This window comes from Oncorhynchus clarkii, chromosome 4 (genome assembly GCF_045791955.1).
Source record: "Oncorhynchus clarkii lewisi isolate Uvic-CL-2024 chromosome 4, UVic_Ocla_1.0, whole genome shotgun sequence".
Lineage (NCBI taxonomy): Eukaryota > Metazoa > Chordata > Actinopteri > Salmoniformes > Salmonidae > Oncorhynchus > Oncorhynchus clarkii.
The window spans coordinates 42785055-42846002 of NC_092150.1; the positions used below are offsets into that span (position 1 = coordinate 42785055).

At 44.5% G+C, this 60948-nt stretch overlaps 1 pseudogene; it reads left to right on the forward strand.

Moving 5' to 3' along the window:
• The first annotated feature begins 29029 nt into the window (after positions 1-29029).
• On the forward strand, positions 29030-60711 carry LOC139407988 (protein crumbs homolog 1-like; annotated as a pseudogene).
• The last annotated feature ends 237 nt before the right edge of the window (positions 60712-60948 follow it).

Genomic DNA, 60948 nt, shown 5'->3' on the forward strand with positions numbered 1-60948 from the left:
CCCCATGCAGGGGATGATCCGTTTGCAGCTGCGGATGAGCGCCGAAGATGACCAGCGTGGCTCCGCTCTTCACCAGACGCTCACAACACTCTGGGGACAGCCAGAATGCACACACGCACTTCTACTGCCAATCAGTTTCCCTAACACAGAGTTCATCATATCAGTAGTCCAATAGCACCATCCAGTGTACTACTCTGGCTCACATAATTTGCTGCAACCATTCATATGGTAATGAGAAACATTTTATGTACACCAAGGGTACAAAACATTAGGAACACTTTCCTATATTGAGTTGCACCCCTTTTGCCTTCGTCGGGGCATGGACTCTACAAGGTGACGAAAGCATTCCACAGGGATGCTGGTCCATGGGGTGGTGTGGTCTGCCCAACGCATCACAGGAGCAAACTACCTGGCCTCCAGGACACCTACAGCGCACGATGTCACAGGAAGGCCAAGAAGATTTTCAAGGACAACAACCACCCGAGCCACTGCCTGTTCACTCCGCTATCATCCAGAAGGCGAGGTCAGTACAGGTGCATCAAAGCTGGGACCGAGAGACTGAAAAACAGCTTCTATCTCAAGGCCATCAGACAGTTAAATAGACATCACCGGTTATGTAACCTGCACATTAGAGGCTGCTACCCTTTAAACATATTCTTGAAATCACTGGCCACTTTAATAATGGAACACTAGTCCCTTTAATAATGTTTACATATTTTTGCTTTACTCATCTCATATGTATATACTGTATTCTATTCTACTGTATTTTAGTCTATGCCACTCTGACATTGCTCATCCTAATATTTATATATTCAATAATTCCATTATTTTAGTTGTAGGTTTGTGTGTATTGTTGTGAATTGTTAGATGTTACTGCACTGTTGAAGCTAGAAACACAAGCATTTTGCTACAGCCGCAATACCATCTGCTAAGCATGTGTATGTGACCAATAAAATTTGATGTGAGGACAAAACAAAGACAGTGTTTCAATCTCGTTGTTTCTGAGACCACATTATAGAAGAGAAGTGATAGTTGGCCTCAGACAACAAAACACACTGATCCAAGGTCAGTTGACTTCATCCATCCTAATAGGAACAGTACTTTATCTGTCATCTTAACTGATCCTAGATCAGCAGTTAAAGGTACAGTTGGAGTCAAAAAGGTTAAATACACCTTAGCCAAATACATTTAAACTCTGTTTTTCACAATTCCTGACATCTTCCAGCCTCACATTAAGAATCTCCAATCCAAAATTAAATCTAGAATCGGCGTCCTATTTTGCAACAAAGCCTCCTTCACGATGTAATTTACAAAATATCCTCCAACACTCTACTCGGCAAATTGGATGTAGTCTATCACAGTGCCATCCGTTTTGTCACCAAAGCCCCATATACTACCCACCACTGCGACCTGTATGCTCTTGTTGGCTGGTCCTCACTACATATTCGTCACCAAAACCCACTGGCTCCAGGTCATCTTTAAGTCTTTGATAGGTAAAGCCCTGCCTTATCTCAGCTCACTGTTCACCATAGCAAAACCCACCCATAGCACACGCTCCAGCAGGTATATTTCACTGGTCATCCCCAAAGCCTACACCCCCTGTGGCCACCTTTCCTTCCAGTTTTCTGCTGCCAATGACTGGAACGAATTTCAAAAATCACTGAAGCTGGAGACTTATATAGTCCTCTTTAACTTTTCGCATCAACTGTCAGAGCAGCTTACCGATCACTGTACCTGTACACAGCCCATCTGTAAATAGCACACCCAACTACCTCATCCCCATATTATTTATTTATTTTTGCTCTTTTGCACCCCAGTCCCCAGTATCTCTACTTGCACATCATCATCTGCACATCCATCACTCCAGTGTTAATTCTAAATTGTAATTATTTCGCCACTATGGTCTATTTATTGCCTTACCTCCCTTATCTTACTATATTTGCACACACTGTACATGGATTTTTCTATGGTGTTATTGACTGTGCGTTTGCTTATCCCATGTGTAACTCTGTGTTGTTTTTTGTCACACTGCTTTGCTTTATATTGGCCAGGTCGCAGTTGTAAATGAGAACTTGTTCTCAACTGGCCTACCTGGTTAAATAAAGGTGAAATAAAAAAATAAAAATAAAAACAGTCGCGTCAAACAGCGTAGCCAGAATAACAGCAAAGTAGGTTTGCGTTTGTTTGCGTTTGTTTTGCGTTTGTTTAAGCTGTTTTCTTGTGACATTTATTTGGATACATGCATAACAATGAGCTAATGATGCACAATTTGTCTAGGTAAGTCTATGGTTGCCTAGAGTGGTTCTCAATCAGAGGCAGGTGTTTATTGTTGTCTCTGATTGGGAACCATATTTAGGCAGCCATATTCTTTGAGTGTTTCGTGGGTGATTGTTCCTGTCTCTGTGTTTGTTTGCACCAGATAAGGCTGTTTAGGTTTTTCACGTTACGTTTATTGTTTTGTATTGTATCGTCATTATCTTTATTAAAGATGTATGAAGATAACCACGCTGCATTTTGGTCCGATCCCTGCTACACCTCCTCTTCAGAGGAAGAGGAAGAAGAAAACCTTAACAGAATCACCCAACTACAACAGGACCAAGCGGCATGGTGACAGGCAGCAGGAGCAGCGAAATCCAGATTTTGGACATGGGAGGAAATCTTGGATGGTAAAGGACCCTGTGCTCAGCCTGCAGAATATCACCGCCCCAAAGAAGAGCTGGAGGCGGAGAAGGCGGAGAGGCGCTGGTATGAGGAGGCAGCATGGCGACGCGGATGGAAGCCCGAGAGTCAGCCCCATTTCTTGGGAGGAGGCACACAGGGTGTATGGCGAAGCCAGGTAGGAGACCTGCGTCAACTTCCTGTGCTTACCGGGGGGCTAGAGAGACCGGGCAGGCACCGTGTTATGCTGTGGAGCGCACGGTGTCTCCAGTGCGGGTGCATAGCCCGGTGCGGTACATACCAGCTCCTCGTATCGGCCGGGCTAGAGTAAGCATCGAGCCAAGTGTCATGAAGCCGGCTCTACGCATCTGGTCTCCAGTGCGTCTCCTTGGGCCGGCTTACATGGCACCAGTCTTGCGCACGGTGTCCCCAGTTCGCCTGCATAGCCCAGTGCGGGCTATTCCACCTCGCCGCACTGGCAGGGTGACCGGGAGTATTCAACCAGGTAAGGTTGGTCAGGCTCGGTGCTCCAGAGCTCCAGTGCGCCTGCAAGGTCCGGTCTATCCAGTACCACCTCCACGCACCAGCCCTCCAGTGGCAGCTCCCCGCACCAGGCTTCCTGTGCATGTCCTCGGCCCAGTACCACCAGTGCCAGCACCACGCACCAGGCCTTCAGTGCGCTTCGCCTGTCCAGCGCAGCCAGAGCCTTCCTCCTCTCCAGCGCTGCCGGAGTCTCCCGCCTGTCCAGCGCTCCCAGAGCTGCCAGTCTGCAAGGAGCCGCCAGAGCTGCCAGTCTGCAAGGAGCCGCCAGAGCTGCCAGTCTGCAAGGAGCCGCCAGAGCTGCCAGTCTGCAAGGAGCCGCCAGAGCTGCCAGTCTGCAAGGAGCCGCCAGAGCTGCCAGTCTGCAAGGAGCTGCCAGTCTGCAAGGAGCTGCCCGTCTGCAAGGAGCCGCCAGAGCCGCCAGTCTGCAAGGAGCCGCCAGAGCCGCCAGTCTGCATGGAGCCGCCAGAGCCGCCAGTCTGCATAGAGCCGCCAGAGCCGCCAGTCTGCATGGAACCGCCAGAGCCGCCAGTCTGCATGGAACCGCCAGAGCCGCCAGTCTGCATGGAGCCGCCAGAGCCGCCAGTCTGCATGGAGCAGCCAGAGCCGCCAGTCTGCATGGAGCAGCCAGAGCCGCCAGTCAGCATGGAGCAGCCAGAGCCGCCAGTCAGCATGGAGCAGCCAGAGCCGCCAGTCTGTCAGGATCCACCAGTCAGCCAGAATCTTCCAGATCCGCCAGTCAGCCAGGATCCGCCATTCAGCCAGGATCCGCCATTTAGCCAGGATCCGCCAGTCAGCCAGGATCTGCCGGAACCACCAGTCAGCCAGGATCTGCCAGAACCACCAGCCAGCCAGGATCTGCCAGAGCCATCAACCTGCCTGAGCTTCCTCTCAGTCCCGAGCTTCCTCTCAGTCCCGAGCTTCCTCTCAGTCCAGAGCTACCCCTCAGTCCCGAGCTACCCCTCAGTCCCGAGCTGTCCCTCAGTCCGGAGCTGTCCCTCAGTCCGGAGCTGTCCCTCAGTCCGGAGCTGCCCCTCAGTCCAGTGGGGCCCTGTGTTAGGTTTACTAGGCCAAGGTCGGCGACGAGGGTCGCCAATCTAAGGACGCGATGCAAGCAGACTAAGACTATGTTGGAGTGGGGTCCACGTCCCGCGCTGGAGCCGCTACCGTGGACAGACGCCCACCCGGACCCTCCCCTATGGGTTTAGGTGGGGGGGGGGGGGGGGGGGTTCTGTCACGCCCTGGTCTTAGTATTTTGTGTTTTCTTTATTATTTTGGTCAGGCCAGGGTGTGACATGGGTTATTTATGTGGTGTGTTTTGTCTTGGGGGTTTTGTAGGTTATGGGATTGAGGTGTAGTATAGTTGTCTAGGTAAGTCTATGGTTGCCTAGAGTGGTTCTCAATCAGAGGCAGGTGTTTATTGTTGTCTCTGATTGGGAACCATATTTAGGCAGCCATATTCTTTGAGTGTTTCGTGGGTGATTGTTCCTGTCTCTGTGTTTGTTTGCACCAGATAAGGCTGTTTAGGTTTTTCACGTTACGTTTATTGTTTTGTATTGTATCGTCATTATCTTTATTAAAGATGTATGAAGATAACCACGCTGCATTTTGGTCCGATCCCTGCTACACCTCCTCTTCAGAGGAAGAGGAAGAAGAAAACCTTAACAGAATCACCCAACTACAACAGGACCAAGCGGCATGGTGACAGGCAGCAGGAGCAGCGAAATCCAGATTTTGGACATGGGAGGAAATCTTGGATGGTAAAGGACCCTGTGCTCAGCCTGCAGAATATCACCGCCCCAAAGAAGAGCTGGAGGCGGAGAAGGCGGAGAGGCGCTGGTATGAGGAGGCAGCATGGCGTCGCGGATGGAAGCCCGAGAGTCAGCCCCATTTCTTGGGAGGAGGCACACAGGGTGTATGGCGAAGCCAGGTAGGAGACCTGCGTCAACTTCCTGTGCTTACCGGGGGGCTAGAGAGACCGGGCAGGCACCGTGTTATGCTGTGGAGCGCACGGTGTCTCCAGTGCGGGTGCATAGCCCGGTGCGGTACATACCAGCTCCTCGTATCGGCCGGGCTAGAGTAAGCATCGAGCCAAGTGTCATGAAGCCGGCTCTACGCATCTGGTCTCCAGTGCGTCTCCTTGGGCCGGCTTACATGGCACCAGTCTTGCGCACGGTGTCCCCAGTTCGCCTGCATAGCCCAGTGCGGGCTATTCCACCTCGCCGCACTGGCAGGGTGACCGGGAGTATTCAACCAGGTAAGGTTGGTCAGGCTCGGTGCTCCAGAGCTCCAGTGCGCCTGCAAGGTCCGGTCTATCCAGTACCACCTCCACGCACCAGCCCTCCAGTGGCAGCTCCCCGCACCAGGCTTCCTGTGCATGTCCTCGGCCCAGTACCACCAGTGCCAGCACCACGCACCAGGCCTTCAGTGCGCTTCGCCTGTCCAGCGCAGCCAGAGCCTTCCTCCTCTCCAGCGCTGCCGGAGTCTCCCGCCTGTCCAGCGCTGTCAGAGCCTTCCTCCTCTACAGCGCTGCCGGAGTCTCCCGCCTGTCCAGCGCTCCCAGAGCTGCCAGTCTGCAAGGAGCCGCCAGAGCTGCCAGTCTGCAAGGAGCCGCCAGAGCTGCCAGTCTGCAAGGAGCCGCCAGAGCTGCCAGTCTGCAAGGAGCCGCCAGAGCTGCCAGTCTGCAAGGAGCCGCCAGAGCTGCCAGTCTGCAAGGAGCTGCCAGTCTGCAAGGAGCTGCCCGTCTGCAAGGAGCCGCCAGAGCCGCCAGTCTGCAAGGAGCCGCCAGAGCCGCCAGTCTGCATGGAGCCGCCAGAGCCGCCAGTCTGCATAGAGCCGCCAGAGCCGCCAGTCTGCATGGAACCGCCAGAGCCGCCAGTCTGCATGGAACCGCCAGAGCCGCCAGTCTGCATGGAGCCGCCAGAGCCGCCAGTCTGCATGGAGCAGCCAGAGCCGCCAGTCTGCATGGAGCAGCCAGAGCCGCCAGTCAGCATGGAGCAGCCAGAGCCGCCAGTCTGCCAGGATCCACCAGTCAGCCAGAATCTTCCAGATCCGCCAGTCAGCCAGGATCCGCCATTCAGCCAGGATCCGCCATTTAGCCAGGATCCGCCAGTCAGCCAGGATCTGCCGGAACCACCAGTCAGCCAGGATCTGCCAGAACCACCAGCCAGCCAGGATCTGCCAGAGCCATCAACCTGCCTGAGCTTCCTCTCAGTCCCGAGCTTCCTCTCAGTCCCGAGCTTCCTCTCAGTCCAGAGCTACCCCTCAGTCCCGAGCTACCCCTCAGTCCCGAGCTGTCCCTCAGTCCGGAGCTGTCCCTCAGTCCGGAGCTGTCCCTCAGTCCGGAGCTGCCCCTCAGTCCAGTGGGGCCCTGTGTTAGGTTTACTAGGCCAAGGTCGGCGACGAGGGTCGCCAATCTAAGGACGCGATGCAAGCAGACTAAGACTATGTTGGAGTGGGGTCCACGTCCCGCGCTGGAGCCGCTACCGTGGACAGACGCCCACCCGGACCCTCCCCTATGGGTTTAGGTGGGGGGGGGGGGTTCTGTCACGCCCTGGTCTTAGTATTTTGTGTTTTCTTTATTATTTTGGTCAGGCCAGGGTGTGACATGGGTTATTTATGTGGTGTGTTTTGTCTTGGGGGTTTTGTAGGTTATGGGATTGAGGTGTAGTATAGTTGTCTAGGTAAGTCTATGGTTGCCTAGAGTGGTTCTCAATCAGAGGCAGGTGTTTATTGTTGTCTCTGATTGGGAACCATATTTAGGCAGCCATATTCTTTGAGTGTTTCGTGGGTGATTGTTCCTGTCTCTGTGTTTGTTTGCACCAGATAAGGCTGTTTAGGTTTTTCACGTTACGTTTATTGTATTGTATCGTCATTATCTTTATTAAAGATGTATGAAGATAACGACGCTGCATTTTGGTCCGATCCCTGCTACACCTCCTCTTCTGAGGAAGAGGAAGAAGAAAACCTTAACACAATTTCACCTGGCATTGAAAATGTTGTCTCTCGTCAGGACACTGTTGTTCAGAGCAGAAGAGCTAGCCAACAACACAGCTAACACAATCACTTCAAACTGAAGCTGGAAAGACAGCCAACCAACTGCATTTCTATTGACATTTCTTTATATATATCCATAAAAATGATGCCAGCTGATTCATGATTTCGACGGCTGAGAAAAGCTGCTTGCCTGTCTCGTCCCGACTGCTGACACGTTCATTACTCTGGGACAGCTGGAGATCGAATTTAAATATTGAAACAATGTTGCAAATATCAGCGAGACAGACGGCAAGGTTTATAGAAATCTTTGCTGTTGAAAACTAAATGTTAGTTTAAAAGAAACATGAGATAATGTCTAGATTATTTTTATAGTGGAGAAGTTGATAAAATGCCTGGTTGGGCTGGTGAGACAGTGGATTTTGCAGTCAGATGGACCAGAGTAAATATACATTTTAGCCATTGGTAACTTGTGGAATAGACACAAGCTGGAATACGGTTTTAACCAATCAGCATTTAGTTTCCCAAAGGCTGAAGCAGTCCCCCTTTCTCGCCATCTCCAATTTCGCGCAATTCTTGAGCTCAGGGCATGCCCGCTCCAGCATGCATTTGTAGCCCATTTGCTGCTATAGCACCTTGCTTTAGCTACTGTCATTGAATTAGCTAAATATTTTCATAAAGAAATGTAACCTTTAATTAACTAGTCAAGTCAGGTACAAAATCAAGGTGACTTACAAAAATGAGGAGCAAGAGAGGGAGTGCTGCGATGTAGTGTCCACAACTAAAGAATAATTCTGGAATCTGAAAGGACACCTATCCCGCAAGCATGATGGTGTACTTACGACATTGATCAAAAATATAAACGCAACATATAAAGTGGTGGTCCCATGTTCCATACACACAAAAAGCTTATTTCTTTCAAATTTTACACACATTTGTTTACATCCTGTTAGTGAGCTTTTCTACTTTGCCAAGATCCACCACCTGACAGGTGTGGCATATCAATAAGATTAAACAGCATGATCATTACACAGGTGCACTCTGTGCTGGGGACAGTAAAAGGCTACTCTAAAATGTGCAGTTTTGTCAAACAACACAACAGATGTCTTATGTTTTGAAGACAATTGGCATGCTGACTGCAGAAATGTCCCTCAGAACTGTTGCCAGAGAATTGAATGGTAATTTCTCTAGCATAAACTGCCTCCAATGTCGTTTTAGAGAATTTGGCAGTACGTCCAACATCAGACCAAGTGTATGGTGCCGCGTGGGTGAGCGGTTTTCTGATGTCAAAGTGCCCCATTGTGTCATGGGGTTATGGTATTGGCATGCATAAGCTACGAACAACGAACACAAAGGAATTTTATAAAATGGCAATTTAAATGCACATAGATACAGTGACGAGATCCGGGGGGTCATTGTTGTGTCAGTCATCTGCCGCCATCACCTCATGTTTCAGCAGGATAATGCACGGCCGGCCCCATGTTGCAAGGATCTGTACACAATTCCTGGAAGCTGAAAATGTCCCACTTCTTCCATGGCCTGCATTCTCACCAGACATGTCACCCATTGAGCATGTTTGCGATGCTCTGGATCTCAGTGTACGACAGCATGTTCCAGTTACCGCCAATTTCCAGCAACTTCGCAAAGCAATTGAACAGGAGTGGCACAATATTCCACAGGCCACAATCGACAGCCTGATCAACTCTATGTGAAGGAGATTTGTGTTTCTGCATGAGGCAAATGGTGGTCACACCAGATACTGACTGGTTTTCTGATCCATGCCCCTACCTTTTTGTAAGGTATATGGGACCAACAGATGCATATCTGTATTCCCAGTCATGTGAAATCCATAGATTAGTAATGCATTTATTTCAATTGACTGATTTCCATATGAACTGTAACTACTAAAATATTTGAAACTTTTGCACGTTTACATTTTTGTTCAGTATATGTGCACATGCTAACAGAAAATAATGAGGTGGGTAGCTAGCTAAGTGTGTCATTGTTACACAGTATTTCTAAATAAAAAGGCATTTGTCGTTTAATTTAAATTCTAAGTAAGGCACTTAATGATTTAATACAAAATGTTTAAATGCTGAGCACTATAATGTCCCTGCTAACCTAGTGTGTCGCACTCGCAAATGCTTCACAATTTATTTATATGGACTTCAAATCATTTAAATAATAGGTTAATAATATAGCCTAAATAATTCAGACCACCCCTTATGGCTCTTGACCCATTTTGAGTGTTTATATGCTGTTTAGTACAACATGTAGCCTATTTGAACTGATGAGTTGGAACGAATACGGGGGGGGGGGATCAGAAAGCAGGTGCAGAAGGTGAGTTTAACCAACACTGCTCCTCTGGACCATACCCCTCCCAGTACACCAGGTATTGTAGCCAACCCCCACGACATCCAGGAGAGATCTGACAGCATAGGCTGGGCTTCCCTCGATGTCCAGGGGTGGCGGTGGGTTGTCATGGGGGACAGCATCAGCCAGGGGACCAGGAACCACCAGCGTGAGGTGGGAAACATGAAAAGAGGGTGAGATCCGGTAGTCAGTGGTTTACGACCCTCCGGGGGACATTGAACAGCCCCATAAACCGGGGGCTCAGCTTCCGGCAGAGCGGGAGGTTCCTGCCGTCTGGAAGAGAGTTGAACCTTGTGAGGTGTTATTCTGTAACGTACACGCCAGGAGTCAGAAAGCAGGTGCAGAAAGTGAGTTTAAAACGGTACAGATACAATTATGTTAGCACAGCTGAAAACTGTTGTGCTGATTAAAAAAGCAATACAACTGGCCTTCTTTAGACGAGTTGAGTATCTGGAGCATCAGCATTTGTGTGTTCCATTACAGGCTCAAAATTGAGTTTCTTCTGAAACTCGTCATATTATTTTTGTTCTGAGAAATGAAGGCTCTTCCATGCAAGAAATTGTCAAGAAACTGAAGATCTGGTACACCCCTGTGTACTACTCCCTTCACAAAAAAAGAGCAAACTGGCCCTAACCAGAATAGAAAGAGGCCCCGGTGCACAACTGAGCAAGAGGACAAGTACATTAGTGTCTAGTTTGAGAAACAGACGCCTCACAAGTCCTCAACTGGCAGCTTCATTAAATAGTACCCGCAAAACACCAGTCTCAACGTCAACACTAAAGAGGCAACTCTGGAAGGCTGGCCTTCTATGAGGAGTTATTCTGTCCAGTGTCTGTGTTCGGATACAGCTTCAGGACAAAGTTTGACAGCATTAGTAAAAATGTGATCAATACATGTGGATGATCTTGTTCCTGTAGTGTTTTTAAACACCCTGGTAGGTTGATTAATAACCTGAACCAGATTACAGGCACTGATTACAGTAAGAAGCTTCATTTTGAGCAGACAGCTTGATGAAAACCGGTCAATATTCAGGTCCCCAAGGAAGTAGACCTCTCTGTTTACATCACATACACCATACACAGATTGAGCAGCAGTACCAGGAGAATGCGTGTGCCACGTTCGTTGTATGGAGGAGACCATGGTGCAGCGTGATACGAATACATACTCTTTAAACGTACAAAATAACTAAACAAACGCTATGTAAACTGAGTGCTGACACAGACAATAACCCACAGATAAAGCAAGGAACATGGCTACCTAAATATCCCAATCAGAGACAACGATAAACAGCTGCCTCTGATTGAGAACCAATCTAGGCAACCATAGACATATAAACCCCCAGACTAGAAAACCCCTAGACATACAAAAAAAAACTAGACAATACAAAAAACCAAACACACCACCCTCGTCACACCCTGACCAAACCAAATAATAAAGAAAACTAAGAAAACTAAGGTCAGGGCGTGACAGAGTGAGTGAGTCTCGAGTAAAGCCCCCATTCATTTGTGTAGCAAAACCTTTCAGGATTTTAGAGTCCTGGAGAGGCTGTGAAAAGCTTGTTCTATTTCAGATCCGGTTGTTTCCACCAAAGAATTGTCTGAATCAAGAAGGTTGGCCGCATCCCCTAATAGCCTGTCGTCTGCCTCTGAAATGTCATTTAAAACGGTGAAATCCCCCGGTTTGGTTGTTTCATTGTGAATGTTCGGTGAGCCAGAATCCTCCATGTGATCTAGATGTGTGAGGTCTTCTGTGCCGTTGTACGCCGGGGAGGAATCTGAAAGTAATACAAACAAAATAGGTTATTAACTTCTTAAGGTATAGGGGGCAGCATTTTCACTTTTGGATAAATAGCATGCCCAATTTCAACTTCCTGCTACTCATGCCAAGAATATAAGATATGCATATTATTAGTAGATTTGGATAGAAAACACTCTGAAGTTTCTAAAACTGTTTGAATCATGTCTGTGAGTATAACATAACTTATGTAGCAGGCAAAACCCCGAGGACTAACCGTTCAGATTCTTTTTTTTAGGTCTCTGTTCAGTGAGTTCTCTTTGGGAAACAATATTCCTACCGCTTCCACTGGATGTCACCAGTCTTTGGAATTTGGTTGAGGTTATTCCTTTGTGCAATGAAGAAGTACGGCCATCTAGGAAATGGGTAACACTGTTGAGAGTTGCGCCAGACTTGAAAAGTAGCATTGGTTTGTTGTCTTCCTGTATTGAACACAGATAGACCCGTCTTCAATTTGATCGATTATTAACGTTTAAAAATACCTAAAGTTGTATTACAAAAGTAGTTTGGAAGGTTTTGGCAAAGTTTACAGGCAACTTTTGAGATATTCTGTAGTGTAGCGCAATTTGGAACTGTTTTTTTCTGGATCAAACGCGCCAAATATACAGACATTTTGGATATATATGGACGGAATTAATCGAACAAAAGGACCAATTGTGATGTTTAAGGGACATATTGGAGTGCCAACAAAATAAGCTCAAAGGTAAGGCATGTTTTATATTTTATTTCTGCGTTTTGTGTAGCGCCTGCAGGGTTGAAATATGCTACACTCTTTGTTTAGTGTTATGCTATCATCAGATAATAACTTTTTATGCTTTCGCCGAAAAGCCTTTTTAAAATCGGACATGTTGGCTGGATTCACAACGAGTGTAGCTTTAATTTAGTATCTTACATATGTGATTTAATGAAACTTTGATTTTTATATCATTTTATTTGAATTTGCCGCGCTGCATTTTCCCTGTTTTTTGACACAAGTGTCCCCTAGAAGTTAAACATAAAAACATGTTAGATAAAAAATGTCATACATTTCAGGTATTATACTATATATTAACAATACATAATTAAAATACCTCGGTTTTTTGACGAGGGCTATTCTGACGAATCGTGGAAACCGGGGGTTCTTGACTTTTTTCACCAAGCATTCCCGATTCTGCCGGGCCTGTCTCGTTGGAACCTGAAAAAACATTATTTGTCCTTGTTTTAACATATTCAAGCCTAAAAATGTATAAATAATAAAAAAATATGTATAACTAATAATATATATATAATGGCTTCATACCGTGTCCATGGAGTGCCGTCTCGTGAAGCCGTAAGTTCCCTGCCCAGTTGCACTTTTCGGGAGGGGCAGATTCTGAGCAATGTACTTGAGCCGGAGTTGTGCGTTGCTTGTTTGGGTCTGGAATATGGAGCAAAAACGGTGACCAAAGCCGACTCGTTCCATCCAGTGGAGGCCTTGATGGTCCAGAACTCCAGGGCAAACTCCGAGGCGGTCCTAGATCCCTGGTGTACTCAAGAGTAGGCGCTCACCCCCCTCGGCCCTCCACAGGATGATCAAACACTGAGCAGAAAAGGAGGGTGAAGAGCTCGTAGGACTCAACCTCGGGTCCGCCCATTTCCCAGACCGCACACCCCAGTTCAGGGCCCGTCCGGTCAGTGCCGAGATGACGGTGGCAACCCTGTCTCTCCCGGAGACAGCCTTGGCTTAGCGAGTGAGGTACAGGTCACACTGCAGAAGGAATCCCTTGCATCTGACTGGCACACCGTCAAAGCGCTCCGGCAGGGACAGGGGTATTCCACGGACGGGCTCAGATGGGACGGAGGCAGGTAGTGGTGGTGTGGGGGATGGTGCCGGAACCTTGAGACTAGAGGGACTACACATTCCCCTCCAAACGCAGGATGGTTGCCAGTCGCTGTCCCTGGGGCTGCCGAGTCTATAGAGACAGTCCTCTTGATGCTGGATGCCAACTCGTCCTTTCTAGCTGTCTCCATTAAATGGGTTGATTATTCTGTCACGTTGTATAACGATAGGAAACAGGTGCAGGAATAAGAAATCTTTTTTTTTATTTCCCTACCCAAAGTAGAGTACGTCATGAACATGATGGGGACGAAGCCCAAAACAAACACGTGTGTGTGTGTGTGTGTGTGTGTGTGTGTGTGTGTGTGTGTGTGTGTGTGTGTGTATGTTTCTTGGCAATTTCTCGCATGGAAGCGCCTTCATTTCTCAGAACAAGAATAGACTGACGAGTTTCGCATTTTGAGCCTGTAATCAAACCCACAAATGCTGATGCTCCAGATACTAAACTAGTCTAAACAAGGATTTTTTTTTTTTTTGCTTCTTTAATCAGCACAACAGTTCAGCTGTGCTAACATAATTGCAAAAGGGTTTTCTCATTTGGATCAGTTATTGGTTTATTTTCGACAGTTTGCAATGTCCAGAAAATTCCATTATGCCACTCATATGGTGTATTTTGTCGGGATGTATCAGCATTTACAGATAGGCCTACCATAGAAAATAGGCTATAGCCTATGACACTGAGATGTGCAGTCTGTAGTGGATCATGAGTCCCAAGTCGTCCTATAATTAACGTTGCCACCAGCATATGCCTAAAAAAAACTCTAAATCCCAAACCTTCAAACAAGTGTCATGTAGTGCACACCCACAACATGACAGTCCATTCATCGTTTAGTGTCATATCCATCTTTGAGAATGGCCCACTGGAATGTACTAAAATTAAAACTGGTATGCACTTCACACCCTGTGTTAAATGCTGTGGGTCCCTTCATATGCATTCCACTTATTACATGGCATGCCACTGCTGGTGATCTGGTCCCATTGATTCTGCTGGGGGTGTTACGGTAAGTTTGGGTTGCCATGTTTGGGGAGATAACTCTCTGTGATATCAACTCCAGTTGGTGCGTGTCCTAGAACTAGACATGGCATGGTATCAACTGAGGGTATCTGAGGTATTGGGAGCATTAGGGTGAGGGGTAGATTGGAGGCACCTTTGGCAGCGGTTACAGCCTCGAGTCTTCTTAGCTGTGACGCTACAAGCTTGGCACTCCTGCATTGTCTTGGCTGTGTGCTTGGGGTCATAATCCTGTTGAAAGGTGAACCTTAGCCCCAGTCTGAGGTCCTGAGCCCTTTGGAGCAGGTTTTCATAACCTACCCTCAATCCTGACTAGTCTCCCAGTTAATGCTGCTGAAAAGCATCCCCACAGCATGATGCCGCCACCACCATGCTTCACCATAGGGAAGGCTTCCTCCAGATGTGATGCTTGGGGTTCAATCTTGGTTTCATCAGAACATAGAATCTTGTTTCTCATGGTCTGAGAGTCTTTAGTTGCCTTTTGACAAACTCATAGTGGGCTGTCATGTGCCTTTTACAGAGGGGGGGTTCCGTCTCACTACTCTACCATAAAGACCTGATTGGTGGAGTACTGCAGAGATGGTTGTGCTACTGGAAGGTTCACCCATCTCTACAGAGGAACTCTAGAGCTCTATCAGAGTGACCATTGGGTTCTTGGTCACCTCCCTGACCAAGGCCCTTCTCCCCTGATTGCGCAGTTTGGCTGGGTGGCCTGCTCTCGGAAGAGTCTTGGTGATTTCAAACGTCCTCCATTTAAGAATGATGGAGGACACTGTGTTCTTGGGGACCTTCAATGCTGAAGAAATGTTTTTGTACCCTTTCCCAGGGCGCTACAGACAATTCCTTCAACCTCATGGCTTGGTTTTTGCTCTGATATTTACTGTCAACTGTGGGACCTTATATACACACAGGTGTGTGACTTTCCAAATCATGTCCAATCAATTGAATTTACCCCAGGTGGACTCCAATCATGTTGTAGAAACATCTCAAGGATGATCAATGGAAACAGGATGCACCTGAGCTCAATTTCAAGTCTCATGTTTAATACATTTGCTAAAAAAATGTAAATCCTGTTTTCACTTTGCCATTGTGGGGTATTTTGTGTAAATTGCTGAGGAAAACATTTAATTCAATCCATTTTAGAATAAGGCTGTAACGTAACAAAATGTGGAAAATGTCAAGGGGTCTGAATACTTTCTGAATGCACTGTATTTGTAAGCAGGGATTATTTTTGTGAGCTCGAGAGAACAATATACTGTAAACTTTGTTTTACCTGCAGATCGAGCCTTATCCACCAAGTGCTAACAGTCAGTATCTATACTGAACAAAACTATAAAAGCAACATGCAACAATTTCAACCATTTTAATGAGTTACAGTTCATATAAGCAAATTGAAATAATTTCTTTAGGCCCTAATCTACAGATTTCACATGACTGGGCAGTTCTGCAGCCTTGGCTGAGGTTTTTTACCCCACAAAAGGGCTTCATTACAGACCGAAATACAGTTTCATCAGCTGTCTGCTTGGCTGGTCTCAGATTATTCCGCAGGTGAAGAAGCCGGATGGGGAGGTCCTGAGCTGGCATGGTTACATGTGGTCTGTGGTTGTGAGGCCTGTTGGACGTAATGCCAAATTCTCTGAAACGATTTTGGAGGCGCCTTATGGTGGACAAATGAACATTAAATTCTCTGGCAACAGCTCTGGTGGACATTAGAGAGATTAAAGTAGTTGATTTATGACCCTGCGTCATGATGACGTGTGCATGTCCAAATATGGGCCTCCGACCCGTCCATCCTGTTCCTGTGGTCACGTGTTAGAGGTTGTGTGTTATTTTATATCTATATGGCATCCTTTGAAGTAGTCATGGTGATTGATGTCTAGGGGCCTGGTTGAACTGGGGGGGTTGAGTGTTTGAACTTTTGGAACGTGTATGTCCCCCACCCCCAGTTTTATTGCCCTTATGTTTGTTATCTGATGAAGCAGGAATGTCCTGGGGTATTGGCTGTGGCATAAGCATTATAAATGTCCAGAACAAGCGATTTTTTAAATAAAGACCCGAATATTAAACATCTAAAATATGTCTCCAAGGCCAATTCTAGGGGTGCTCTGCAGCTCATGTCATGAATCCAATGACAAAAGCCTGGAGGATGTTTTGCGTGAGGCTCCAGAATGTTTTAAAGGATTTTTGTGTACAAGTGAGGGACATATGTCTTACATATTCCAATATGAGGAATCTACGGTTAAGATATTCACAGACAGCGTGTCCAAACCCTTTTATCGGGCAGAACCCGAGAGTTTTTCTCCAGCGCTAAGGATGAGAGAATGGCTTAAAATAAGACTTGCGCTGTGTCAAATTGAAAGCGCCCTGAGTGCTTCAAGGCTGCCAGGATATGCGTTGGAAGAACAGGTCTGCAGACGAAATGATCTAATGGCCCTAAGAGTCGTTTCAATGGCGTATACGCCGGACTCCAGAGTGACAATTTTAGCATGTGAACAATTTGATAGTGCAAATGCGTCAAAAACTGTCCGTTCATATGTATCTTCCAAAGCATGCAAGGATGTACATTACCATATTTTCCGAACACTGATGAATAAGCTGGACAGTCTTTTCGAACAATTACGGCGATGGCCGAGGTTATCGTTGAGACATACCCAGGACCCACAAGGCCGAGGGCGGATCTTTCCCTGGAGTGAAAACATCCAGAGCTTCGATGGAGCGGGCAAAAGACTTTGCGATGGTGAATTGGAAACGGATAATGGTCAGGGCTAACCGGACCCTTTATCTGTAAGAAATAGTAAAAAAAATTGAATTATAACGTGTGTTAAAATGTAGGTGCTAAATATTCAGAATTAAATCATTGGTTTTGAAAATGTATCTCACCCATTTAACGAAAGGGGAAGTCTTTTCTCTCACGCTAGGGTCTGGCGCAGACAACTGTAATATCTGAAAAAAAACATGTATTATTTTATAGTCTTTTCCTACAATGGTCTGTTATGAACATTACGGGTTATTAAAGTTTGTAATAATGTACAACTGCAGGCCTCCATGGTTTTTTACATAAAACACTCGTGATGCATGTTTAAATATTATTCAAATTTGTTACTTAATTCAAACATGTCTTAAAGGTTGTACGAAATATTTTGGAATTCAATAAAAAGGAATTTTAAAAACTGTATCTCACCCTTAACTATGGGAAAATGTATTTCACATCATCACCCAGCTCTGTCGCGAACGAGAAAGACATGGAGAATCAGGGGGCGTGCGTGAGTGTGCGTGTGACGGAGCAGCAGGAGTGTGTGTGTGTGTGTGTGTGCGTGCGCTTCAGAAACCAAAGGGTATGTATTCAACAGGGGTCCCAGCGCTCTATCTGTAGAGAATCGTTTGAAACCAAGGTTTGCACTATCAGGCATACGGCATGTCCAGATATCGGCCGACCGCCCGGGGTTAAACACTGATATATAATCAGCGCCCCCGTACCCCACCAAACCGGTTGTAGACAGAATGTCTCTTTGAATTCACCGCCTTTTGGTCTCTAAACCAAACATACAGGGGGGTTGCATACAGGATATCTCCATGCAAACTTTTTCCGTACTTTAGCCTGTTAGGTACAGAACGGGGAGCATCTATTTTAACACTGTTAGCACAGCTTTAGCGCAAACCCACAGACCCGAATATTTAGCTGCCCGGACAGATTAAAAAATATATTCTGAATAAGTGAATCTCTCCTAATGGATATTTCTGGAGGTGAGTAAGTGAAAAATATATTTTAAGATTTGTTTGAATATTATCGGGATATTATCGGGATATTATTGTAGTATTAAACCCGAGTTATTTGTGTATTTCAGGCCAAATGCCAATATAAGTTAAAATGTGTATATATAGCGTATAACTAACGTTTGTTAGGATCCCAAACATTTACGCAGCTTTTACGCAGTTTACCGGATCTGGAACAACATGAGGGGGATTCCAGTCTCAAAAACCAGGCAGTCAGTCGCCATCAGCATTTTTTCGCTGTAAGTCCTTATAATTAATCACATACCCAAGAATATTTATATACAAAATTAAAAAATAGTGTGTACTATTTTAAAAGCTATTTTATGTATTTACCCCCGACATACAGCCAAGAATGATAAAGGATTCGTTATGGACATCTGACACATCGGGGGGACTTGGATGCAATTCTCCCGTTCTGTACGAACGTTTTTTCAAACTCACCGCGAATCCCGGGAACCTCCACCCCCTCATGACATATTCCGGCAACAAACGCACAACCGTGGCCCAAGTACATTGTTCAGAATCCACCCCTCCCGAAAAGTACTGCTGGGCAGGGAACTTGCGGCTTCACGAGCCGGCACTCCAAGGACACGGTATGAGACCATTATATGTTTTTGTTATTAGTTATACGTCTTTTTATTAGTTATACCTCTTATGATATAATATGTTAAAACAAGGACAAATAATGTTTTTTCAGACTGCCAGGAGACAGGCCCTGCAGAATCGGGAACGCTAGATGAAAAAAGCCTAGAGCCCTCGGTATCCGCAATTCGTCAGAACAGCCAGCGCCAAAAAAGCTGAGGTATTTTAACTATGTATTGTTAATATATAGTATTATACCTGAAATGTATTTGACATTTTATGGATCTAACATATTTTTATATTTAATAACGTATTTTTGTATGTATTATTTTCATTCAGACTCCTCCCCGGCGAAAAACGGCACAGACGGACACATACATCTAGAGCTGGGGGATTCCGGCGCACCGAACATTCCCGATGAAACAACCGATAGACCTGTTTTTAATGACATTTCAGATGTTGACGACCAGTTATTCTGTGATGCGGCCAACCTTATCGACCCCGTCAATTCTACGGTATCAGTACCTGCAGTAGAACAAGAAAGGTTTTTTACATTATTTTCCAGGGCTTTGAAATTGAGGAATGTTTTGCTATACAAACGACTGGGGGTTTTAATTGAGAGACAGTACAGAGACTATATGTTATTCTGGCATAGAACAATTCCACGCATGTTAAACAGCAAACCGATTAAAAAACGCAAATACAGACGCTAAAATCATACATGTAACACCAATCATTCCAGAAATACCCAAAAACGCACATCCTTAATTATCCAAATGGCAGAACTACAGGAACAAGGGGAGACAGTTGAAAGCCTTTTAGCACAGATACCGCCAGAACTCCTAGAAGTTATTAAACGTATGAACGAGTCAGGGATGTCCGATGAAAGCATATTATCCCAGATTCCAGCCGAACTCCTAGAAATGATTAATCGTATGAACGAGTCAGGGACGCACAATGAAAACATGTTATCACAGATTCACGAAGCCCTCATAACCTTAATTAATCGGATGAACGAGAGTCAGACATTTTCGGCCCCTGCCACCCCAACAGCGATAGACCAACCAGTAACGCCCAGGTCCGTAGAGTCTGAAACGCCACAAGATGATTTGGGGGAATTGGAAAATTGTCTAATAAATCTGTCGGGAGATGGTATTGATAGACGTGTCCGGGTTGTGTACCGGAATAAATTCAACAATACAGAGATTCGACAGTTTTTCAATTTCCTATGGGTGAATCAGAATCTTGACTATGCGGTGTTTTACGTAATGATAATGGACACTCTGAACGATCTGTTAGAGACGGCAAGAGATTATGGCGAACCACGGGATGTTTTACAGTTGGAAATTTGTGGAGATAGCCTGCATAACACAGTATCTCTTATTTTACCCAATGGCGAAGCAGATCTTGAACAATTTACCGCGCTGCTAGACCGCCTTGTTCAGTCAAATTTAGCCGTCATAGCCGATCGGACCCTCAAGCTTGTAGTGCAAATAATACGTCAACCCCAGGGTGGTGGTGGGCAGAGAAGGAAGCTTGATAGCCTAATGCAGTCAGAAATCATAAGCAATAAAAGGGCCTACCTCATAAACGTTCACAATCCCGATAATAAGCTATGTTTTGCAATAGGCCTAGCGCATTTACTTAACCCTGGATGTACGGATCTGACGACATTGCAAAAGGCTAGAGAGATCCAAATGGGTGTGAATATCAAGATTGTGGTTTTGTACCACAGTAGAGCTAATGCAGCTCTCTTGAAGTTCCAAAACACCCCCCAACCGCATCCTCAGATTCTGTACTTTTATGTGCAAAACAAACATTACTACGCCGTTACCAACATCATAGCGTTCATAGGGGCCCCATATGTGTGTCCATCCTGCCATACCGGCTACACCCGAAAGGGGGGGCACTCGTGCCGTTATAACTGTTCAGTATGTCAGGATGCAGAGTGCCCAATGCAACCCTTAAACTTGACACCCTGTGAGGATTGCCACCGCACATGTCATTCGACCTACTGTTACGATAAACACAAAATTGAAACATGGCACCCTAAGGCATGTAAATCTGTAAGCATTTGTGCCATTAACAAGAAATGCCCAAAATGTCATTGCAATTACAACCTTAAAATAGATTGCCCTAAACCGCATGTGTGTGGAATCATACATTGTCCAATCTGTAAAGGGCCTTTGAAAAGCAGAGACGCTGAAGTGGTTCAAGAAGTGCCACACGAGTGTTATATTCAGCCCTTGGCTGAAGATGAACATTCAGAGAAATATGTGTTCTATGATTTTGAGACAAATCAGCAATCGGGGGATCATTTGCCTATTTTTGTATCTACCACGACATTCAAGGGGGAAAAGTGGTCTGCAGAAGGATCCAATTGTGCACTACTCTTTCTAAAACATTTTAGAAAGCCACAGTACAGAAACGTCACGTTTATAGCCCACAATGCTAGAGCCTACGATTCTTACCTGCTTCTGAATCCATTGATACAGCAAGGCGTGGCACCCAGGGTCATAGCTCAAGGTAGTAAAATATTGTGTTTTGTAGACCCAGCCTTCAACCAGAGATACATTGACAGTTTAAGCTTCCTACCCATGCGATTGGCTCAAATGCCAGAGGCCTTGGGTTTTGGAAACTCTGTGAAAGGCTGGTTCCCCCACTTCTTCACATCTGAGGAGAATCTACATTATGTCGGATCATATCCCAGCCCAGAAATGTACGGGTGTGATCAAATGTCTCCCAAAGAGCGTGAGAGATTCATGACGTGGTACGAGACAGTAAGACACCTTTGATTTCCATAAAGAGATGGAATCATACTGTGACAATGATGTGGTTATACTTCGTGAAGGATGCCTCAGATTCAGAGAAGAGGTAATCAAAGATGCAGGCATTGACCCCTGGAGTTGTACAACTATTGCATCGGCATGCATGAAAACCTACCGTACACACTATCTGCCTACAGCCTCTATAGCTATCCCCTCGCCTGACAACTACCGACGCCAATTCAAGTCATACTCTAGTGGGTCCATTCAATGGTTAGAGTATATGGCCCAGGATAAAGACATTTTTATTCAACATGCTTTGAATCAAGGGGAGAAGGCATTTGGCTCTTACCATGTAGATGGCTACACCCAGATGGACGGGGTTGAGACCGTGTATGAGTACAACGGTTGTTTCTTCCATGGTTGCAAATCTTGCTTTGTGCCCCAGACCATGTGTGTCCTAACCCAAAGTACATTTGGGGAAATGTACCAAGAGTTTCAAGACAAATTGGATTCTTTACAGGCTACTTACGGTCTAAAAGTGGTTGTTTTGTGGGAGCACGAACGGACCGCCCTCAAAAAGTCTGATCCTCATGTTCAAGCCTTCCTTTCCAGCTATGACACCCCAGAACCCCTGGAACCCCGACAGGCCTTGTATGGCGGCCGTACCAATGCTTTGACATTGCGGTATGTAGCACAACCCGACGAGACAATAGGCTATGTAGATTTTACATCCCTTTATCCTCATGTAATGAGTTCCTCATGCTATCCTATAGGGCATCCGGAAATTATTCATCGTGATTTTGACTTACCTCAAAACTATTTTGGTCTGATCAAAGCAACAGTCTACCCTCCTAGGGGTTTGTTTATACCAATGTTGCCTTACAGGAGCCCTCAAGGAAAACTTTTCTTTCCCCTTTGTCGCACCTGCAGTGAAAACAAACAACAAACCCCATGTGATCACTCCGATCAAGAAAGGGCCCTGACAGGGGTGTGGGTCACAGTTGAATTCTCTAAGGCTTTAGAGATGGGGTATCGTGTGGCCAAAATCTTTGAAGTATGGAACTTTTCCAAGAAATAAAACACTCTTTTTAAAGAGTACATCAAGACATTCTTGAGATGCAAGCAAATGGCTTCAGGCTATCCTGCATCGGTCACAGATCAAGAGAGCAAAGAGAACGACAGAGAAGGCATCCTTCTTGACCCTGACAGAATAGAGGTCAACAAAACCAAACTAAATGTGTCAAAATTGTACTTAAATTCGCTTTGGGGCAAATTAGCGCAGAGGTGTAATATGCTAACAATGTCGATTATTAAAGACCCTGAAGAATTTTTGGAATTTGTTTTTTCGGACCAATACGAAATTTCACATTTTTCATTCTTGAGTCAAGACATTGCCTTGGTGCAATGGCGACGTAACAAGAAGTGGGTTCTACCCCCGGGTAATGTCAATGTGTTTCTTGCAGCATTTACCACGGCCTATGGCCGACTTGAACTGTACAATCTCATGGAGCAGCTTCAGAGGCGGGTTCTTTACCACGACACAGACTCTGTGGTCTATGTAAGCAAACCGGGGGATTGGAGCCCCCCACTCAGCAACTATCTGGGTGGCTTAACGAGTGAACTCGCAGAGGGTGACCATATCACAGAATGGTCCTCCTGTGGTCCCAAAAGCTATGCTTTTAGGACTCAAAAGAATCACGTGGTGTTGAAAGCCAAAGGCGTGACTCAAAACTATGAAAATGCCCAGCGTGTAAACTTGGAATCAATCACACGCTACTGACTTATGCTACATGCAGCAGTGTGTCAGGCGTGACTCAAAACTATGAAAATGCCCCGCGTGTAAAACTTGGAATCAATCACACGCTTGGTCGAGGGGTTCCTAAATGACAGGAATAGTGACTTGGAGATTTTGAGCTCCTACAAAAAGATTGTTAGGTATAAAAAAGGGCTTCCATCTGAAGAAGGCCCCACTTACTAAAAGATTCAGGGTTGTCTATGACAAGAGACTGCTTTTGCCTGACTTGACCACATTGTCCCTTTGGCTACTGACTTATGCTACAAGCTACAGGGTGTCTTAAAGCTTAAGATATAATGACTGCTGTAGAAGGTTTTGACCCCCGGTTGCAACTACCATTTTCGGCCTTAATCGCAGGGCCTTCGAATAGTGGTAAAACTTGTTTTGTAAAAAGTATTTTATGTTATCTCAAAAGCCTGATAATGTTGTGTGGTGTTCTTGTTATCAACCTCTGTATGATGAATTGTTGAAGACAATAAAAATCAAGTTTGTTGAAGGAATACCTGATTTCCTGTCTGATGATGAACTTTTACCTCCTCATAAAAACAATCTGCTGGTTTGGACGATATGCTATTTGCAGGTAGCGAACATCCCGAAATTGCCCGAGCGTTTACCCAATATAGTCATCATAGAAACCTGTCCGTGCTTTACTTGGTGCAGAATGTGTTTCACCAAGGTAAAAATAGCTGCACCATCAGTTTGAACGCCAATTACATGGTTTTGTTCAAAAATCCTAGAGACAAACTACAAATTAACACTCTAGCTCAGCAGATGTACCCGGGAAGGAAATCCTACTTTATGGAAAGCTACGAGGACGCTACCAAAGCGCCATTTTCTTATTTAATCGTGGTTTAAAAGCAAATACTCCAGAACACCTGAGGCTACGAACAGGTCTGTTCCCGTGGGAGTGGCCGGCTGCGTACATTCCTAAAAAGTAACCGCTATGTCTCTGCGTTTAAAAAGAAACCTGCCCCTCTTGAGAAGCCTAGTTGGGGCTACATCTAATGAACGGAAGGCCATCTTGGGTCACTGTTCTTCAGATCTCATATTATCCCTATATGAGATTGCTTTGAATCTTCTCAAAGGACGCATTCCACTCACCCTGACACAATTGAAAAAATTAAAGAGACAAAAGACCGCGATCAAACTCTTTGCCAATTAAAGGGTCAGTCTTCAAAAGAAACGACATAGCATACAACAGTCTGGCGGTTTTATTCTACCTTTACTAAGTATAGCCGTGCCCTTCATCACCAGCCTTATTGCTGCCAGGCGTGGGGGTTGAACACATAGGGGGATGGCCAATAAAATGTATCTGGTACCACAACAAGAGTTGGATAGACTTAAAAAACAAGTGCAGGGTCCTGAAAATATCAGACAAACAGCTGAAAATGATTTGGATACGGCCATGAAGGATATTTTGAATCAAAAAGGATTGAACCCCTATGATAAGGTCCAAAAATACACAAACCTCTTGCAAAGGTATTTGTCCTTGGTGAAACAAGGGGAGAGAGAGACAGGCCATTTAACTATTTCCCTACAGGACCCTTTAAAAGATGACGAGCCTAGCGAGACCCAAGCCCCTGTAATGCCTGTACCTGTGAGCTTACCGTCTGAAGATCAAATGCCTGTTGAAGATAAAGTTATGCATGACTTGTTAACCCATGTTCCGGCACGTAACAGGAAAAATGTTAGCTACATTATGAACAAGATAAAAGACTCAAATGGGGCAGCTACTTGGAACGACAAAGGAGAGTTTATCCTTCAGGGTTCTGTTGTCAAGGGTTCACATATGCTTGACTTGCTTAAAAGTACCACATCTGCCCACAAGGTTGCTGATGACAGAAGACCTCCAAGGTGGCTTCAGTTTCTTAACCTCTTGATCCTACTTGATCCTACTCAACTAGGCACCTGGAAATGCAAATGCGCTACACTAAATGCTAAATGTACTCGTTAAAACTCAAACGTTCATTAAAATACACATGCAGGGTATTGAATTAAAGCTACACTTGTTGTGAATCTAGCCAACAAGTCAGATTTTTTAAATGCTTTTCGGCAAAAGCATGAGAAGCTATTATCTGATAGCATGCAACACCCCAATATACCTGAAGGGGACGTAAACAAAATAATTAGCGTAGCCGGCACTACACAAAAACGCAGAAATAAAATATAAAACATTCATTACCTTTGATGATATTATTTGTTGGCACTCCTATATGTTCCATAAACATCACAAATTGGTATTTTTCCCGATTAAGGCCCTGGCCATCCTCAACATTCCCCTCTCGGGTGTACCCAACTATAAGCTTCGTCAACAGATTCACTCTTTAAAACACAAACCTTCAACGAGATACAGCACCCCTATAGACGCCCCAAAACCCTCGCATCCTTATGAAATGAATGACGATAACACATTTACCCCCCTGAACGCCTCCGGACCTTTCCCTAATCCCGATCTCTCTGGGTGGTTAGACTTTTGAATGACTTTTGAATGACTATGATTAAATTCAATAAATTTTATTTGAAAAAATAAGCAATTTAACATTTGTGGCATTCTTGAAACATTTGGCGTGAGCATACGCCTTGATTACACGTTCTTAAAGGATACACATTTGAACACTTTTGATATTTTCTAACAAAACAAGCTACAACGTTATCATTACTTCTTAAATCATCCTTATAAAGAGACATAACATCTTCAAAAGAAACACCCCGGGCTCTTTGGCATAGGTAGAATACACAGTGTTGACCGCATGTAGTGGAAAGGTTATCTTGCACCTGTTTGATGTTGTAGTATAACTTTGAACAGTTTTTGGTCAAAAATTCTTTAATAGATTTGGGGAAATGTGAAAAACCGGGGGGAAAGCCATAGGAATCAAAAACAGTTGAGATTTTTCTTCCTCCTTCCTCTTCTAATGTCACAGCTAGCCAATGTTGACCCGGCATGTGTTTAGGATGGGTATTGACAATAAACATGGCAGGCCGCACCATCCATTTCTCCATAGGTAATTCATCACAAGCCAACACTCCACAAAATTGTTTTCCAATCAGTCGGCTCATGAGCCCTTCCAACTCTTGGGTATTCATGTCTTTGCTCAACGATCCTTAATAATAATCTACTAAAACCTGTCTTCGGCTGTTCACCTCCAAGATTGAATCAGAGCAGGCATAAACAATCATGCTAACGGTACAGGCTAAAGGTGTACGGAAACGCATTTCCAGCCTGAGGTTACCTTGGGACACCACCGAAAGATTTCCTGAGGTGTCATCATCAGGGGGTAAATTGAAAGCATACATTGTGTAACCCTCTGCAAAATAATTTCTGTCAATAGGTAAAGAGAGATCTTTTAGATGCCTCCCGGTAGCCAGGAATAGATTGTAAAATTCTCGCACAGATATGTTGTTATTAAATTGCGGTTGGAAAGCCTTAGCAGGGACCTGACGTCCGTCCTGACACAGAGCTACATACTCTGCATTGAAGTGTTGAAAATTAAATGGGTTTTTATTTAAGCTGCCCGTTTTGGAGGCATGATCAACCAAACCTATAACCACGTATCGCGGTAAAGGGCCTAGAAATAGGTTTTCTTGACTGCAGATTCTGCTGCCCACAGGTATGCTAAAGGTTTTCATGGTAATTCTTTGGAGAGGGTAAAGGGCATTTCCTTTCATCAAAGCCTGTGAGTGACCCATACGAACAGCCGGAGATACAGACACTTTTTTAATAAAAAGCGTGGCCCCCAACACTTTTAAGCTAAAGTCATTAGGCAAAACTCATCCTTGGCCCTGGTTAATTTTAGTCTTAAATCAACCGCATTTAAGAGTAAACGTTCTTGAAAGAAAATGTCAGAGTGTATAGGGCCTAGCAGATGAAACTCTTGAGATTCTGCACAGTAGCGAGCGCGTACCTCCAGTCCTTTCTTTGCACCGGTGGATGGGTCTGTCGATTCCATAGAGGCTCCTGCAGTATCCTTGCTAAACAGCCCTGCGCTGAATTGGGTCTTGAGAGTGTCTTCAGAGTAGTTGAGTAAGCATTCCATGATGGCCCGGTATGGGTATGTGGCACTGCTTTGACTGATTAGACGTTCCCCCAAAGTCACATCCACTTGGGAGAAGATGGTGGCCACTGGGTAATTAATGAGACTCACTTTGGCATCGTTTGCAATATCAGTACCATCTCTTTTGGTCACTTTTAGACGCAAATGCACCAAGGTGTTGTTGAGGTCCAGATAGTTGTCACCGTGGCCTGGTATGAAAAACGCTATGGGCCCGTTGTCTGTAATGGCAGAGAGTGGGGCTATCTCCACATAACTGGACCTCTCTACTGAATGTTGGGTTAAGGGGGCCGTGAAAAGACCGAGCTCTGTCTTTATAGCTTCAGAGGACATGCGGTGTAAAAGAGCCATGGTGCTTGTTCTTTTAGAAAATACTTCTGAGTATTCTTTTTACCGTTTTTGGTCCAGACCTCCTCACTTTACCCCGTCTTTGACTAACTGAGTTTCTTTTAACCGTTAACCTCCATTTTTTAGGCGCAAGCCTGCGTCTTATACCCGGAGGTCTCTTTTTTGGTCTTCGAGACAACATCATCAACCCTGAGCCTTCTTGACTCTCGACATCTGGTGACACCATGTGACCACTTGCTAAATATGGTCCCTTACGGCTATTCTTCAATGGAAATGCGTAAAAAGACGTCACAATGCTGTAGACACCTTGGGGAATACGTGGAAAACGTAAGCTCATTCGTAGCTCATTCACAGCCATATAAGGAGTCATTGGCATGAGGCGGTTTCAAAAAATGCGTCACTTCCTGGTTGGATTTTTATCTGGGTTTCGCCTGTAACATCAGTTCTGTGGCAATCACAGACAATATCTTTGCAGTTTTGGAAACGTCAGAGTGTTTTCTTTCCAAAGCTGTCCATTATATGCATAGTCGAGCATCTTTTTGTAAAAAAATATCTTGTTTAAAACGGGAACGTTTTTCATCCCAAAATTAAAATAGCGCCCCCTAACACCAAGAGGCTAGGTAAGAAAGTTTAAAAATAGGTCTCAAGGGTCACAACCTTTGTGAAGGGGGTGTATATTAACCACCTTCCAAACCCAATTTTTTTTATTTTGTTTTTTTAGCCCATATATATTGTTGTAACTTTTTAGTCACTCAAATATCGCATGAATGCACATTAGACATGGCAAAATACATACAATTGCAAGACAATTTTCTTCAAAACTGCAAAATTTTATTTCACCCCATGACAAAATGTGTAGAATTGCAGGTAATAAGCTTTAAACCTGCAACATTCTCTTCACCAACATAAGGCGTGTGAACAGTTTGTGTCATGAACAGAGCTTGTGCCCATAGAAATAGACGTGGTGCGTGTGCACGCGCGGGATGTTGCCCAATGCTAGAAGGAGGCCCCCCGAGTGAAAAAGTTTGGGAACCCCTGAGCTAGAGGTTGGTAGAGAGAAAAGCAATCGATTGACTGACCAGGGTCAAATAAACCACCATTTCTCTCAAATAAAAAGTCTGCCGAGATAAAATGATGATTAAAAGCAACACTTATCCCATTTTTCTCAGTTATGCCAGAGTCAGACAGAACTTGCTTAGGCAGAGAAGAAGATTAATTTGTATGTGCATGTACTAATGTTTTCCTAAATGTAAAAGGATCTGCAGCAGAGTCAGAGCTTAAAAAGTAGCTTGATTTAGCTTACTTAATCGAGATAGTACATCTCGATTAAGCTCTGCTGTGCTGTGTGATTAAGTAGCCCCACAGCAGCTATGAGGCTGTGCTTCGAATGAATGGAGTGATAAATGCCTCAAATGAGTGACTTCTGTCTGCCTGCGGTCGCTATGGCAATAGAGGCAATGCAGAAATGGAACTGTGGAATTGGTTGCCATGGAGGCACGCTGTGATGCTTTGTGAGGCTCTTAAGTTTGCAAATGTCCTTGTACTGGAATGAATAATGGTAGGATTCTTTTTTTCAAAGGTGGAAAGAGAGGATTTTGTATCAAAGGCTATTATAGAACACAATGGTTGTGTGGGACAATGCAAAGCATGACTCATTGTAACACACGGCTAAGAGAACAAAACATGGATGTCTTTTAGTTCACCCTCACTAAACACTTACCCTTTTCAATATCAATACAATTTTCTGGTGGTACTGAGTACTGACATATTGGAACGAGAATGTAAAAAAGAGAAAGAGAATGTATGAAAGACCTTTTCGTTAAATAATAAAATAATATATACCAGAAAAGTCTGCTGTGACATTTCAATTTCCCCCCTGGGGATCAATCAATATTAGTTGAATCAGAAATGTTGTGCACGGACAGAACAAAAGCCAGAAAACCCTTGGCCCTTCAGATCTGGAGCGTCCCACCCCTATGCTAACAGAAACACATCATTCAGACAATCAATCAAAACTACATTTCCTGTCCCCAGGTGCGTCTCGCCTGAAGGCGAGGTCAGAGGTACCGGTAACGGACCAGTGTTCCCCAACCCCTGCTACAGCCAGGCCATCTGTCATAGCCGTGGTGATGGCTACTCGTGTTTCTGCATGCCTGGGTTCCAGGGTGTGCGCTGCCAGATAGAGGTGAACAAGTGTGTCACAGCCCTGCAGGAACGGAGCCACCTGTATAGACATGGTGGGCAGGTACGACTGTCTCTGCAGCCCAGGGTTTACAGGTAAGATGAGAAGAGACAGCTCCTTCAGGGCTTTGTTCAGTAGTTACCAAATGGGAGAAAATGTTTTGAAACAGGCATGTGTTATGTGAATTTAGGTCGCAAACCCTCTTAAATGGTTTAGATCAAGGGGTGGCCAATCTTAGCTGCAGAGGTCCGTTATGTGAGTGCAGGCTTTTGCTCCAGCCAGGAAGTAACACATCTCTTAATAAACTAGTTTTTAATTATAACTTTGATAAGTTGTATCATGTGTGTTCCCGGTCACAGGATGAAGATTGCTCACCACTGACCCAATGAGTAAAACAGATGCCATCTAGTGGCAATTTGAGTTATGTACACTAGTCCTCAAATCTAACCCTCTGTTCTATAGCCTCTTCTATGCTATAGCCCATACATTCAAAAATAGAAATACAAAAACATGAAATCAGGATATCTATAGGCTTTCCATGCTCGATAACATCCAGTTATAGAAATAGAGATTTGCTCATGAAAGATCACGAGTAAAGGAAAAAGAGCCTCTAATATCAGTATATAAAGATCCGTAAGCCATTCAACATGAAAGCATTTGACATTGAGTATTATCTCCACAGGTGCATGTTGATATTCCCCTTCATGTTTCCATAAACTGACCTGTCCAGATGGTTTGGCCAGTGTGTATTATACGACCAGAGCCCTGTGACTGACTCTGTCGGCCATATTGGATGTTTGATGTTCCAGATGCCACCTGTGACGTCCAGATTGACGAGTGTCAAGGGTGGGAGTTGTCATGACTACGTCAACATTTTCTCGTGTACCTGCATGTCCAGTTTCCAGGGAGACCACTGTGAAATCGAAATTGACGAGTGCCAAGACCAGCCATGCCAAAATGGGGCTCTGTGTCCTGAAGGGGTTAATGAGTAAGACGTTTGTGTGTGTGTGAGAGATTTGAATTTTGTGGAGTAGAACAAGAAACGCCTGCATAATGCTTGCTTGTATAGCTTCACTTTTTATTGGAAAAGTAATTAGCACTGAAACTGAAAGATCTGTAACTAAAAATCTTTATCGTTCAGGTACAGCTGCGACTGCTCTCAGACCACCTTCATTGGGCGACATTGTGAAACTCCTCTCCCTCCATGCAATCCCCAGCCCTGTGTCAACAGCGCCACCTGTGTGGAGGACGAGGGGAACTATACATGTGACTGCTGGCCAGGTACAGTACAGTACAGTACTGTCACACAGTTACAGAACAGAAAGCACAGTAGGCATGTCATTTGTTCTTGAAATGGCACCTGCAGCCCCTCTCTAGACGTCCCCTAAGAAGGTATGAGAGTAAGGTGGAGTGAGGGAAAGACAGGGATCTCATTCTAAGAACTTGGTGAGAGCGTGGTTGTCCTATGGTTATTTTGCATTCAAGCTTCCCACAACTTCCTGGAAATAGTGCAGGATAATTGCTTGGTTTTGGAACATTCTCAGCACATTAAGGAACTTGACAAAAAAACTTTATTTTCTTGGTTTCCTAAAGATTCACGAATGGTTCAATTTATTTTTTATTTTAAGTATTATTCTAGGAACACTAAATGATTTGACATTGGGAATGTTGTCAAAGTTCAGAGAACTTTCAGAAACAACATCCTTCTGTGGGAATTTCAGTACTTCCATACAACATTCCACACAAGTTCCCATCTGGTTCGATTTAATGTCATGTTTTTACTACATTCTGGGAACGTACTCAAAAATGGTGTGACTTAACTGATGTTCTCAGTTCACCGGATGTGCTACCTGTCCCAGACCTGCTGTTTTAAACTCTCTAGAGACAGCAGGTGCTGTGAAAAGCTATGAAAAGCCAACTGACATTTACTCCTGAGGTGCTGACCTGTTGCACCCTCTACAACCACTGTGATTATTATTATTTGACCCTGCTGGTCATCTATGAACATTTGAACATCTTGGCCATGTTCTGTTATAATCTCCACCCGGCACAGCCAGAAGAGGACTGGCCACCCCTCATAGCCTGGTTCCTCTCTAGGTTTCTTCCTAGGTTCAGTTTTTCCTAGCCACCGCACTTCTACACCCGCATTGCTTGCTGTTTGGGGTTTTAGGCTGGGTTTCTGTACAGCACATTGTGACATCAGCTGATGTAAGAAGGGCTTTATAAATACATTTTGATTGATTGATTGATTGATTGATTGATTGATTGATTGATGGATTCAGAGAATAAATGGTTCTCTTTTATGTCAGTTCTTGGTAATATTCTGGGAATGTCAATAAGCTCTAAATTCTGTTCTCAGAACATAAAGAAAACTTTCCATGAAAACCACAAAAACATTAGCAACTTTCATAGAATGTTCTTAGTGTTATTTAAAAACATATCCATTATGTTCTCAATATATTGAGGAAGCTATCCATAAGAAATAAAAATAAATGTAACCCTTAGAACATGTTCTAAGAATGTTACTTAAAACATACATTGCGGTCGCAGAACATTAAGAAAACTTTCTATATAAACTATATAAACCACAAGAAAACTTCATGCTGCGTTCGTGACCAAGTGGGGAGTGGGAATTTACCACCATAGAGTTAGATAGATGACTCTAGATTAATAAAACCTATTTTAGCATTGGCATTGCCATTGAGGTCTTCCACCATTTTAAAGTTGTCAACTGGGTAGGCCTTCCTATGGGTGAAGGAAGGATTACATGATTTCATCCGGGTCATCAGGAGGAATCAGCCAATGGATTATACTCGTGAGCAAACATTCCATAACTGTAGGTGGCAGTAAATAGCTAACCTTGGCTTTATACCTGTTCAAACAACACAGTCTACCTGGCTGTATGCACCCTTTCAGTATGTTTCCCAACTCATAGAAGTAGTAGGGGAAAAATTGACTACTTCAAAATGGAGATGGCCGCAATGGTTCTGTCCATGTGCTCACAAACAACATCATGGGAAAGGGTGGTACCAAGCCAGTACAACCTAATGTCAGTACAACCTAATACAACCTAATGCATTCAACTGAAATGTGTCTTCCGAATTTAACCAAACCCCTCTGAATCAATGGGACATAGAGAATGATAGAGATATCATCTTTATGTATGTTTTCCACATAAGACTGGGTTAAATACACTGCTCAAAAAAATAAAGTCAACTCCAAGTCAATCACACTTCTGTGAAAGCAAACTGTCCACTTAGGAAGCAACACTGATTGACAATCAATTTCACATGCTGTTGTGCAAATGGAATAGACAACAGGTGGAAATTATAGGCATTTAGCAAGACACCCCCAATAAAGGAGTGGTTCTGCAGGTGGGGACCACAGACCACTTCTCAGTTCCTATGCTTCCTGGCTGATGTTTTGGTCACTTTTGAATGCTGGCGTGGCGGTGCTTTCACTCTAGTGGTAGCATGACACGGAGTCTACAACCCACACAAGTGGCTCAGGTAGTGCAGCTCATCCAGGATGGCACATCAATGCGAGATGTGGCAAGAAGTTTTGCTGTGTCTGTCAGCGTAGTGTCCAGAGCATGGAGGCACTACCAGGAGACAAGCCAGTACATCAGGAGACGTGGAGGAGGCCGTAGGAGGGCAACAACCCAGCAGCAGGACCGCTACCTCCGCCTTTGTGCAAGGAGGAGCAGGAGGAGAACTGCCAGAGCCCTGCAAAATGACCTCCACAAATGACCGGCCACAAATGTGCATGTGTCTACTCAAACGGTCAGAAACAGACTCCATGAGGGTGGTATGAGGGCCCGACGTCCACAGGTGGGGGTTGTGCTTACAGCCCAACACCGTGCAGGACGTTTGGCATTTGCCAGAGAACACCAAGATTGGCAAATTCGCCACTGGCGCCCTGTGCTCTTCACAGATGAAAGCAGGTTCACACTAAGCACATGTGACAGACGTGACAGTCTGGAGACGCCGTGGAGAACATTCTGCTGCCTGCAACATCCTCCAGCATGACCGGTTTGGCGGTGGGTCAGTCATAGTGTGGGGTGGCATTTCTTTGGGGGGGCCGCACAGTCCTCCATGTGCTCGCCAGAGGTAGCCTGACTGCCATTAGGTACCGAGATGAGATCCTCAGACCCCTTGTGAGACCATATGTTGGTGTGGTTGGCCCTGGGTTCCTCCTAATGCAAGACAATGCTAGACCTCATATGGCTGGAGTGTGTCAGCAGTTCCTGCAAGAGGAAGGCATTGATGCTATGGACTGGCCCGCCCGTTCCCCAGACCTGAATCTAATTGAGCACATCTGGGACATCATGTCTCGCTCCATCCACCAACGCCACGTTGCACCACAGATTGTCCAGGAGTTGGCATATGCTTTAGTCCAGGTCTGGGAGGAGATCCCTCAGGAGACCATCCGCCACCTCATCAGAAGCATGCCCAGGCGTTGTAGGGAGGTCATACAGGCACGTGGAGGCCACACACACTACTGAGCTTCATTTTGACTTGTTTTAAGGACATTACATCAAAGTTGGATCAGCCTGTACTGTGGTTTTCCACCTTAATTTTGAGTGTGACTCCAAATCCAGACCTCCATGGGTTGATAAATTTGATTTCCATTGATAATTTTTGTGTGATTTTGTTGTCAGCACATTCAACTATGTAAAGAAAAAAAGTATTTAATACGAATATTTCATTCATTCAGATCTAGGATGTGTTATTTTAGTGTTCCCTTAATTGTTTTGAGCAGTGTATATTTGAATGGCTCTTCAACTGGTAATTACTAGTGGGAAACTCGTAAATTCCCACTTTGTTACAAACGTAGCACTAGTAACATTCAGAAAACATTCTAAGAATGATATTTAAAGGACCACTCCAGTCAAAAACATGATTTCCTGTGTTTTATATATACAATTAACAAAAACATAAATGCAACATGTAAAGTGTTGGTCAAATGTTTCATGAGCTAAAAGTTTTGTCACAACACAATGCCACAGATGTCTGAAGTTTTTAAGGCTGAGTACAGTTGGCATGGTGACTGGAGGAATGTTCACCAGAGCTATTTCCCGTCTCCAACATCATTTTAGAGCATTTGGCAGTGTGTCCAACCAGCCTCTCAACCACAGATCATGTATATGGTCTGGTGTGGGCAAGCGGTTTGGGCTAACCAACATCGGGTGAAATTGGAGGGCATGCAATTCAAATACATATTCGCATTATTAAACATTCATGAACATACAAGTGTCATATCATTTAAAATCTTAACTTCTTGTTAACATCTTGGTGTTAGGGGGCAGTATTTTCATTTTTTGAAAAAAAACATTCCCGTTTTAAACGGAATATTTTGTCAGGAAAAGATGCTAGAATATGCATATAATTGACAGCTTTGGAGAGAAAACATTCTAACGTTTCCAAAACTGTAAAGATATTGTCTGTGAGTATAACAGAACTGATGTTGCAGGCGAAAGCCTGAGAAAAATCCAATCCGGAAGTACCCCAGGTTTTGAAAGCGCTTCGTTCCAATGACTCCCTATTCAGCTGTGAATGTACCATCAACGAGCTTACGCTTTCTACGTATTCCCCAAGGTGTCTACAGCATTGTGACGTAGTTTTACGCATTTCTGTTGAAGAATAGCCATAGGCGGCCACATTGCGTAAGTGGTCACATGGTGGCTCCGAGAGAGATTCTCGCGTAAAATACAGAGGTAGCCATTATTCCAATCGGTGAAAAACGAATTGTCCCGACGGATATATTATCGAATAGATATTAGAAAAACACCTTGAGGATGGATTCTAAACAATGTTTGTCATGTTTCTGTCTATATTATGGAGCTAATTTGGAATATTTTTCGGCGTTGTGGTGACCGCAATTTCCGGGCGATTTCTCAGCCAAACGTGAAGAACAAACGGAGCTATTTTGCCTACAAAAATAATATTTTGGGAAAAATGAACTTTGGCTGTCTACCTGGGAGTCTTGTGAGTGAAAACATGCGAAGTTCATCAAAGGTAAACGATTTAATTTGATTGCTTTTCTGATTTCCGTGACAAGGTTGACTGCTGCTAGCAAGGCATAATGCTATGCTAGGCTATGATAAACTTAGACAAATGCTTGTCTAGCATTGGCTGTAAAGCATATTTTGAAAATCTGAGATGACAGGGTGATTAACAAAAGGCTAAGCTGTGTTCCAATATCTTTCACTTGTGTTTTTCATGAATAGGAATATTTTCTAGGACGATTTATGTCCGTTACGTTATGCTAATTAGTGTCAGATGATGACAACGTTCACGGGATCGTGTGTCACTACAGGTTAATCTAACTGCATTGTCAGATTTCAAAAATGCTTTACGGCGAAAGCATACCATGCGATTGACTGAGGACGGTGCCCCACATCAACATATTTTTCAACCAGTACATGCTTCACAAAATCACAAATAGCGATAAAATAAATCCCTTACCTTTGAAGATCTTCCTCTGTTTGTGATCCCAAGGGTCCCAGCTACAACATGAATGGTCGTTCTGTTCCATAAAATCCTTCTTTATATCCCCAAAAGTCTGTTTAGTTGGCGCCATTGATTTCAGTAATCCACTCGTTCAACGTGCAGACAAATGAGTCCAAAAATCTACCGCTAAACTTCGTCCAAACAAGTCAAATGATGTTTTATTTAATCCTCAGGTACTCTAAAATGTAAATAAACTATAATATGTCACATGGAAAGTAGTATATTCAATAGGAAAGGCAAATTCGTAAGCACGCGCCGAAAGACTGATTTGCCTCAGGTGGTAACCTTACAAAAACTCCAAATACTTGTTCATTTTTCAAAAAAGAAGCCTAAAACCTTGAATAAAGACTGTTGACATCTAGTGGAAGCCATAGAAATTGCAATCTGGGTGACGGACATGCATAGAAACAATAGGTTTACAGAATAAGAGCCTGGGAGCTCAAAAAAATTCATTCTCGCCTGCCATATGAATTCTGTTATAGTCTCAGACATTGTTTTTATTTTATTTTACCTTTATTTAACTAGGCAAGTCAGTTAAGAACAAAATCTTATTTTCAATGACGGCCTAGGAACAGTGGGTTAACTGCCTGTTCAGGGGCAGAACGACAGATTAGTACAGATCATTAGTACAGATCAGCTCAGGGATTTGAACTTGCAACCTTTAAGTTACTAGTCCAACACTCTAACCACTAGGCTACCATGCCACCCCAAAATGTTTTAAAAGTTGTAGAAACTTAAAGGTGTTTTCTATCCAATGCAACCAATTATAAGCATATCCTAGGCCTGAGAAACAGGCATTTAATTTTGGGCATGTTCGTCAGGCAGAAATTCTGAAAAAGGCACCCTAGCCCTAACAAGTTATGTCAAGGTTGTGAACGAAGTGCTCCATTGTGGCATTGGGGTTATGGTATGGGCAGGCATAAGGTACGGACAATGAACACAATTGCATTTTATCTATGGCAATTTGAATGCACAGAGATACCGTAATGAGAGCCTGAGGCCCATTGTCATGTCATTCATTCACCGACATCACCTCATGTTTCAGCTTTTATAATGCACAGCCCCATGTCGCAAAGATCTATACACAATTCCCGGAACTTGATGGCCTGCATACTCACTAGACATGTCCATTGACCATGTTTGGGATGAGATGGATTGATGTGTACGACAGCGGGTTCCAGTTCCCGCCGATATCCAGCAAATTTGCACAGGCATTGAAGAGGAGTGAGGCAACATTCCACACGCCACGATTAACAGCCTGAATGCGAAGGAGATTTGTTGCGCTTCATGATGCAAATGGTGGTCACACCAGATACTGACTGGTTTTCTGATCCACTCCCTACCTTTTTTTAAGATATCAGTGACCAACAGATGCACATCTGTATTCCCGGTTATGTGAAATCCATAGATTATTATTATATTATTATTATATTTCCACACTATGAGGTTGGAATAATATTGTGAAAATGACGATAATGCCCTTTTAGTGTAGGAGCTGTTTGAAAAAACAGCCTGAAATTACAGCCTGTTTTACCGGTCAGGAATCTTCGCTCCCGGAACCAATCTGAAACCAAAAACACAGGTTCCCACAACTTCCAATGAACCAAATGTGCTATCTGGGATGGAGAGAGAAGAGGGAAGAAGAGGATGAGCAAGAGGGGGTAGGAGAGAGAAAGTGAGGGGGGGTATTGAAGGAGAGAGAGAGAGAGAAGGAATGAGAGCAAGAGTTCTCACACTGTTTGAAATGTATTTGTTATCTTTATAAATACAGAGGTGTGTGTGTGTGTGTGTGTGTGTGTGTGTGTGTGTGTGTGTGTGTGTGTGTGTGTGTGTGTGTGTGTGTATCCCTCTCTGCTGGCCTGCATGTGTACATGTGTGTGTTGTCTATCCCCTCTATATGCGTTACACTCTGTCTGTGTCCTGTTCAGGGTTCAAGGGCCGTCAGTGTGAGGTGGATGTGACTGAGTGCAGTAGCAGCCCCTCTCTATGGTGGCTGGTGTATAGAGCTGTCCTGGCACAGCCTGTATGGTTCAGAGCCTCTGCTTCCAGACCACTACGACCCACAGCACGCTGCAGGATTCATTTGCAGCTACCAACCAGGAACCACAGGTAATGTCCCATAGAGACATTATGAATGATTATTGAGAACTGTCAAAAATTGTCCAAGGTTCAAATTGCTGGGATGCTTGATGATTCTATGCACTCCCATAACAAATTAGGGCATGCTCAATTAAAATGTGAAAACCATAAGTATGGATATGGATATTGGCCCAGCCTATTATTTTGGGCACGCCCAAGAGTCAATGATCAGCTCTCAGTTTAATAACCATGTGACAGGTACCAAGCATGTGTATGGTTGTAGCTTGGGTTTATTTACAGTTTTCACCCATTCACACTCTTCTTTTACAAAAGAGGAATATTCTAGTCGCCCTGCTGCTTACACAAGCCTGTGATCTGCCTGTAAGGCTCAGCAGGTAAGAGTAGTGGCTGGGTCTCCCAACACTGTTCTATAATTGACTTCCTAGCAGTCTCCAGTGCTCACTCTGTAAAATGGCACTAATTGCATTAGTGTTAATCCTGAGGATCTGGCTTTCCAAGACTCCTGCCTGCACTGTGTTTAGTTGTGCATGGCTAAAGACGAGGACAGGGACTGCCGGATACCCTGATGACCTATGGTCACAATGAGATTGTACACACAGTGGTAGTTGACATCTAGGCGTGCGTACAACTACTGTTGGGAAACTCATAAACCAACGCAATGCTGAACGTGGAAGTATGGATTTCGAGCATTCTATTGCTAAATGCAGGTATGGTTATGTTCTTCTTTGTGCTTTCATGTATGTGACTATTTTTTTCAATGACAATGCTATACAATCTCATTGAGGTAAATGGAATTAAGTGATTATTGTTGATCATCATCGTGTTTTAAGCTTTCCATCTTTTCTGTGTGTTGTTGTAAACTGGATTGAGAAAATATCTTCATCTAGTAACTTTTGTTGCTACTTTATATGAGATTGAATGGGTCTATTGGCCTGAATAAAAGCCATGGTACTGTATTTTACCACTAACATATTCTTATATTAAGAATAGATGCTTATGGTTTCAGAACCTATACTATTCTTTATCTGAAATCAAATGGAATTGAAAACTAGACATGGACCTTTTACTTTACTTTTACTCTTAATTGACATACACTAATCTATATCAACGTTGACACTGCCAGTTGTTCCATCACAAACTGTCATGAACATAAAGCTCGCGGCTACAATCCAATCAAAGCCACATTTACATTATCCCACCCCTGGTTAGCCACTATTGGCTTAAAAAGCCAAATGTAACACAATATCTGCCAATTAATTACCAGCATCATTTCCCCTCTGTCTTGTCATGACTGTCCAGTGAGAATCCGAATGGGTCAGATCGGCTTGGCAATGGATGGCAGTAACCAGACCCTCTCTCACCTACAGAGGGGAGGAGGGAGCTGCTGGGGGATTGACAGTTCACAACCTGTTGTAAATTAAAGGAGAGGAGAGCTAGGGTCTCCCTCTCCAAAATCCACAAAGGAATGTGCTTTGTCTCCAGAGACTTTCCCCGCTGAAACTTTAACGCGTTTAAAAGCGAATACTGGAACAATATTTCTAAAATTAGAACGTGGGGAATGGTCAGAGGTGATCTAAATAATAAAAATGTCATATGGGATGCTATTTTAAAGTGTTATAAAGGAAATACTTTAACTTAAAGTATATTGAATGAATTTACGAAAGTCTCAATCCTTACCGTTGTATATAAAATGTGAACATTTATGAAAGTATTTTTGTTAAGATAGGAATCTGATTTTAGGAGCCATGAGAGAGAATTTGTCTCCTATAAACTTTGCAGAGTAAGTAGCCACGCCCCAAGTGAGGTCAGAGTGCGTGTCAGCCTGACCAAACCGTCCCTTTCGACCAGAGTGCATAAAAGGATGGGTAAAGAAATGAACATTTAGACCAGAACATCGCCAGGCTGCAGCTGCTTGTGTAAAGTGGTTTGAGCTCTGAATACCAACACGACATGGAGAAGAAAACTCCCCTCTCAGACAGTCACTGGTACAGCTGATTAGCTGTCATAAAAAAGTATGTAGAAAAGTGAATTTAATTGGGACCATTCTACTATCTTTCAAAACATCCTTTTCTACTACTCTTCTAAAATCACTGTAAAACGCTACTCTCATCACCCAATGGGAACCATCGATATGGCTGGCTAGGCTATCTTCAAAGGAGCATCAGTAGATGAGACAGGTCTGGACCCCTTTCAGACAATCAGAGCCTTACAAGCATGCCGCTGAAAGGTCCATCACCCTTCCTAAGGAGGGCTGGTTCTCACAGAGACCCACAGCTAATTAAGGCATTTCAACGTAAATACATTCATGATTTCTTACTCCAAACGGGCGGCAAAGTATATGATTACTGAGAGAATAGTTTCTAAAATGTATCAACGATAAGTGTATTTTTCTCTCTCTATCTCTCCATGTCGTTGTGTAACAAGCCGCCATATGGTGTGTCAGTCCGCTCAGGACCTTTTCCTAATGTATTAAGTGTGTATGTTATCCTGTGTTATCATTTAGTTAGCTAGTAAATAAATAATTTTACTTGTTATGGCTGCAATCCCACTATCGGGATAAGTGTCATCAACAACCGCTGAATAAATATTTATATTAATGAAATCACAAGTGCAATATAGGAAAACACAGTTTAGCCTTTTGTTAATCCACCTGTCGTGTCAGATTTTGAAATTATGCTTTACAGCGAAAGCAATCCAAGCGTTTGTGTAAGTTTATCGATCACACGACAAAACATTAAGTACACTTAGCATCAGGAAGCTTGGTCACGAAAATCAGAAAAGCTATCAAATTAATCGTTTACCTTTGATGATCTTCGGATGTTTTCACTCACGAGACTCCCAGTTACACAACAAATGTTCCTTTTGTTCCATAAAGATTATTTTTATATCTAAAATACCTCCGTTTGCTTGTCGCGTTATGTTCAGAAATCCACACGAAAGAGCCGTCACGACAACGCAGACGAAAATTCCAAATAGTTTCCATAATGTCCACAGAAACATGTCAAACGTTTTTTATAAATTAGGAATAGGAAAATGAACTCTATATACATCATATATATGTACGTTGGGCCAGTAACCAAAAGGTCGCTGTTTGAATCAACCAGGTGAAAATCTGTCAATGTGCCCTTGAGCAAGGCACTTAACCCTGATGTGCTCCTATAAGTCACTCTGGATAAATGTACAGCTATATCATTATCAATAAATTCACATTTCAGATTAAGATTACTTTAATGGTCAATTGAAAATCCAAAATGTGTGGTGTGGATTAGTGGTTAGGGCCGCTGACTTCAGAGCCACATATACCTTTCGTGTGGTTACCTAGGTTACTCATTAGTTCACAGCAAAACACAACTTTCTTGTCTGCTTGCATTAGTCAATTACAAAACTACATTTAAGAAAAGTACAAGTCTAAAGATTACTTTTCAACATTGCCTGCGCCTGAGCGTTCTCACTGTTGAGAAAAAACGTAATGTTGCAGGGCTTCCCTCATACTGTATCTCTTTTCATGACGGTGCTAGCAGCCACGTGACCAACAACACAAACAAACGGACTATACAGATACAAGTAGTGATTGAAGTTACTAAATGGACTATCCACTTCATTTTCGAACGCTTTCAAAACTCTGAAGCATTGAGTTTATGAATTATGGGCTAATATGCATACGCTTCTAGTTTAGGCCATAGGCTACAACCCAAGCCTGTCAGTCTTTGTTTTGTTGCGCAATTACGGGGGGGGGGGGGGGGGGGGTGTGTTGCAGTACATACTTCCCGTGGCTATGGCACTCTATGAACAGTGTTGCCTACACCCTGGGCTATAGGCTATGCAAGCCTCTCCTCGTAGGGCATTCCTCTTCTCGTAAAGTCAAGGGAAAAGCTATAGTAAATGTATTTGTATCATTTTTTATTCTAGGCCTATTTGGCACTGAGCCCGTTCTTCAGGGTCTCTGCTTTTTGCTGCCACTAGATGTAGAAGAAGTGAGTGTTTCAACACTAGTGTTAGGAATGGAATACCCTGGATAAAAACTTGTTTTTAAGTCTTATTTGATAGTGAGGGAAACATTCAACCCGACAATTGGTCAATTGTGTTCCTAGAGATTCTGGAAATGCCTCTGTTGACGTTAAACATTTTTTGGGTGAATCCGAATAGTTTAGTTGGTTAAAGAAGGACTCCAGGCTATGGATCTTTTCACAATTAGTCATATGTAACATTAAAAGTAAAAGTCAATATTGTTAATGTAAATGGTAAATTAAATGGCTAGTTGCAGGACGAAGATGCAAGCTTACCTGTCATGTCCACAACAATGGAGCAGCAGACCAAGCAATATGCGAGAGGAGGACAATTATTCTGGTCGTGTCAAATTCATTTATTTATTTTATTTAACCTTTATTTAACTAGGCAAGTCAGTTAAGAACAAATTCTTATTTACAATGACGGCCTACCAAAAGGCAAAAGGCTTCCTGCGGGGATCGGTAATGGAATTTAAAATTGAAATAAGTGAAATAAAAATATAGGACAAAAACAGATATCACAACAATTAATTTATCAGGTACTGAGGCCATCGATTCTGTTTGTTATTCGTGTGAGATATTTCCATTTTGGGATAGTTATTCACTGAATTGCTAGTACTAGTTGCTCATTCTGCTACAGTGGTTACAAATGTCTCGCTCTCGGTGGAATGCATTATCACATGATACTGCCTTCTAATCCCTTCCCAAAGGGCAGTAACCTAAGGTAGGTGCCTTTGGATGCAGATAGGAAGCATCTTTTGTATTTTGGATAATAACAGTATGCTACACCAACATTAGTTTCCCTTCATACAAAGTGTCAAAACAAGTGCCCAGCACTGGGCATGAACTTGTGATGCTCAATGCCAAAAGCATGCTGATCAGACCACTGCACTACAGCAGTTGACCATGCAAGGCATTAGAATACGTGATGGTATGAGGTCGGTTGGTTTGCAGAGCCTTACCCAAATCATAGAGCCCGAGGTACGGTATTGCATTGTGTAGTCCACAAACACGGCATAAATGCCTGTCAGTGACAAAGGTGTCGAAGTTGACCTGACAAGATGTCGAGGATGATGAGGGTCAGCACAGAGATGGCATCATGGGGTATATGACACCGCAGACAGCTTCCTCTAGTCTAGAACTTAACGTCACACCAATATAGATTACACATAAACAATTATTCTAAAAACATAAACAATACATATATGGGGAAGGTTAACATGTCTCCAGTAAGAAGTAATAGTGTAGTCATGTACTATAATAAGTTACATACATGATTCATGATTCATAATAGACGATAGTGCTTTCAAAGATGAGGAGAATAAGTGTGTTTTCTGTACTAGAATAGCAGGAAAGGTGAAGAGTGAAAAATTCCCACCTGGGAGCAGGGCTTAGAGAAAAAGTTATTTAAAAAAAAGTTATGGGTTTCCACACCTTCACAGACTAAGCTGTACCAATCATAGTATCATTGACCCACATCAACGTCCAGTCTCTCTTCCCTTCCAGGTACCCTTTGTGATGAGGTAGTGGACATGTGCAACCCCAGCCCTTGTGAGAACGGGTCTCAGTGTCAGAGCCTTGTGGGGGGCTATGTGTGCCACTGCTCCCAGCAAAGCCTTGATGAGTTCCTGTATGGGGGCCGGAACTGCAGCGAAGCGTTGGTGGGCTGTGAGGGTCATGAGTGTCAGAACCAGGGCTCATGCTCTCCGTTCCTAAGCGACGGACATCATGGCTACTCCTGCCACTGCCCCCCAGGCCATACCGGGCTTCTCTGCCAGACCCGCACAGCCTTCTCCTTCGAGCAGAGCGGCTACCTGTTATTGCGGAGCCCCGTGATGTCCACAGAGGCCTCCTGCAACATCACCCTGAGTTTCCGGACAGTGCTGCCCAGGGCCGTCCTCTTCCAGCGGGGCAGTGGAAGGCTGATCCTGGGTCTGGAGCTGTTGGGGTGCCATCTGAGACTCAGCCTGAGGAGGGAGGCCTCGGCTGGGGGTAGGGCAGAGGCCCTGCAACTTAGCCAGACACTGGAGCTCCCCCTTAACGTGACTGATGGGAGGTGGCACTCTGTGGAGGCCGTGCTGGGGGACGGCCTACTCAGCCTTAGGCTCCTGGATGGCGGGGTCTGTCAGGAACAGGACTGTGAGAGGGAAGCCCAGGTTACAGATACTCTGGCTGGGACAGACTCTCCAGAGTTTCCCCTCCAGAACACCTTCATCGGTGGGGTGGTGGAGGAAGGTGTGGTTCTGGTCACGGTCCCGGCCTTCATCGGCTGTCTGCAGGACATATTTGTGAACTCCCAGCTGGTGGTTCCGGAGGAGTGGCTGAGCGACTCGGCAGTGAACTTGACTATAGGCTGCAGCCACAGAGACAGATGCCAAGACAGCCCCTGTCAGAACAGAGGACAGTGCACCAACCTGTGGCAGAGCTACCAGTGCCGGTGCCCCCGGCCATATGAAGGCCAGGACTGCGCTGAGGGTAAGAATGGAGGAATGAGTGGACAGAGTGGATGGGGGTGCTGAGTATAAGATGTAGTCGATATCTCCTTTAATTTCAAGGGTTCATTTTTGTCCATTACATGCATAGCTATGTACCGGGGGGGGTTATATCAGCTTTAATAGATAGATTGTGGCTTCCATAAATGTTCCTGTCTGCATAATTAACAATCCCCCATATATATTTTTTGTAAATACAGTGGATTCGGAAAGTATTCAGACCCCTTGACTTTTTCCACATTTTGTTAAGTTACAGGCTTATTCTAAAATGGATTAAACAGTTTTTTTCCCTCATCAATCTATACACAATACCCAATAATGACAAAGCAAAAACTGTTTTTTAGAAATGTTTGCAAATGTATTAAACATAAAAAACAGACAGTACTCAGTTCGTTGCTGAAGCACCTTTTGCAGCGATTACATCCTCTAGTCTTCTTGGGTGTCACGCTACGCTAGGCACACCTGTATTTGGGGAGTTTCTCCGATTTTTCTCAGCTCTGTCAGGTTTGATGGGGTGCATCACTGCACAGCTCTTTTCAGGTCTCTCCAGTTATGTTTGATCGGGTTCAAGTCCGGGCTCTGGCTGAGCCACTGAGACTTGTCCCGAAGCAACTCCTGCATTGATTTGTCTGTGTGCTTAGGGTCGTTGTCCTGTCGGAAGATGAACCTTCACCCCAGTCTGAGGTCCTGAGTGCTCTGGAGTAGGTTTCCATCAAGGATCTCTCTGTACTTTCCTCCGTTCATCTTTCCCTCAATCCTGTCTTCTCTCCCAGTCCCTGCCACTGAAAAACATCCCCACAGCATGATGCTGCCACCACCATGCTTCACCGTACGGATGGTGCAAGGTTTCATCCAGACGTGACACTTGGCATTCAGGCCAAAGAGCTCAATCTTAGTTTCATCAGACCAGATAATCTTGTGTCTCATGGTCTGAGAGTCCTTTAGATGCCTTTTGGCAAACTCCAAGCAGGCTGTCATGTAACTTTTACTGAGGAGTGGCTTCCGTCTGGCCACTCTACCATAAAAGCCTGCTTGGTGGAGTGCTGCAGAGATGGTTGTCCTTTCTAGAAGGTTCTCCCTTCTCCACAGAGGAAGCCTGTAGCTCTTTCAGAGTGACCATCAAGTTCTTGATCTCCTCCCTGACCAAGGCCCTCCTCCCCGATTGCTTAGTTTGGCCGGGTGGCCAGCTCTGGGAAGAGTCTTGGTGGTTCAAAACTTCTTCCATTTAATAATGATGGAGGCCCTTCCCCAGATCTGTGCCTCGACACAATCCTGTCTTGGAGCTCTACAGACAATTCCTTTGACCTCATGGCTTGGTTTTTGCTCTGATATGCACTGTCAAATATGGGACCTTATATAGACAGGTGTTAAATCCTGTCCAATCTATTGAATTGACCACAGGTAGACTCCCATCAAGTCTTAGAAACATCTCAAGGATGATCATTGGAAACAGGATGCACTTGAGCTCAATTTCGAGTCAGCAAGATGGCACCAACAGAGATGGTCGCTTCACTTTGAGTCCTTAGGAAACTATGCCGTTTATTTTTTTAATGTATTATTTATTACATTGTAAGCCCAGAAAATCTAAAGTGTTATTACATACAGCCGGGAAGAACTATTGGATATAAGAACTTAACAACATTACGACCAGGAATACATCTTCCCAAAGTGGATTCTTCAGTCGGACCACCACCCAGGACATTGGATCTAAATCCCAGAGGCCGCCCCAAAACAACGTCGCCGCAGAAGAGGTAGACGGAGCGGCCTCCTGGTCACACCGTCCACCTCTTCCCAAGTGTACTACTCGCTAATGTACAGTCTCTAGACAACAAGGTGGATGAAATTAGGGCAAGGGTTGACTTCCAGAGATACATCAGAGATCTTAACATTCTCTGTTTCACAGAAACATGGCTCTCTCAGGATATGTTGTCGGAGTCGGTAAAGCCACTGGGTTTCTTCATGCGTCACGCTGACAGCTTCATGTTTAACGACTCATGGTGTATTCATAACAACATACAGGAACTCAAGTCCTTCTGTTCACCATAATTCCTTACAGTCAAATGCCGACCACATTATAAGATAAAGATAATTCTTGTCAGTTATCATCACAGCTATGTATATACCCCCTCAAGCAACTTCAGTGGACTCTATGTAAACTGGAAACCATATATCCTGAGGCTGCATTTTTTGTAGGTGTTTATTTTAACAAAGCAAATTTGAGAACAAGGCTACCTAAATTCAATCAGCATATTATTGATTGCAGCACTGGTGTGGGCAATACACTGCTACTCTAACTTTCACAATGTATACAAGGACTGCGGGCCCCCCCTCTCCTTTTCCATGGCTGATGTGAGTAAGGCATTTAAACGTGTTAACCCTCACAAGGCTGCTGGCCCAGACGGCATCCCTAACCACATCCTCAGAGCATGCGCAGACCAGCTGGCTGGTGTGTATACGGACATATTCAATCAATCCATATCCCAGTCTGCTGTCTCCACATGCTTCAAGATGGCCACCATTGTTCCTGTACCCAAGAATGCAAAGATAACTGAACTAAATGACTATCGCCCCGTAGCGCTCACTTCTGTCATCATGAAGTGCTTTGAGAGACTAGTCAAGGATCATATCCCCTCCACCTTACTTGCCACCCTAGACCCACTTCAGTTTGCATACCACCGCAACAAGTCCACTGACGATGCGATCACCATCACACTGCACACTGACCTATCCCATCTGGACAAGAGAAATACCTATCTAGGAATGCTGTTCATTGACTACAGCTCAGTATTCAACGCCATAGTGCCCAAGCTCATCTTTAAGCTGGAGGCCCTGGGTCTCAACCCCACCCTGCGCAATTGGGCCCTGGACTTTCTGACAGGCCACCCCCAGGTGGTGAAGGTAGGAAACAACATATCCACTTCGCTGACCCTCAACACTGGGGCCCCACAAGGGTGCATGCTCATCCCCCTGCTGTACTCTCTGTTCACCCATGACTGCGTGGCCATGCATGCCTCCAACTCAATCATTAAGTTTGCAGATAGTCGACTCCTGAAGTGTGAGTGGACTGAGCAATCCTTACTACTCTCTACACCTGCCTCTTCTACCCCTACTCGGTCCCCTACTCGGTCCCCTTCTTTCACCTGCCCTACCCTGTCCTTTGCCCATGCATACCCAGTCCTGCCTTTCCCTGCCCTGCACACAGCCATGTCAACCTCAGGAGGCTGAAGAAATTTGGCTTGTCACCTAAAACCCTGTCAAACTTTTACAGATGCACAATTCAGAGCATCCTGTCGGGCTGAGTCACCGCCTGGCATGGCAACTGCACCGCCCTCAACCTCAAGGCTCTCCAGAGGGTGGTGCGGTCTGCACAATGCATCACCGGGGGCCAACTACCTGCCCTCCAGGACACCTAGAGCCTCCGATGTCACAGGAAGGCCAAAAAGATCATCAAGGACAACAACCACCTGAGCCATTGCCTGTTCACTCCGCTACCATCCAGAAGGCGAGGTCAGTAAAGGTGCATCAAAACTGGGACCGAGAGACTGAAAAACAGCTTCTCTCTCAAGGCCATCAGACTGCTAAACAGCAATCACTAACTCAGAGAGGCTGCTGCCTACATAGAGACTCACTCGTTTATTAAAACAATTATACCGTCTATTGCATCTTGCCTATGATGCTCGGCCATCGCTCATTCATATACCTATATGTACATATTCTTATTACATCCCTATAGATTTGTGTGTATTAGGTAGTTGTTGGGGAATTGTTAGATTACTTGTTAGATATTACTGCACTGTCGGAACTAGAAGCACAAGCATTTCGCTACACTCGCATTAACATCTGCTAACCATGTGTATGTGACCAATGAAATTTGATTTGATTTGACTTTGATTTGAGGCTCATAGCTAAGCTCATAGCTAAGAATACTTATGTAAATATTTCAGTTTGTTATTTTTAATACATTTCCAAAATTGTCTAAAAACCTGTTTTTGCTTTGTCATTGTGGAGTATTGTGTGTAGATTGAGGATAAAACTTTTTTATTTAATCCATTTTAGAATAAGGCTGTAACGTAGCAAAATGTGAAAAAGGGAAGCGGTCTGAATACTTTCCGAATGGTCTGTATATAACATTCTATTTGTTGTAATATTTATTTATAATCATTTTAATTGAAAATTAGGTTTTGAATTAAGCTTCATTCATAAACCATATGCCATGGAATCGGTACATCAAAAAACTCTTCCCAACGAATTTGCAATCTATATGGCACAGCTGTCAATTTTTTGGTCCTTAAATTAAAGTGGTATGCCTTTTTTTATCACAATTTTCTTTAAAACCTCTTAGTGATCCCTTCACGCGCCACTCCCGTTGACGGGATTGATTTGACATCACCCAGTGAAAAAGTAGTGCGCCAAATTCAAAAACAGAAATACTGATACAAGTGTTATATATGGGTTTAAAGATGAACTTCTTGGTAATCCAGCCACAGTGTCAGATTTCAAAAAGGCTTTACAGCGAAAGTAAACCATGCTATTTTCTGAGGACAGCACCCCAGCAAACATACACATGAAAATCAGAATTCAACCCGCCAGGCACAACACAAAAGTCAGAAATAACATATAATGCATGCCTTATCTTTGAAGATCTTCTTCTGTTGGCACTCTAATGTGTCCTTTTGTTCGATAAATTATGTCGTTATATATCCAAAATCCATTTATTTGGCGCGTATGATTCAGAAAAAACACCGGTTCCAACTCGCGCAAGACTACACATTATCTAATTAGCTACCTGTAAACTTGATCCAAACATTTCAAACAACCTTCCTAATCCAGCTTTAGGTATTTTTAAACGTAAATAATTAATATAATTTAAGACGGGATAAACTGTGTTCAATACCGGAGGAAAATAAAGTGTAGCGAGCTTTCAGGTCACGCGCCTCAACCACATCAGTACACTTCACTCGACCCTCGTTCTGAACAGGGCTACTCCTTGATTTCTCAAAGGAAAAACATCAACCAATTTCTAAAGACTGTTGACATCCAGTGGAAGCGATAGGAACTGCAAGCAACTGCCTTAGAATTCCAGATTCCCAATAAAATCCCATTGAAAAGAGAGTGACCTCAAAAAAAAAATCCTGGATGGTTTGTCCTCGGGGTTTCGCCTGTCAAATAAGTACTGTTATACTCACAGACATCATTCAAACAGTTTTAGAAACGTCAGAGTGTTTTCTATCCAGATCTACCAATAATATGCTTATCCTAGCTTATGGGCCTGAGTATCAGGCATTTTACTTTGGGCGCACTTTTCATCCAGACGTGAAAATAAAGCACCCTAGCCTTATATATCCTATATATATATATAGGATTGGTTGAGTTATGTCACACAAAATATATGGAAATGTCTGCTCTACTCAAAATTACAACCAACTAATTGCAGCATTACCGCAAAAATGGAAGAGGCAAGTGAAAGGAGGAGAAAGTAAGGAATTTGTCTGTCAGCCCTGCACTAAAGAACCGGAGGAAAACCATGCTATTGTCTGAGGACAGCACCCCAGCAAGTAGTATTTTTTATATTTTGTTCTGTCTTTTCTGGTGGATTAAACTGAAATTGCAACCAACTTCCTGTGGCTTGTTTTAAAAATAGTGATATTTTGGAGATTATTTCATTTTCAAATAACTGTGTGGATAGACGGACCAAGGCGCAGCGTGATTAAAATTCCACATTTTATTTAAGCAAAACTTTCAAAAACAGAAAACAAACCGTGACATCAGCGGTGCACCATGCACTAACTCAAAACAATATCCTACACAGCAGGTGGAAACAGGGAACCCTTATGTATGATCCCCAATTAGAGACAACGAACCTCAGCTGCCTCTAATTGGGAACCATACCAAGAGCACCAACATAGAAATAATAAACCTAGAACACCAGTCTGTGAGTGCCATCTTAGACAGATCAGAGTGTGTCCTATCTAGTGTCGTCTGGGCTGCGTCTGTAACATGGGAACATATGGGCTTACCACACACAATATAGCATAGACTTCTTGGACAGTGAGCGAGAAAGCCATACCACTAGAAGTTGTATTTGGTATTTTTGTCACACAAAACAAATGCATAATTTGTACTATTTGGGAACCAGTAGTTGAAACCCTGAATATGTTATAATAAAACAATTACCGTCATCTTCTGTCCTCTCCCTCCCTGTCCTTCTCTGTAGAGTATGAGACGGCCCGCTTCGGCAATGAGGACTCTCAGAGCTACGCCGTTTTCACCATCACAGATGATGCAGGAAGTGACATCACTGTCTCCCTCTTTCTGCGCACACACCGCCACGCTGGCCTCTTGTTGGTGCTCGCCAATAGCACCAGCCAATACCTGCGCCTGTGGCTGGATAAGGGGCGGGTCAGAGTTCAGCTCCATAACTTTGAGACCTTGACCAGTGAGAGTTTGATTAACGATGGGGACATCCACTTTGTGAGCGTGGTTGTGGACCGTGAGCATTTGGTCCTATACGTGGCCAACCAGAAGCAGGGCTCGGTGGAGGTCAGGACGGTGGACAGTCAGATGGGGGATGTGGTGTATGTGGGGGGTCTGGCAGAGCAGAAGGCGTCATCAGCATTCGGGGGCTACTTTAAAGGCTGTATCCAGGACCTGAGGATCAACAGTGAGAGACTGCAGTTCTTCAGGCAGGACACCACAGTGACATCATATCCTCTGGTGCTCATGGCTAATGTCACGGCGGGCTGCGCTGGGGTCGACTCCTGTAGTGTGAGTGGACTGAGCAATCTTTACTACTCTCTAAACCTGCCTCTTCTACCCCTACTCTGTCCCCTTCTTTCACATGCCATACACAGTCCTGCCTTTCCCTGCTCTGCACACAGCCATGCCTTGCCCCTGCCCTACCAATTCTGCCCCAATCCCGGACTACCCTGCCCCTTCTGATCAATTCTCAGCCTTCATTATCTTACTCGCCATCACTGCGTTTGACAGCCACATATGTCACCAATCCCACACAATCAAATTAAATTGTGTTTAAGGGTGAGGTTAAAGGTGTTAATTGGAAATGCTTTTACGTAAGAGAAGACGAAAGAGACAAGAAGACAGGGAGACAATAAGGAACTGTCAACTGTTAGGGTGTGTTTACACAGGCAGCCCAATTCTGATCTTTTGCCAAATTATTGATTTGATTGGTCAAATGACCAATTAGAGGAAAAAGATCAGAATTGGGCTGCCTGTGTGAACGCAGCCATAGGGCTCAGTTGGGATCAGTGCTAGGGCTAGATTACCTGACTAAAGCACTTGAAACCTTTTAATAACATAGGCCGTAATGGCTTAATGTCCTCCATCTCACAAGGTTCGCACAAAGTAATTGAGGTTACAGCCTTATTGTAAAATTGGTTAAATAAATGTTTTCCTCATGAATCTACACACAATATCCTATAATGACAAAGCAAAAACAGTTTTTTTTTGTGTGCAAATGTATTAAAAATAAAAGCATAAATTCCTTATTCACATAAGTATTCAGACCCTTTTTTAATTTATTTAATTTTATTTATTTTACCTTTGTTTAACCAGGTAGGCAAGTTGAGAACAAATTCTCATTTACAACTGCGACCTGGCCAAGATAAAGCAAAGCAGTTCGACACATACAACAACAGAGTTACACATGGAGTAAAACAAACATACAGTCAATAATACAGTACAAAAACAAGTCTATATACAATGTGAGCAAATGAGGTGAGATAAGGGAGGTAAAGGCAATAAAAAGAGAGAGAACTGGAAGGACAGGCGGCCAAAGGAGGAATTGGTCCTGGGGGTGACCAGTGAAATATACCTGCTGGAGCGCGTGCTACAGGTGGGTGCTGCTATGGTGACCAGCGAGCTGAAATGAGACGGGACTTTACCTAGTAGGGTCTTGTAGATGACCTGGAACCAGTGGGTTTGGCGACGAGTATGAAGCAAGGGCCAGCCAACGAGCGCGTACAGGTCGCAGTGGTGGGTAGTATATGGGGCTTTGGTGACAAAACGGATGGCACTGTGATAGACTGCATCCAATTTGTTGAGTAGGGTGCTGGAGGCTATTTTGTAAATGACATCGCCGAAATCGAGGATCGGTAGGATGGTCAGTTTCACGAGGGTATGTTTGGCAGCATGAGTGAAGGATGCTTTGTTGCGAAATTGGAAGCAAATTCTAGATTTAACTTTGAATTGGAGAAGTTTGATGTGAGTCTGGAAGGAGAGTTAACAGTCTAACCAGACACCTAGGTATTTGTAGTTGTCCACATATTCTAAGTCAGAACCGTCCAGAGTAGTGATGCTGGGCGGGCGGGCAGGTGCAGGCAGCGATCGGTTGAAGAGCATGCATTTAGTTGTACTTGTATTTAAGAGCAGTTGGAGGTTATGGAAGGAGAGTTTTATGGCATTGAAGCTCATCTGGAGGGTAGTTAACACAGTGTCCAAAGAAGGGCCTGAAGTATACAGGATGGTGTCGTCTGCGTAGAGGTGGATCAGAGACTAACCAGCAGCAAGAGCGACATCAGTGATGTATACAGAGAAAAGAGTTGGCCCAAGAATTGAACCCTGTGGCACCACCATAGAGACTTCCAGAGGCCCAGACAACAGGCCCTCCAATTTGACACACTGAACTCTATCGGAAAAGTAGTTGGTGAACCAGGCGAGGCAATCATTTGAGAAACCGAGGCTGTTGAGTCTGCTGATGAGGATGTGGTGATTGACAGTCGAAAGCCTTGGCCAGGTCAATGAATATGGCTGCACAGTATTGTTTCTTATAGTTGGCGGTTAAGATATCGTTTAGGACCATGAGCATGGCTGAGGTGCACCCATGACCAGCTCTGAAACCAGATTGCATAGTGGAGAAGGTACGGTAGGATTCGAAATGGTCGGTAATCTGTTTGTTAACTTGGCTGTCAAAGACCTTAGAAAGGCAGGTTAGGATAGATATAGGTTTGTAGCAGTTTGGGTCAAGAGTGTGTCCCCATTTGAAGAGGGGGATGACCGCAGCTGCTTTCCAATCTTTGGGAATCTCAGACGACACGAAAGAGGTTATACAGGCTAGTAATCGGGGTTGCAACAATTTCGGCAGATCATTTTAGAAAGAAAGGGTTCAGATTGTCTAGCCCGGCTGACTTGTAGGGGTCCAGATTTTGCAGCTCTTTCGGAACAAAAAATGAGTTGCTGTGGGGGGTGCAGTGCTGTTGACCAGGGTAGGGGTAGCCAGGTGAAAAGCATGGCCAGCCGTAGAAAAATGCTTATTGAAATTGTCAATTATAGTGGATATATCGGTGGTGACATGAGCCATGAGAGCCGAAATTGAGCTCAGGTGCATCCGGTTTCCATTGATCATCCTTGAGATGTTTCTACAACTTGATTGGAGTCCACCTATGGTAAATTCAATTGATTGGACATGATTTGGAAAGGCACACACCTGTCTATATAAGGTCCCACAGTTGACAGTGCAAGTCAGAGATGCGCACTGAGACATGATTGTGTCGAAGCACAGATCTGGAAGGGTACCAAAAAATGTAAGCAGCATTGAAGGACTCCAAGAACACAGTGGCCTCCATCATTCTTAAATGGAAGACAAGACTCTTCATAGAGCTGGCAGCCCGGCCAAACTGAGCAATCGGGGGTCTGGCATTCTCTGGATTTATGGTGCTTTCAAGACAATTGGGAACTCGGGAAAAAACAAGATTGAATCATGATGTCAGTGATCTTCAGGTCGGAGCTCTAGAAAGATGCCTGAGTTGGAATTCCGAGTTGGATGACCGTCCAAAATGTATTTTCCTAGTCGGAGCTCAGTTCCAGTTGTCTTGAACTCACTGAAGTCTGAGATTTCCCAGTTCCAAGTTTCCAGTTGTTTTGAACACGGCAGAAGTCATGCTGGATTGACAGTAGGATTGAATGTATTTTCTGGCCCATAGTGTTGAATTCTTATCATTTTAAGCTTGGAAAAGAGACCTTTAAACCCAGGCCACACACCCACTCCACTGAACAGCAGGCTAGTGATTGCTTTGCAACGCTTACAGTTAGTCACTGATTCCTTCCAAACCACTCATTGTTGAATTTGCTATTTTGTCACACAACACAACGCCACAGAAGTTTTGAGGGAGCGTGCAATTGGCATGCTGACTGCAAAAATGTCTACCAGAGATGTTGCCAAATAATTTAATTTTAATTTCTCTAGCATAAATCTCTCTACCATAAACTGCCAACATCATTTTAGAGAATTTGTCTAACCGGCCTCACAACCGCAGACCACATGTATCCACACCAGCCCAAGACCGCCACATCTGGCTTATTCTTCACCTGCGGGATTGTCTGAGACCAGCCACCCAGACAACTGATGAAGCTGAGGAGTATTTCAGTCTGTAATAAAGGCCTTTTGTGTGGAAAAACTCCTTCTGATTGGCTGGGCCTGACTCCCCAGTGGGTGGGCCTGGCTCCCGAGTGGGTGGGCCTAAGCCCTCCGAGACTCACTGATGGCTGCGCCCCTGCCCAGTCATGTGAAATCCATAGATTAGAGCCTAATGAATTTATGAATTATAAAAGATAACCTGACTGTCCCTATATCCTTTAGTAGGAGAAATAATAATAATAATAATAATATTAATAAATGGTATTTTCTTTCTCTCCCTCTCCAGAGGAACCCTTGTCAGAACGGGGGGATGTGCTACTCCATGTGGGATGACTTCACCTGCACCTGCCCCCACAACACTGCAGGGCGGCGCTGTGAGAAAGTCAAGTGGTGTGAGCTAGCCCCCTGCCCCGCAAAGGCGGAGTGCCGCACACTCAACCAGGGATACGGATGTGAGTCATTCTTCCCTAAATCTGCTCGTCGGTCTGTGAGGTAGGACTGGGATTAGGACAGATTAGCCCGTGGTTGTATTAGTGATGATTTACATGGCCGTCTGTCTGCCCTGTCACCCCTATGATTAGCTGTCCTGGAATGAAGACAGAAACAACACTGTCACTCAGAAAAAGCAGAGGATACAGTGTTGTTGTGTCTGCCCAGCACACATTCGCTCATCATTCAGCCTCCTTGTGGTTGATTTTCTATTTATTTGTTAATGTATATTTTTCGCTTTATTCCTACTTTTATTCCATGGTCCATATTCCATCACGTTTGGGACTGATCCTGAGGGTTAAAGCCTTTATTAATTGACCACATATTTACATACATATCCCTTATTTTCCTTCCCAGGCTTCTCCAGCGCTACCTTCCTTGACAACAGCAGTGTACTGTCTTACCGCGGTAATGGCCGTATCCAACGTGGCCTGGCCAGCATCACCGCCAGCCTGCGCACCCGTAAACGTCACGTCGCCATCCTGCATGCCGAGCGTGGGCCGGAGTTTGTGACGGTGTCTGTGCAGCATGGCCTTCTCTTCTTGGAGTTACAGAGTGGGGAGGGCTCGTCCACGGTGTCCCTGAGCAGCCGCGTGGGGGTCAGCGACGGGGATTGGCACAGCGTCCACCTCTTCATGGTCACCCCATGGGCAGAGGTGTCCCGCTGGACCCTAGTGCTGGATGGGGAAGTGGAGGAAGCTGGGAGCTCCAGCAGTGAAGGGGGCAACCTGGACTTCCTCAGGGAGGGGGTGGACATCCAGCTGGGGGGGCTTGGGCCCAAGGCTGGCTGGAGCCTAGAGGGGTGCCTGGGTACTGTGGAGGTGGGGGGCATCGCCCTGCCTTACTACAGCCCCTTAGAGGTCAACCTGCCCGGATTCAGGAGGAGCAGTTCCTTCGGACATCCCCCAACCCACCCCGTAGCGGGTGCAGTGGAGGCCCGGTGTGCCAGCCCAGCCCTTGCATGAATGGAGGTAGCTGTCAGGACCTCTGGAACCTGTTCAACTGTAGCTGTGAGGAGGGCTGGACCGGACGCCGCTGTGAGCGCAACACCGACACCTGCACCTCCAATCCCTGTATCCATGGCAACTGCAGCATTCAGGGGCTGGCATATGAGTGTGCCTGTGAGTTTGGCTACACCGGGGTGGACTGTGAGGAGGAGGTGGATGTGTGTGAGAACCATCTATGCGCTCATGGAGGCACGTGTCTACATGGAGTGGACAAGTACGCCTGTCTGTGTGCAGAGAACTACACCGGACCTTACTGCAAGTGAGTCACATGGGTGGGGTTAGGAATGGAATGGAAAATCATATTTATTTTTATACAGAGGAATGAACACACAACTAAACAGTCACCTTCTTTTTATCTGCAAAGTTTTGTATTCCAAAATTGCAGTCCCTTTGAGTTTAAACACAATTTGCTAAATGTTTAAGTATTAAGTCCACAAATAGGCTTTAATAACCAACAGTTGAAAGAATAACATCATAAAACAATATTTTATGTTTTGAAAACATGGATTCTGCATTTGGAATATTTCAATGAGATAAAAGTATAATCCAAGGATCTCAAAGCAATAGGACACACCAGTGGGACTCCCTTTTAGCTCTATTACACAGTAAGGAAAAAGGAAACCATGTAAATGTTCAGATCTCTGTAAAGCACTTAAACCATGCATGAACTGTGTGTTTTAGTTGCAGCATTTCTGTTCGACTTAACGTCATATATGGCTCTAGTGTGTCGCTGTAGTCTGTGTAGTAACATTGCTGCAGTGTGTCACTGTAGTGCACTGTGTGTGGTGTATTTATCTCCCTGGTGGTTCAGCGCTACTGCCTCTCATCTCCCGTTTGCCTTGGAGCATCATCGAGGGAATGCCTTCATCCATTTATCTTGTAAACACACACTCTCTCTCACATGCACTACCAAACACTCTCTCTTTCTCTCTCGCTCACACACATTCTCTCACATCGCTCCTTCACAAGGGCGTTTTTGAAACAACATCCCTCGCTCGGCAAGCTCGAGTTTCAGACAAGATGTCTATCTTTGCTGGAAAGTTTTCATCCTAAATCATTTTTTTTAAATTCTAAACTCAGCAAAAAAAGAAACGTCCTCTCACTGTCAACTGCGTTTATTTTCAGCAAACTTAACATGTGTAAATATTTGCATGAACATAACAAGATTCAACAACTGAGACATAAACTGAACAAGTTCCACGGAAATTGAATAATGTGTCTCTGAACAAAGGGGGGGTTCAAATCAAAAGTAACAGTCAGTATCTGGTGTGGCCACCAGCTGCATTAAGTACTGCAGTGCATCTCCTCCTCATGGACTGCACCAGATTTGCCAGTTATTGCTGTGAGATGTTACCCCAGTCTTCCACCAAGGCACCTGCAAGTTCCCAGACATTTCTGGGGGGAATGTCCCTAGCCCTCACCCTCCGATTCAACAGGTCCCAGACGTGCTCAATGGGATTGAGATCCGGGCTCTTCGCTGGCCATGGCATAACACTGACATACTTGTCTTGCAGGAAATCACGCACAGAACGAGCAGTATGGCTGGTGGCATTGTCATGCTGGAGGGTCATGTCAGGATGAACCTGCAGGAAAGGTACCACATGAGGGAGGAGGATGTCTTCCCTGTAACGCACAGCGTTGAGATTGCCTGCAATGACAACAAGCTCAGTCCAATGATGCTGTGACACACCGCCCCAGACCATGACGGATCCTCCACTTCCAAATCGATCCCGCTCCAGAGTACAGGCCTCAGTATAACACTCATTCCTTCAACGATAAACGCAAATCTGACCATCACCCCTGGTGAGACAAAAGCGACTCGTCAGTGAAGAGCACTTTTTGCCAGTCCTGTCTGGTCCAGCGACGGTGGGTTTGTGCCCATAGGCGACATTGATGTCTGGTGAGGACCTGCCTTACAATAGGCCTACAAGCCCTCACTGCAGCCTCTCTCAGCCTATTGCAGACAGTCTGAGCACTGATGGAGGGATTGTGCATTCCTGGTGTAACTTGGGCAGTTGTTGTTGCCATCCTGAACCTGTCCCGCAGGTGGGATGTTCGGATGTATCGATCCTGTGCATGTGTTGTTACACGTGGTCTGCCACTGTGATGACGATCAGCTGTCCGTCCTGTCTCCCTGTAGCGCTGTCTTAGGCGTCTCACAGTACGGACATTGCAATTTATTGCCCTGGCCACATCCTCATGCCTCCTTGCAGCAAGCCTAAGGCATGCTCATGCAGATAAGCAGGGACCCTGGGCCTCTTTCTTTTGGTGTTTTCAGAGTCAGTAGAAATGCCTCTTTAGTGTCCTAAGTTTTCATAACTGTGACCTTAATTGCCTGCAGTCTGTAAGCTGTTAGTGTCTTAACGACCGTTCCACAGGTACATGTTCATTAATTGTTTATGGCTCATTGAACAACCATGGGAAACAGTGTTTAAACCCTTTACAATGAAGATCTGTGAAGTTATTTGGATTTTTACGAATTATCTTTGAAAGACAGAGTCCTGAAAAAGGGACGTTTCTTTTTTTGCTGAGTTTATGTATTCTCTCTCTCTCTCTCTCCAGTGATCGCATTGAGGAAATGCCATGGTACATAGACACCAGAAAATTGTAAGTTTTATTATTTGATACTCCTCCCACCTATTTCAAGAAATGACATAACAACCAGCACCAGTGTTTTCCCCCTACATATCCGGACATTGTAAGTCCATCAGAGCAGGACAGAGTCTGTGATGTTTTAAAGTCCTATAGGAGTGGTTTAATGTCCTGTTCTTGAGGAGCAGTCAGGGGTCTAAATGTCTCTATCCTGATCTCCCCCTACATCCTGTAGTCTCCCAGTGGGGAGACAGACAGTACATCCCACTCCCCCTAGTTCACACACACATATTAGTAGACAATAAAACCCTTTACCCTATAACCCCCTGCCCCCCCATTGTTTAACATCAGGTGGTGCTTCTTCTACGCACCACTACTCGCTCAACCCCACTACCTGAAGCAAGACAATGTCCTGCCCCCTTCCCATCGAAATCTCTCTTATGCACACACACCCTCTAGAGGAGTGTGCCTGTCTGATTGTGTGGCCTGTATGTGGTTTTCTCTCCTCAGTAGGCCCAAGCTGCCTGTGTCTGTCTGTGGAGATGCTGCCAGAAACTACATCTGCTTCAACGCAGGGAACTGCACTGAGAGGGACCTGTCTTGCGACTGTCTACCCGGCTTCACTGGACACCGGTAAGAGAAAGAGTTAAATAAAGAAAAGAGAAGGATACAGAGTGAAAAAGGAAAGAAGGCGCTAGAGATAATCTAAAAGTATACCCAGAAAATAGGTGAACTTTGTAAAACATTCATTAGACACAGACCATCTTGACGTTGTGTGTCGTCTCGTTTTTTTTCTGCCTCTGTTTCTATATCTGACCCTCATCCTGCGTGAAGCTGTGAGCAGGAGGTGGATGAGTGCAAGTCCAACCCCTGCCTGAACGGGGGCTACTGCCGAAACCTCATTAACAACTACCACTGTGTGTGTGACATGAGTTTCGCCGGGGACAATTGCCAGGTCGACGTAAGCGACATTTACTTTTACATGGCCGTTCTGTTCTGGCAGAACCTCTTCCAGCTGATCTCTTTCCTCATCCTGAACCTTGATGACGATCCTGTGATCGACTGGGGAGGGCAAGACGACTGAGAGAGAGAGAGAGTGTGTGCTCGCGCGTGTGTTTGTGCATGTGCGTTCGAGTGGTGTATAAACTTGAGATTTATGGTGATGGGTGTTTAAGGTGTTAAATGCCTGTTCAATGAAAAACAGCTATGTTCTAAATAGTGTGAGTGCTGTTATATCTGTGTCTGTGTATTACATTACCACTGGGGTTAGCAGAGAGGATTCTTTAGGGATTAAATCCAGCTGTGACAGCTGACCACTGAGAACTTGAATTAAGAAACAATAGGAGTTGTTCCTGAACTGGGCCAATGAGAAATTGGAGCCCTGGACAAGACTTAATGTCTCTTAGTGTAAAAGTACAACTTAGCAATAGGTTTAATTGTTTTTCTATTGTTCAGGTGAGCCAAGTTTAAATGTATTATCTTCCTTTTCTGACAAGAGCACAGAGCTGTTTTTTTGTGCCTTAAAACAACAATTTTTTTATGGGCAGCAGATTTTTATAAAAAGTGGTGTGATTTTGGAATATCCTCTCTGTTGGATATGACAATATGAATATCCTTTGGGCGATGTTGCTAAACTAACACAGATCAGGTAGCA